General features: G+C 33.7%; 10 protein-coding genes and 2 pseudogenes across 13 annotated transcripts; 6 read left to right on the top strand and 6 right to left on the bottom strand.

Annotated features, from left to right (window-relative positions):
- The first annotated feature begins 1,674 nt into the window (after nucleotides 1-1,674).
- Nucleotides 1,675-3,008, top strand: LOC120176121 (serine/threonine-protein kinase WAG1-like). Its single transcript, XM_039182620.1, has one exon. It carries the CDS (start codon nucleotides 1,686-1,688, stop codon nucleotides 2,967-2,969), a length of 1,284 nt encoding a protein of 427 aa, XP_039038551.1. The 5' UTR covers nucleotides 1,675-1,685; the 3' UTR covers nucleotides 2,970-3,008.
- A 1,544-nt stretch (nucleotides 3,009-4,552) lies between these two features.
- LOC120176118 (pentatricopeptide repeat-containing protein At3g24000, mitochondrial-like) lies at nucleotides 4,553-6,618 on the top strand. The gene has a single exon (XM_039182617.1). It carries the CDS (start codon nucleotides 4,594-4,596, stop codon nucleotides 6,568-6,570), a length of 1,977 nt encoding a protein of 658 aa, XP_039038548.1. The 5' UTR covers nucleotides 4,553-4,593; the 3' UTR covers nucleotides 6,571-6,618.
- A 175-nt stretch (nucleotides 6,619-6,793) lies between these two features.
- LOC120176120 (sodium/hydrogen exchanger 6-like) lies at nucleotides 6,794-12,288 on the bottom strand. Of its 2 annotated transcripts, none has more exons than XM_039182619.1 (23): nucleotides 12,221-12,288; nucleotides 11,983-12,153; nucleotides 11,852-11,903; nucleotides 11,691-11,750; nucleotides 11,577-11,601; nucleotides 11,400-11,485; nucleotides 11,199-11,310; nucleotides 10,157-10,219; nucleotides 10,041-10,060; nucleotides 9,868-9,962; nucleotides 9,520-9,548; nucleotides 9,392-9,423; nucleotides 9,244-9,291; nucleotides 9,084-9,144; nucleotides 8,908-9,005; nucleotides 8,741-8,816; nucleotides 8,605-8,624; nucleotides 8,408-8,505; nucleotides 8,221-8,330; nucleotides 7,917-8,000; nucleotides 7,405-7,502; nucleotides 7,137-7,219; nucleotides 6,794-7,009 (listed from the first exon to the last, which is right to left on the bottom strand). In XM_039182619.1, exons 2-23 carry the CDS (start codon nucleotides 12,149-12,151, stop codon nucleotides 6,960-6,962), a joined length of 1,569 nt encoding a protein of 522 aa, XP_039038550.1. In that variant the 5' UTR covers nucleotides 12,152-12,153; nucleotides 12,221-12,288; the 3' UTR covers nucleotides 6,794-6,959. The 2 variants fall into 2 exon arrangements, with proteins under 2 accessions (XP_039038550.1, XP_039038549.1); XM_039182618.1 differs by having other exon boundaries at nucleotides 6,796-7,009; nucleotides 7,137-7,222.
- A 2,836-nt stretch (nucleotides 12,289-15,124) lies between these two features.
- Nucleotides 15,125-16,742, bottom strand: LOC120176092. Its single transcript, XM_039182596.1, has 2 exons — nucleotides 16,364-16,742; nucleotides 15,125-15,467 (listed from the first exon to the last, which is right to left on the bottom strand). The coding sequence occupies exons 1-2, from the start codon at nucleotides 16,452-16,454 to the stop codon at nucleotides 15,346-15,348; spliced, it is 213 nt and encodes a 70-aa protein (XP_039038527.1). The 5' UTR covers nucleotides 16,455-16,742; the 3' UTR covers nucleotides 15,125-15,345.
- Nucleotides 16,743-18,829: 2,087 nt separating this feature from the next.
- On the bottom strand, nucleotides 18,830-22,382 carry LOC120176061 (probable sugar phosphate/phosphate translocator At3g17430). The gene is given in 10 exon segments (XM_039182572.1): nucleotides 18,830-19,146; nucleotides 19,273-19,365; nucleotides 19,462-19,485; nucleotides 19,488-19,726; nucleotides 20,200-20,461; nucleotides 20,553-20,614; nucleotides 21,328-21,378; nucleotides 21,486-21,517; nucleotides 21,895-22,002; nucleotides 22,266-22,382. Coding segments are annotated over 10 exon segments (1,137 nt in total). The 5' UTR covers nucleotides 22,350-22,382; the 3' UTR covers nucleotides 18,830-18,964.
- An 8,853-nt stretch (nucleotides 22,383-31,235) lies between these two features.
- LOC120176055 (probable receptor-like protein kinase At5g18500) lies at nucleotides 31,236-34,692 on the top strand. Its single transcript, XM_039182567.1, has 8 exons — nucleotides 31,236-31,367; nucleotides 32,144-32,789; nucleotides 32,871-32,975; nucleotides 33,082-33,204; nucleotides 33,288-33,458; nucleotides 33,604-33,733; nucleotides 33,831-34,043; nucleotides 34,227-34,692. The coding sequence occupies exons 2-8, from the start codon at nucleotides 32,164-32,166 to the stop codon at nucleotides 34,302-34,304; spliced, it is 1,446 nt and encodes a 481-aa protein (XP_039038498.1). The 5' UTR covers nucleotides 31,236-31,367; nucleotides 32,144-32,163; the 3' UTR covers nucleotides 34,305-34,692.
- A 1,274-nt stretch (nucleotides 34,693-35,966) lies between these two features.
- Nucleotides 35,967-39,795, top strand: LOC120176054 (YTH domain-containing protein ECT4-like). 3 transcript variants are annotated; one of them, XM_039182563.1, is made up of 7 exons: nucleotides 35,967-36,108; nucleotides 36,923-37,073; nucleotides 37,154-37,227; nucleotides 37,354-37,797; nucleotides 37,923-38,465; nucleotides 38,601-38,813; nucleotides 39,019-39,795. In XM_039182563.1, the coding sequence occupies exons 2-7, from the start codon at nucleotides 36,986-36,988 to the stop codon at nucleotides 39,643-39,645; spliced, it is 1,989 nt and encodes a 662-aa protein (XP_039038494.1). In that variant the 5' UTR covers nucleotides 35,967-36,108; nucleotides 36,923-36,985; the 3' UTR covers nucleotides 39,646-39,795. The 3 variants fall into 3 exon arrangements, with proteins under 3 accessions (XP_039038494.1, XP_039038496.1, XP_039038495.1); XM_039182565.1 differs by having other exon boundaries at nucleotides 35,981-36,076; XM_039182564.1 differs by having other exon boundaries at nucleotides 36,019-36,231.
- A 340-nt stretch (nucleotides 39,796-40,135) lies between these two features.
- LOC120176083 lies at nucleotides 40,136-41,099 on the top strand (annotated as a pseudogene).
- A 100-nt stretch (nucleotides 41,100-41,199) lies between these two features.
- LOC120176081 (30S ribosomal protein S1, chloroplastic-like) lies at nucleotides 41,200-41,892 on the top strand. The gene is made up of 3 exons (XM_039182590.1): nucleotides 41,200-41,482; nucleotides 41,563-41,649; nucleotides 41,740-41,892. Exons 1-3 carry the CDS (start codon nucleotides 41,375-41,377, stop codon nucleotides 41,890-41,892), a joined length of 348 nt encoding a protein of 115 aa, XP_039038521.1. The 5' UTR covers nucleotides 41,200-41,374.
- Nucleotides 41,893-42,148: 256 nt separating this feature from the next.
- Nucleotides 42,149-43,438, bottom strand: LOC120176080 (probable disease resistance protein RPP1). Its single transcript, XM_039182589.1, has 2 exons — nucleotides 42,406-43,438; nucleotides 42,149-42,198 (listed from the first exon to the last, which is right to left on the bottom strand). Exons 1-2 carry the CDS (start codon nucleotides 43,436-43,438, stop codon nucleotides 42,149-42,151), a joined length of 1,083 nt encoding a protein of 360 aa, XP_039038520.1.
- A 551-nt stretch (nucleotides 43,439-43,989) lies between these two features.
- LOC120176053 lies at nucleotides 43,990-45,747 on the bottom strand (annotated as a pseudogene).
- A 2,806-nt stretch (nucleotides 45,748-48,553) lies between these two features.
- On the bottom strand, nucleotides 48,554-51,154 carry LOC120176069 (gibberellin 2-beta-dioxygenase 2-like). Its single transcript, XM_039182581.1, has 3 exons — nucleotides 50,751-51,154; nucleotides 49,570-49,912; nucleotides 48,554-48,799 (listed from the first exon to the last, which is right to left on the bottom strand). Exons 1-3 carry the CDS (start codon nucleotides 51,128-51,130, stop codon nucleotides 48,560-48,562), a joined length of 963 nt encoding a protein of 320 aa, XP_039038512.1. The 5' UTR covers nucleotides 51,131-51,154; the 3' UTR covers nucleotides 48,554-48,559.
- Between the last annotated feature and the right edge of the window lie 9,794 nt (nucleotides 51,155-60,948).

Raw genomic sequence — 60,948 nt, 5'->3', positions numbered from 1 at the left:
TCATATATATTCGTAAATTCCGTAGAAGGCTTCGATATCCTCCCATTTGCTGATGGACACACTTATTATTCTCACATGCTTAATCACCACCATACATCCAATTCTTACAAAACTTCTATAATTCACCTTTCTGTCCCTTTTTGAAGCTAGAATATCCCTAATTAATTAAATAACAATAATTTAATGACATCTTAATTCTTCATATACTTCGTAAAATTGAAAGTTTCACATTTGAACTTTACCTTTGTATAAATTATCGGTTTTTGTCAGTTTTAGCATCTATATTTAACGTTAAATTTTGAACGATGATACTAAAATGAAATAAAAACTAAACTGATAGTTTAGATATTAGACGAGTACTTTTAGTTTAATATAAAATATAATACACACTTCTATGTTATACTTGAAACTTTAATTCGATCCAGAAAATCACTAATATCATTATTGTCATTATTAATAATTAAAAAATAAAATGAACATTGAATGTATGTGCTAAAGAATTTTAATTTTCAACGATAGATTCGAGTGATGTATTATTTAGGTCCTTTTTGGTAATCAATGATTCTTAATGTTGGGAACAAAATGAATATGTGGTGTAGTGGGTACAATCAAGAGATCGAATTTGTTGAAAGAACATGTTGCTCATTCAAGGGGCATATGGCATATGCTGTTGCTACACTTCAACTTGGATCATTATTACCCTAAATATATATATAATATAGGTAAATAAAAATATTAACATCATTTCATAAATGATCACCCATAGAATGATAATATATATATGTATATATAAATTTTAAGTATTAGTTTTTTTTGGTAAAGTACACTCAACTATAAGATATTGTTTTATTAAGTTTTTCGACTTTTAAAAGTTATAAAATGGCCCTCTGAATATAAAGTATTACTTTGTTGAGTCATTCGACTATTAAAAGTTACAAAATGGTCGTCCGGTTATTCATTACGTTCCAAACTCTTCATTTTCTGTTAAAAATTGATGATATTTCGAGCTTAATGTTAATTTGATGATAGTGATATGATAAAATCTGATCCCTCAGTCTTCATATTAATGTCCAACTTAGATAACAACCATTTTTTAACGGAAAATGAGTTTGAAAATAATGAATGGTCGAATGATCATTTTATAACTTTTAATAGTCGAGGGACTTAATAAAGTAGTACCATATAGTCAAGGGACCCTTTGTGTACTTTACCCTATTTTTTTTTTGTTTTATTTAAAATTCTATGATTGTAGTTTGAGTTTCTCTATTATTATACAATCTTTCATTTTATTTTCTCATAATTTAATTTTTTTATTTCTATAGTACTGTTAGTAATTTCAAATTCAGAGTGAAAATACAGTTTTTATTTTCTTTTAAAAACAAATTTAAATATTATGTGATTGTGTAATAGATTAAAACTAAAAAAAACCCTCACGCAATCAGTTTATACTTAGTAATAATGATATAAAAATAAGAGGAACGAATTATGTTAAACGAAGTGAAATGGTTAAATTATAAAATTTAGTATGATAGAGGGACTAAAAATGAATTAAACTTATATTTATTCCCTCAAAGTTCTCCATCCTTCATGCATTTTCTCATCCTCCTCAGTCCTCTCTTTCAGTCTATATATATGGAGAAATCATAAATAAGAAACCCTAAGCTTGAGCTCTAAGCTCATCAGCCATGGAAGAAGAAACTTATTTTCCCGACACCGATCATCTGGACTTCAGCTTCACTTCCACCATTACTAACAAAAGCTCTCTTTCCTCTAGCGCTCGTTCCAGTTTCAGCTGCAAAGAATCTCCCACTAATGCTCCGACCCTTTACCGCCACATATGGGATCCTCGTTTTGCAGAAATTAAAGCAGCCGCCGCCCTTTCCGCCGACGGAAACCTCCAACTCAGCCACCTCAAGCTTATCCGCCATCTGGGTACGGGAAACCACGGCAGGGTCTTCCTCTGTCAGCTTAAAGACCACGGCGGCGGCGCTTTCGCTCTGAAAGTAATCGACAGGGATTCATTGAACGGAAAGAAAGTTTCCCACGCTGAAACGGAGGGGAAAATCTTAACCATGTTGAACCACCCGTTTCTCCCGACGCTGTACGCACGTATTGAAGCTTCTCACTATACTTGTTTCCTTATTGATTTTTGTCCCAACGGAGACCTTCATTCTCTTCTACGTAAACAGCCCGGGAACCGGTTCTCTTTGCCGGCGGTACGGTTTTTCGCGGCAGAGGTTTTGGTTGCTTTGGAGTATTTGCATGCCTTGGGGATCGTTTACAGGGATCTTAAACCCGAAAACGTATTGTTACGAGACGATGGCCATATAATGTTGTCGGATTTCGATTTGTCTTTAGTCGCTGACGTGTTCCCCACCGTTAATTTCTTCCGCCGCGGGAAACGGGATCGTTCTGTCGGTGGTGGTTGTTTTGGTTCCTCTGTTGGAGCGGCTGACGACGAAGAAGTTGTTTCCGAATTTGTCGCTGAGCCGGTGACGGCGTTTTCTCGTTCATGCGTCGGGACCCACGAGTATTTGGCACCGGAGGTTGTCTCCGGTGCAGGCCACGGTAACAGCGTTGACTGGTGGGCTTTCGGAGTGTTCATTCACGAGTTGTTGTACGGAACGACGCCGTTTAAGGGTGTTAATAACGATGTTACGCTTCGGAACATAGTTTCGAGTAGTAAACAAACGACATCGCTCCACGTGGCAGAAGCGGGAATTTCGGAGGCAAAGGATTTGATTGAGAAACTGCTGGTAAAGGACCCCAGCAAGAGGCTAGGATGCACCCTTGGTGCGCAGGATATTAAACGGCACCCCTTTTTTGATGGGGTCAAGTGGGCATTGATTAGGCAGTACAAGCCGCCGGAGATGGTGGGTGGGGTGGTGGCCAAAAGGGTGCACGTTGGCCGTGTGAAACGGCGGCGATGGTTTTGGAAAGGACTCGATAGTCTGATGATGAGAAGTTAAAATAAAAACATAGTAACTCTAATGAGTATGATTATGTTTATAATCGTAATAATATACCTAAGAAGGATGCTTAGGGTTTTGCTTGTAAAACTAAAGAGCAGATATTATAAGATTAGAATTTACTTCTACTTATTTTATTTTAATTACTTGAATTAGGTAAATATTCCGGAAATAATATCTATAATAGCATCATCTTTCAAAATGATATCCAAACAATATTATATATCAAAATAACATCTTTTTGATAAAGACGCGATGAACGTTTTTCAAAATATTTATTTTGTCATGCACATCTTTACCGACGTGATAGGTTTTTCGAACCATCTTTCCCACGCTAACGTCGTCTAAAACCAAAATTAAAATAATAAGAACAGTAGGTCACATAAAATTCGAAACAATCCATTGATTAGCAATCATAAGAATCCAACACAGATGATTAGCATCATCTAGGCAGAGTGCACCCTTCGGTTTTTTTGTTCTTAGTTGTTGCCTATGCAAGGCAACCGAAGGAATTCATATTCAACTGTGCATTGGAAAATAAATATGAATCTTAAAGCCCATTAGATTGCAGTCCTCCCAAGTGTTCCAATATTCCATGCTCTCTCCTTTTCCTTCTGTTCTGTTTCTGATGAGTTTCCTTGGTTCCTCCTTTTCTACCATTGCCAACCAGTACTCTTCCAGCCGTTCTCCCTCGACTTTAGCTGCATTGGTGACTTTAGCTGAACTTTCTTTTGAAGGCTACGTCTCAGTATGGTGCTCAGCTTCTTCCTATCGGTTTGGCAGCCCGCACAGGCCCAAAACCGGCCCTGAGTCTACGTATGGTTGGCACATCGAGGCTCTTCAGGTTCTCGTAGGTCGTTAAATAGTTAATGGCGTTAAAATAGACTGTTAGTTAGATGTAAAACGACGTTTTCTTGGTGAAAATTTTATTTTATTAAAATTGCATCATTTTTTACGTCGTTAATTATTTAACGTCAAGTGAACCAAATAGGAGAAAAATAAAATTCAATGGCCAAAAACCTCAATATATTAAGCGAACAAAATAGGAGAGAAAGAGTAAAGTTCAATGATGAAATTTGTAATTTATCCATTTTATTAAATAAAATGAAATAAAAACTTAATTAAAAGATATGAAAAGATGATATCATAACAATTATACATGAATATATAAATGTCAATTATAATATTATTCTATCAAATATTTTTTACTATTAATTCGAATTGGACTCAATCCAGACTTTATCTTTTAAAAAACTCGACCTAATTTTATTATTTTTAAACTAACCCAACCAGCCCAGCCCAAAGTATAGCCCTCTTCCTCTCCTTCTCTGACTCTCGTTTTTCGCTAACAAAGTTTCTTTTTACAGAGGAAACAGCCCCGCCAATTGCCGCCGAGCTTTCGAATTCCGGCTAACTAGACTAGAATTTTGATTTTTTTTAGAAAATAAAGAATATTTCCCAGTTCTTTTCCGAATGTTACGGTAACGCCTCCCATGCCGTCTTTCAGGTCCATAACTATTTTTTGTTGTTATTAGGATTTATAAATATCCAGCACCGCCGTTACGTGGTCAACGTTTAAGCCTCTGGGAACATTGAATTCTTTGATTCTCTTCAACGGAAGGTGATGAACTTTATAACAAGGAAATTCAAATGCAAGAGGATCGTCGTCTTCTCTCTACTCAGTGTCACCCAATCTGCTTCTCGATTCAGCACCGCCGCGGTTGCATCCGATGGCCCACAAATATTAGAGCCTTTTTCATCTGGCATCATTCAAGATAAGGACCTTCTTGTTAAGAGTTTGCATCCCTCGGGGACTGGGCTTCATGTCCTTGACCTCCTCGATGAAGGTTCTTTGGAACCCAATCCAACACTCTATCATGTCTTGCTCAAGAAATGCACATTTTTGAGAAAGCCCAAGCTCGGGAAAATCGTTCACGCCCACATTTTGAACTCCCCTTTCCGAGCTGATGCTATTATACTCAATACGCTGTTGAATATGTATGCAAAGTGTGGTTGTTTGGAAGATGCTCGTAGTTTGTTTGACGAAATGCCTGTTAGAAACATGGTTACCTGGACTACCTTGATCACTGCTTATTCTCAGCATGATCGTCCTTTCGATGCTATCCTTTTGTTTCCTCAAATGCTTTCCCTGGGTTTGTTTCCCAATGAGTTCACCTTGTCTAGCCTTTTGAAGGCTTCGGCTGCGCTTTCGGAAGTAACCCGAATCTACTTCCATGGTACTCAACTTCATGGGTTCAGTTTCAAGTGTGGTTTCCATTCCAATGTTTACGTTGGCAGCTCGCTCTTGGACATGTATGCTCGGTGTGGTTGCATGGATGAGTCCCATTTTCTCTTTGATGTGCTAACTACGAAGAACGAGGTCTCGTGGAATGCTTTGATCGCCGGTCACGCAAGGAAAGGCCAAGTTGATCATGCTCTTTGTCTCTTTTTGAAAATGCTTAGGCATGATTTTCAACCCACTCATTTCACCTTCTCCAGCATTTTTGGTGCATGTGCCTACACTGGGTCATTAGAACAGGGCAAATGGGTTCATGCCCATATGATCAAATCCGGTGGAGAGATCATTGCTTTTATGGGCAACACACTCCTTCACATGTATGCTAAATCTGGTAGCATCCAAGACGCTAAAATGATCTTTGACAGGTTGACAAAGCGTGATTTGGTGTCTTGGAACTCCATGCTCACTGCTTATGCCCAACATGGACTAGGCAAGGAAGCGTTGCAATTCTTTCAAGAGATACTGACAGTCGGACTCGCTCCAAACGATATAACGTTTCTTTGCCTTCTCACTGCTTGCAGTCGTGCTGGCCTTTTGGACGAAGGGAGATACTATTTCAAGCTGATGAGGAAATACAACATTGAACCAGGGATTTCACATTATGTTACCATTGTAGATCTTCTCGGTCGAGCCGGTCTTCTTGATGAAGCCAAGAGGTTCATAAATGAAATTCCGATCCAACCCACAGCTGCTGTTTGGGGAGCCTTGCTCGGTGCGTGTAGGATGCATAAGAACATGGAAATGGGCAGTTTCGCTGCTGAACGTGTTTTCGAGCTCGATCCTTCCGATTCGGGACCCCATGTCTTGCTCTCCAATATCTATGCTTCTGGTGATAGATGGAGAGATGCTGCTAAGGTGAGAAAACTGATGAAAGATAGTGGGGTAAAGAAGGAGCCTGCTTGCAGTTGGGTTGAAATTCAGAATACAGTCCATATGTTTGTGGCAAATGATGACTCCCACCTACAGATGGAAGCAATCCATAAGAAGTGGGAGGAAATTAGCACAAGAATCAAGGAGATCGGATATGTCCCCGACACGAGCCACGTTCTTTTCTACATGGATCATCAAGAGAGGGAAGTTAAGTTGCAGTACCATAGCGAGAAGCTCGCATTGGCATTTGCACTCCTCAACTCTCCTCCCGGATCCACAATTCGTATCAAGAAGAATATCAGAGTGTGCGGCGACTGCCACTCGGCATTTAAATTTGCATCCCGAGTTGTTAAAAGAGAAATCATCGTAAGAGATACCAATCGGTTCCATCATTTCTATGATGGGTCTTGTTCTTGCGGAGACTACTGGTAATGCCTGTGATGATTGAATTTATTGACATTCTATTCATGTAGCGTTTTCAAGATCAAAAGAGAAAAGTGTTGCTATATCCTCGGTATTCCGATCGGTACGATACTGATTATATCGACTATGACGCTAATGATACACAAAGAGAAAGGTAAAGGGTTTCCATTACAAACCGATATTGGCACATTTGTCTATACGTTTTCATTTATTTGATTTGAAGTGAAATACATAAACATTTATTATACATACTCTCCTATAAACTCTAACATCTAAAACTTCGCAGATCAATAATAATATGATAATAAGCGCAGCTCAAGCTTTTCCCCGGTAAGTGTGCAATGAAATTCATGTTTATGTACCAAAGAGTTAATTCCTTGTAGCTGCTCTTGAGGACACTATCTATTGGTCATAAACCCTCCCCTTCTAGAACTGGGCATCGGCTGATCTAAAAAATTTCCCGAAAAAAAAACGTGAGATTTACATCACATTGCCATCAAAACCAAAACAGATAAATAACACACACGCATATATATCTCACACAAAATGAAGAGAAGGCTTGGAGTGAATTTTACCATCCTCTTCATCGTCATCATTTTCATTCTGACTAGTGAAGAATGGGGTTAGGTAATTCTTATCTAATGCAGAGAATGATGATGTTCTGCAAGGTCAGATATGGTTTAAATTCAATAAAATGAAAGAAATCAGCTGATTAATCTATAAATGGAAGTTTTTTTTTACATAGCCAACAACCCAAGGGAGCAGTGGTTAAGGCCTCTTGTTGGCATTCCATAGACTTTCAAACTCTGTTAATCCATGCCCAAAAAAAATTCTATGTATTACCTTTTGTGAAACTCTTTCAATTTCATCTTAAATCTGTTTCCAGATGGTCCGTCTTCATTATAAGATGGAGCGACGTATCTATTGTTACCTTCAAAGCTCTGCAACAGAATTACCAGTTAGTACAACAGATGCTAAAATCACTCAACTTTACTCGCTAACCCAAATTTTATTTTGTATAAAGAAATTCACAACAAAACACAGCCACCATCATGATGGCAGCCGCAATTATCCTATTTTGACTTTTTAATTAATTCTCGTCAATTTGAATGGTTCAAATAACAAAAGTAAGCATTGGATAAATTCAACATTCAATGTTGAAAACAAAACCATTGGTAAAGTAAGCATATAAAAAACTTAAACTGTAAAGCTAAGAAAGATTGAAATTGTGAAGAAAAAAGGAGGTAAAAAGTTGAAGAATCACATATTCTAAACATCCACAAAGTTGATTTAGGCCTGAGCTCACTTGCATATTTAATAAAAAATTTAGAGACTATAGTTTTAGTGAAACTTACTTCCCCTAATTGACCATCGCGGCCATCTCCCACAACTTGAAGAGCTTCTAGCATTGTACCTGTTGAACCTCCAATTAACAAAACCTGTGACATTTCGGGAAATATTAACAGTTACTTAAAGGACAAGTATCAATTACGACAAGGCAAACTGTGGTGAATTTATAACTACTGCCCTCAGATCTAAGCAATAAGCACTGAATGGATAAGAAAATTTAGCACTTGCAAAATATAAATTTCGAAATTATTTTTCAATGTATTATGAACAATAGGTCGTGGACTTAAAAGTAAAGTTCTTCAACCATACCGTCAAAACAATGATGGCAGTGGTTGCAGTGAATATAATCTGACCATGTCCTTCTGGAAGATCATGAACAGATTGCAGAGCAAGGGCAAAAGCCATTGCTCCTCGAAGGCCTAATCAAGTTAATAATAATTTAGAAATTTGGGTAGGTATAGAAAATCAACTATGACTAATATAGGATTTTACTTACCACTATACCAGAGTGCTTTTTGGTGATTTAAAGGTATTTTCTGTTGCACAGGACGAAACAAATTGACCAGATATGCACAAGAAAAGACATTGGCTGCCCTAAAGATACAATTACATAACCGCATTAATTATTATTATACACGTGGTCTGTCAACAACATATAGTTTAAAAATTGAATGATCAATAAATCTCATTTACCTGGCAACTACAATAAATAACTGGCATGATCATGAAGAAAGTAAAGGAATAACAATGACACTGAAAACTCAAAGCAGCCACCAAACCTAGGTTCACAAAAATAATAATAATAATAATAATGATGGTGATGGGATACAACTGAGAAAGAGATAAATCCAACATGTGACCAGCTGTGCTTTTCCATTGCAATATCAAAACCCATGTAAATAAATCTGGAAAATTTGAAAGAATCAATTGTCAAAATCAGAAGCTATCACGTGCACAAAGTTGTCAGTTAACATTATATAAATATAACTCCCTTACGTAAATGTCTCAGCCAGTGATGAGATTAGGTGGAAAAAAGCAGATGCAAATCGCTGAGAATTTTCTGACAAATTTGAGTATGTGTAGTGCTTCATCACCTAAAACAAAAAAATTGTTCAACATGATGCATCAGCCTGCAACATATACTACTCAATCAGCAATAGAAGTTCACTTACAATTGCTGTAAACAATATTGACACAATACCAGAGAGGCCGATTCCTTCTGCAAGCATGTATCTAGAAAGGCAAAATATTTTCAGTATTAACTGCCCCATGAATCCATTAAATACAAAAGGTGGGAGGGGGAAGAACATAAAAGGTCATATAATTGCTTACGAGAAATAAGGAAAAAGAACAAAGAGACAGCACTCCAAGTTCTGAAGACTGAGGAAAGCATGATGAAAGATACCATGGTCAGTGATTAAAAAATAATAATGCTAAGAAGCTTCATAAAGAAACCAAAAGATGCAAATGCAATACTTACTTGTCAACATCTAATCCAGCATACTTAAAGAGGTTCTAGGAGTTAAGGGTTAAAGGTATACAAATAATAGCTTGTAATTTATAGCACCAAACGTGGAATATAAATATAAAGTTGATCAGCAAGGATATTAGAGCAGAAACAAATCCAACTCCAACACCTGCAGAGCAACAAGGAAAGTATCTTAGTGCTTGTGATTAAGAGGGCATACAAGTATGGAACGGATAGAACATCAATCAATAAGTTATTAAAAATAAAAGTATTAAGAGTAGATCTCCTATTTGTATAGTTCGGTTTCAAACAAAATTTAGAAAAAACAGACAAAAAGTTGGCAAAAAACAAATATTTACCATGTATTCACTTGAATGATGAAACATACAAAAACATGTTTCCTTTTATTCTTCCATTAAAAAGATTAATTCGCAAGTAGAATATAATGCAAGAGAGATAGACTCAGCAAGTCCAAAAGTTAAGCAAACCTGCAGACATAGAACCGACAAAGGTCTCAAGAAACCTGACAATCACCATAAAGAAGTTCTGTCCAGATGCATGATTTCTTACAAGGGATGTTGTCCTGCATAGAGAAACAAGACTTTCATTTAAACCGAACTAAACAATCAAATCAGAGGACAAGTGCAAGTACATCACATACCTGTACAAAGATATTGCCATCTACACATAGAACCATTCCACCCAGTAAATATTGTGCATGCACGCATAAGATGACAAATACAGAAAACAAGGGACCAACATGCAACAAAAACTTACAGCATCATTTAAGACGGATTCTCCAAAGACCAAAGCATAAAGGTTCACATCAGTGCCAAGTTCCTGCAATTAAGATCATCATACATGGATACAACGTCTAAACAGTAGAAGTGGGATTATTTGTCATGCTAAGATACTACTTCTATATAAATATAACCTTAGATATCTCTATGTCATTATAACTACAAACTGATATCTCGTTAAAACCTTGGATATTGTTGCTATATAAATATTAAAAAGAAAAAAAAACCTTGGTACTACTTTTATTTGTTATGTTGATTGCTTGGATACTACTGCAATTAAGATAATCAATTACAGAACAAGGGCCGTAGGGAATGAAAGTATATCTATGCCTTTTCTTTTTGAATGTAAAAGTCGATGAATTAGCAACTGAAAGAAAGGTTGTGATGCAGGAGCATCCAAGGTTAGTTTAATTAGAATTTTCCTCTCAATCAAGTTGTTTCACCACTATATTATTATTAGAATCCAGTTCCATATTTAAGTTTGGAAGCAAAAAAGAGAAAAAGCTTATCCAACAATATAGGCAATCTAGTACTCTTAATATTTGAAGAATTAAGTTTTCAATATTTTTGGAAGAATAAAATTCGTAATTATTCTTTAACAAGACAATTATTTAGATTTGGTGTTGCATTCACTAATATGCATAATTTACTTTGTTTTCTCTATTCATTTTTGCTTTTTACCAACTTTCTGGGAAGCAAATTCAAATGGCAGAAGAAGAAACCAAATTTGCAATCCTGAGTTAAATTCAGTAATATATTTTCTAAATAAAGATTACAGAAAAAAGTGGTATAATGATACTTCAAAATTGAAAATAGGTGTTCTGCTAGAAGCATGAAATAAGCACAGTTAAATAAGTGAATATTACTATTGTTTCTGATCATCCAAATTATTGCAAGATCTTCATAAATTTGCATATTCAGTGTTGAAAGAGGTGTACGACATGTATTCTAGTTTAATGTTTGTGTTTAACCTAACCCATCAATGATAGGTAACCAGGACGGCAGCACAAAAACCTGACCTGAAATATGGAAAGAACCGTAACAGGGTCGGTAGCTGATATGAGAGCACCAAACATTAGGCATTCAACGAACGGAAGTCCGTACATGAGGTACAAGCGACCACCAATATAGCTGCAAATATGTGGCGTGATTATAAGGTAGTGAAGGGGAATCCTGTGTAATGCGAAAATATCAATATCTTTATAATGAAAGATACTCACACTAAAACTCCTGTAACAACTGAAGCTATCAAAGTCCCTAGAATAGCAAATGTGACAATGGCTCCAAAGTTAGAGAAAAAGGGTTTCTGCAATAAGGCGGTAAAAAGAGGTGAGAATTAAGGGATATACTAACAATGTAAAATTATTAATAAGTGAAAGACAGTATATACTACTTACAGGTGATAAGCTGAACCCTGATTGAGTGGCCCAAACCGAAAGTTAAGAAAAAACAATCAATAAAGAAAAAACTACGAATCAAATGTTTTTATTTATGAAGTAAATTAAGGATATAAGATTATTGGAGGTAGGAGAAACAGGAAGAAGAATTCTTCATGGAAATTGAACCACGCCCTGCAGAAGAAATAAGACACGAAATTCACGGCTACCCAATATATATATATGTATATATATATATATATGATGATAATTATAATGGGAAAGAAATGGAAGACCTGATGCTTGTTTCAGTGTCGGAGATATTAGCAAGTACACCAACGATCAAACCTGGTAGGAAAACGATTTTTCATGAAGAAGGAAACTCAAAATTAAAGATCAGTAAGGCATTGTTGAAAATTTGACTTACCGATAAGCAAAGAAGCGCTGGCTTCAGGTAGATAATAGAATTTGTGCCGGCGAAGGACATGTCCGAGGACGAAAGAGAGAACTAGCATCATAATTTGGAGGAGAATCCCCACTCCGGCAGCCTGCTGCTCCTTTGCCGGGCTCCCACCCACCGCCGGTGAAGTTCCCATTGATTTAACTTTTCTTTGTGGAAAATGGAGAGGATCACGGGGATCAGTGGATCGAGGGCTAGCTAGAGCCTCCCACTACAGTGTCGATCGCAGAATTTTCCCGATGATGCCTTCTTCGTGTTCGTCTTCTACTTACCTTCCTGTCCTCTCCCGGTAAGCTGCGACTTTCTCTATTCCAACTTCATTTTTTTATCCTGTTTAAATTAAATTCAAATTATATTATATGATTGGATAATGAGGCTTAATTAGTATTTGTCAATAAAATAAAGGAAACGGGGTTATGAAATATTTAGAATTTAAATATTTTTTATAATAATTGTTAAAATCGTTTCTAAGTATTAATAATTTTAATAATGTTAGGTCTGTCATTTTTTTTAATAATTTTATATAATTATTGATATCTAATTTATCGATCAATTAATTTAAATCAAATATTGCATATACAAAAATGACCCTCGTAATTTAATTTATTTTGTTCACGACGTTAAAATTCAAATCTGTAACCTTATTTAGAGGTTTTAGTCCCTCAACCCATTAGAACAACTGATGTACAGTAAGTATGTGATTTTATTATAATCATACGTAATTGTTAATAAAATTATGATTAAACTGGACGAGTAAGAGCAACAGAAATATGAAAACTAAATTGAATGAAAAAACGTGTAGATTAAATTAGACTAAATTAAAAAATTATGGATAAAATATGTTTATTGTATTAAAAAAATATGATCTTTATATATGAATGAGATGTATTGACGTAAGCATAAGCACGAACCTTTTGGTATGATGGTTTTTATTGTAAATTATAAATTATATTTATGCTTTTAAAAAGTAATATTTAATTAATATGACAACTGCCGTTGATTAATTATTTTTAGGTGGTTTAGAGGTTGATTTTCCCCCAACAAACAAAAGTGTAGCGATTAAAGCAAGGATGGACTTTATTCCTTTTAAATATTTCTTGGGCAAACTATGCATTTAGTGCCTAAACTATTAGTTTTGGTCAATTGAAATACTAAAACTTTTAATTTTTTTTTAAAATCATACCTAATATTTTGTTTTTATTTCATTTTAGTACCCCATTATTAAAAACTTAACATATTTAGTATCTAAATTATCAAATTTGGTCTATTTTAGTACCTAAACTTTTATTTTTTTTCCAAAACTTAACGTTAAGTTTTTTACGGGTACTAAAATGAAGCAAAAGTTAAACATTCGGTACGATTTTAAAATTTTGAAAATTTAAATACTAAAACAAACTAAAATTAGTAATTTAGGTGCTAAGTGCAATTCAATTCTACATTTATTCAAAATATCTGTAATTATAAAAATAAATGACCATCCATCTCAGTTGGTAGAGCACAAGGTTCTTAACCTTGAGGTCGTGGGATCGAGTCCCACGGAGGGCATTTCATAATTCGGAGGTCTCTTACGGAAGCTGCTCTCAACCTGGTGTTGGGGGTAGCCCACTATCTTACCTCCCCTTTACCCCATACATATGGGAAAAAGGGACATCCATTTTTTTTTATCTGTAATTATAAAAATATATTTATATTAAATAGATTAATTCTTCAATCATTAATTAGGATAGTAGAGTTGAAGAATATTGGTATTTTATGGTAAGGAGAACATGTATATAAATAGATATTATTTTATAATAATCTTATACTATTCAAAAAATATATACATAAAATAAACTCTATTTAGTATACATCATTAATTTAGAAATAATTTTGTATCAATTAGTGTAATCTTATTTTGAATATCACTCCCTAATATTGATTTAACATCTAACCTTGCTTAAGGAATCTAATGACTTATCTTATTAAACCAACTGGTTGTTAGTAATATTGATTTAATACTTTCACATTCGTATAATTAAATGAGGAAAATATACTCCAATTGTCGTTTATTTTTTATAAAAATATATTGATCGATATAAAATTATCAAAAACTTAGAAGATAAAAATAAGAAAGGAGGATTCAAATGAGAGAAATGTATGGATTTTATGGTGTTATATACCTTATTGTTACCAACAACCAGTTGGTCTGATGAGATGGGAAACTAGATCTTTTAAGTAAAGTTAGGGGTTCAAATCCTGACAATTACGAATGGAGTATATTGGTTTAGGAGGGTCGTCATTGCCTCTGCAGTACCAGATCCTGATTAGTCGATAAATATATTGGATATAGATGGTTATACCCAAAAAAATATACATGTTAAAGGAATCGTTTCGTTCCTAGAGGTCATAGGTTCAAGCACCAACGACTATAACAAGGTGATTGCGTGTTCATTGTCAACTGATTGAGAATATTTAAAACATATATTATTTTGTAATTACCTTATCTTAATAAAATAAAATAAAAAGGTATAAGAGGGTAAAATTACAAAAACAACTTAAACAATTAGGTTAATAAATTACTATGAGCTATTGTAATAATTAAGGACGATAATATAAACAAAACGGATTGGACAAGCGATGATTGCACTCTTATGTCCGTCCTATTTTATCAATGAGAATAAGATAAGAAATTACTAAGGGTAAATTATACGTTTAGTATCTAAACTATCATTTTTTATTTATTTTAGTACTTAAATATTTTCAAAATCATATCTAAAGTTTAGTTTTTTTTTCATTTTAATACATCAACGTTAAAAACTTTAGTTTTTGTTTCTTTTTAGTATCCCGTTCAAAATTTAAGATTAAGCTTTAAAAAATTGATAGTTTAAGTACTAAACGTATTAAGTTTTTAACAACGGGGTACTAAAATGAAATAAAAACTAAATATTAGGTATGCTTTTGAAAAAGTTAAAAGTTTTGATATTAAAATATATCAAAATTGATAGTTTAAGTACTAAATATGTAATTTACACTATAGAAATAATGTAGTGTATATATATATAAACTCAAATAAATATAGAAAAAGAATTTTCATTAAAATCTCGCCGTGAGGTTTAATACACACGGGGATTCCCTACAAGATAAATGACCCAGATTCCGAATCAAAATTACAAAAAGAAGAAAACATAAGCCCTCCAATCTCCTAATTTCCCCAAATTTGCAAATGGAATTTGTAAATTTTGTCAATCTAGTCCCATCACTTGGAACAAGATAAACATAGAAGAATCACATTATCTACATCGAAGTCACATGCAAGCAAGAGGAAATTAAAAAGAATGGAAGGGGAGGAATCTAGGGCTTCATGTTGCAGGCTGTGGATTTGGACTTGTCCAGAATGGACCACATGACCTGCACATCTTCGTACGCACATGCCATCACCTCTCCATGCAGATCCATCACGTGCTTTTCATGCTCTGCAAACCCATCAACACAATTATCTATTTAGCCACGTAATGAGAAAAAATCGAATCCATGTCGGTCGAAATTTTTATTTTTTTATTAATTCGAAGTAAATATTATCTATTTAAAAATAATTTTTAATTATTTTTGGTATTCGAACCTGAAACCTCAAGAAATAATAATAAATCTTATCGAGACCGCTTGGTTAACACAAAGTTCTTATATCCTATTCAATTAGTTTAACCGGTTTTCATTATATATCGTTAAATCATTTAAATCTATTTTTAACAATTTGATCATTATAATCAGGGACAGAAGCAAGAATTTATGTTAAGGGGGTACGAACATAAAAAAATATTAAAACCGTGTGAGATTATAAAATCTCATGAATTACAAAATTAAATAATTCATATAAAATATAAAGAAAACATGTAAAATACAAGATAATTTTAAATTTTTAGGTAATACGACCACACCTCATCACACTCGGTCCATCCCATAATTAATATTCTATGCACATAAACTATACGATTTAATTATATTGTTAATCTTAACTGGTTCATTGGGAATAAAAGAAACGGAAAATAATGAAATAGATGGATTATACCAAACTATACAAAATGGTAAAATTACGCTCTAGTCATCCTACAAATTTTATAGTTATAAATTAATACATGTTAGGTTCATCAGGAAGAAAGGAGACGGAAAAGAGTGGAACCGATGGACAAGACATCATTAGATGACTAGAATTCTAGCCAATTTATATAAAATTAAAAAATTACGCGTTAGTCCTCTAACAAAATTTAAACTTATAAATGAGTACGTTTCAAAATTAAATTGTTATCATAAAAAAGACGAAATCGAGATTTTAGTCCTCCAAAAAATTACAGAATGGAAAAGAGATGTGTACCTCTATGGGACTTCTTATCCCTGGGTTGCTGGTTGAAGAAAGTGCAACCTTTTTTGAACGGGGAAGCGATGGTTTTCTTCCAAGAAGCCATTAATGGTGCTTTAAATGGATATCAAATCCCTAAAAGTATACTATTTCCTGTATAAGCTTTGGATCGAAGCTCTGCTTTTGCTTCTGCTTTGCTTTGGGTTATCAATCTCCCTGCAAATTTCCTGCACTTCCCTTTCTCTGTATTGGCTGCCTTCTTGAATAATTTGGTCAACCCTAAACCTCTCTTTTGTGTATATATGCGCGTGCAGGAAGCAAGGATAATAGAGAGAGAGAGAGAGAGAGAGAGAGAGAGAGAGAGAGAGAGAGAGAGAAGGAAAGGAAAGCAGAAGGCAAGATCCGTGGGATGAGGCTACAGACCACGAAGCTAAAGAGAATGAAAACATCACCTTCCTTGTTTCATGTGGTTTTATTTTTTCTATTTCTGGGTAAAATACATTCAAGGTCACTCAATTACTAGTTTAATTACAAACGGGTTACTTTTCTTTAAAAATTACAATTTAGGTACAAACATCTGCCGATGAATATTAAGCGAAAAAATAACGTGATTTGGTATAATAATAGTTTTAGTGTCTAAAACTGATGGAGTTTATCAGTTTGATTTTAATTCAAAATAATTTAATAAATCTAACTGTTTATATTTAAAATTCTGTTAATTTAATCTTTGTTATTCTCTAGTAAGTTTTACATTATTTTTATAGAATAATAACAATAACTTATTATTATTATTATATGGTGAAACGCAATATTCAAATGTTGTTTTGGTCTGATGAATTTACTTGATTTGACAGTGTTACAAAAATGGCTAAATTAATGAAAATTCTAAATATAAGCACTTAAATTTATTTAATTAGAACTAGATTAATATAGTGTAAAAGTTTTAAAGATTGAAACTATTATTATACCATGTCACATTATATGTTTTTTTTGATAAATTTTAAATCTAATCTTAATCTTACTCAGAGAGAAGTGGAAGAGAGACTCTGGAAAAAGAAAAAGAGTACTTCTAATGAATATAAAATTTATAACCTAATAGAATATGGGGAACAAATATATTTACTCATTTTTGTTTTAATTTTAAACGCAAAATAACATGTTTATAATACCATTTTGATTAAATGACTAACATGTAATTTTCAATTAAAGAAGTGACATATTTATAATTGAACTAGTAACGCAAGACGTATGATTCTCGACCATACGATACTGATTTATAAAGTCCGTTAACTATTAAAAGTTATAAAATGGTCATTCGATTATGAAGTATTGTTTTGTTGAGTCCCTCGATTATTAAAAGTTACAAAATAGTCATACGACTATTCGTTTCGTTCCAGAATAGTCCTTTTTCGTTAAAATATTGACGGTTATTTAAGTTGGATGTTAACATGATGATCGAGATATGATAATCGTTTAAGTTTTTGAGATCAAATTTTATCATGTCACAGTCAACAAGTTAACGTTCAGCTCATAATATCATCCATTTTTAACGGAAAAATGATGAGTTTGGAACATAATAAATAGTCGGGTGACTATTTTGTAACTTTTAACAGTGGAGGGACTCCACAAAGCAACAATATATATTCGAAGAATCCAATTTGTAACTTCTAATAATATAATGACTTAATAAAACAACACCCTATAGTAGAGGGACTTGGCGGCTATTTAGAGCGGGGAATAATGAGAGAAATAAGATTTTGTATTCCTGTAAAATAAGGTGATTGGATTAGGAATCTGTATAGTGACCAACATTTGAATATGACTTCGCTTAATGTAATTTTAGGATCAAATTATACAGGTAAATACATTTTTGTCCAATTTGCTTGCCTTCGCTTAATGTTGCGATCTGGAAATTTTCATATCGTCAATACGAAGAACAAAGACATACAAGACATTCCGGGACTGGCGCCTCCGGCACCTGAGAGATCAAGATAACGGATGCGGTTCAAGCTTACGTTTGAGTAGATCGGAGTGGTTGTTTTTCGGTCTAACCGGTCTCATCCGATTATACAATGGGATCAAATATGCAAGCTCTTCTCAGCTGGACAAATGAACTTTCAAAATATGTAATGAAATTAAAAGGGGAAAACAAGAGAGAAAAAGAAGAGAATTTACCATCAACTTAATGAACATGATAATAAATATACTGCAACATATAAGAATCCAACAAAAAAAAGGGTTCAGTCTCATAGTCCGCGCGAGCAAATAGAGGTCAAAGAATGCAATGCAAGCCTATCCACATAAATAGTCACTTAGCTGCTATATATTAAGGTAAGTGGGTAACCTCGTCCGCTATCATAAGTTATCACCTAAGTTTCGCAATTTCCGAGCTTGCGATAATCTCGGAATGCATCGCATGGATACAAAATCAAATCGAGAGTAATTACAATAACATCGCTCTTCACTTTCTTTAAACTGTGAAACGTCAACCGATCAAATCCCTTTCAAAAGAATTAATCTTCCTTACCTTCAACTTAGAAGGCGGGTACCATGTGAGTTGGCTCTCTATTTTTTCCGTCAATTCCTTCTTCGTCCGATTCATATGATCTCTAGTCTCTATGCGCGCTGAGAGCTAGAGTTGCTGAGTTGGCGCCCTATATGTGATAGCCTTGATGATGAAATTAGAGGCGCTTCTTCGTCGTTCAATTCAGAGCTATTGAAGTTGCTTCCTCCATTTGTGTCATTGCTAATATTCGGGATGTATATGTCCGATGACTTCTTCTCAAACTTCCAATCCTATAGAGAAAACATGATCATCAACTTGAGAAGGCACATATTTATTCGCTAGTATTCGAGTCCAAGTAATTAAACATTCGGACCATAATAATGGTGTCGAGGACTCTTGAGATTTGAGAAGACTGACCTTGTTAATCTCTCCTGAATACTATCCGAAGGCAGCTGAGGAGCACGACCATCCTTGACCTTTATGTAGTTATACATGACAACACCGCAGAGAGCTGAAGAGAGATGGAACAAGAGGAGTTTGAATCAAATTTAATTTCTCAATACAGAACAAAATACGTAATGTTTATGATTCAGAGTATAGAAAGTACCGATAGCATAACCAATTATATTAAGCCCGTTATTGTAGACTCGGGGAAAACAACAGTGGAAAGGGCAATCAGTATCCAGTCTTTTAGAACGCCAGCAACCCTGACGGTGACAGCTCCGGTTCTTCCGATAACTAAGAATATGGACAAGTTCAGAGCTAAAGCACAAAGAGCATTGGAGAAGAAGATCCAGAAATTGAACTGTATCTGCGAAACTTCCATCGCAGGCTTCTCCAGTAAGCACCAAGGCACAAAAAGAAACACAAAACTGCCAATAAATCAACAATAAAAGTTATATACAAGGGATGTTGGTCCTGATAAAACCCAGTCTTTTGGAAGAAGTATGAGTTGCAGACACTAAAAATTATTACAAAATTAGGCCAGTTTGGGAATGCTTCTGGCAATGGAAAAGTGATCTTCCACCCCATAAGCAACGCTAAACACCCAAAAATTGATTTAAAATCATGATTGAAAAAGTTATTTTCAACCTAACCTCAAAAGCTCAAATTCTAGCTTTTGCTGTGGAAAATCCCTTTTGATTGAAATTATATTTTTATCCTTAAATATTATATTTTCAATTTACAAAATAATGTCAAATGGACATTTTATCTTTTCAAAATCACTTTTTAAGAGCAATCCCAAACAATTAAATTTTAAACTGCACTTTTCAAAAACACTTTTAAAAGTATTTTTTTACAGCACTTTTTAAATCACTTTTTAAAAGTAATACCAAACTGGTACCTGCAGGGTGCGATGTAGTATAAGCTGGTAATTGGATTTAGAGTCAGGCCCTTCTTTTGCAGCAGGACTTGAGTTAAGACCAGCCTAAGAGCTTCCGCTAGGATGCCCGTGACCTGATAAACTGTGCCAACTATATTAAAATGAATTTCCCCGTATGAGGAAATGACAACTCCAACGCTGACCAGCACCATGTTTAAGAACACATCGCACCTTGGTTTATCAGTGCCACACATAACACCCATGAAAAATGTTGCCACTGGCACTGTAACATTGCAAGAAGAGCCACCCAGCCATTAGAATTATAGAGTGATTTTGTGCGATTTAATTAAATAATGCACTTTGTTTCCACATACTTAGAGCTTTGAGCATCTGGATAAAAGCCACAGATATATGCAAATAGGCAGTGTTACCGAACCTGTATTGACAACAAAAGAATGATGATGCTTAGAATATGCAAAACAATGTCAACAGAAGGGGAGTAATATAAAACAAAGTTGTCAAAATTCTGCACAGCCGGTACATAACAAGCTCTATATCATAAGCCATTTGCAGCCTATAGCAGAAACCTTTTGGCAACTCAACAGCTTAAATGCAAGTATAACAAGAGCAAATTAGTACTGTCAGAACCAATTTCAGGGCCAGACATTAAGAGATAAAAACAGGGAGCAAGACAAATGAAAGTAATACAACTTAAGATCCTGCTTGGTGAAGAAACTTCATTATGAAGAGAAGGTCACTGCTACTGCATCTATACTTGATTTGAGCTTGAAACTGATTATCTATTTGATTTGAGCTTCAAACTGATTATCTAGGTTTACTGGATTCAAATTTAATTCTGAATTCTCACAAACTCAAGTCAACCCAAGAACTTGGGTGCAGTAACTCCTTGACAACTAGTAGGAGATCAAAGCAGACAGATCCATTGAGAAACACTATTATGTTTAAAAAGAGTCAGAAACAAGCAACAAGTTAACAAGTAATACTCAGCACTCAGCAGGGGTTTTCAAGAAGTAAGTTTAAACTTTTTGCCGACAGAAGTAACTCATTACACAGCACACCGTCTTAATAAGGCAAACGGTACTTCACAACCGATCAAGAATCTCAGTCATACCACAGTTAAGTGCTTACCAAAGACTTGATGCAAAGAAGGCACTTATAGGTACTACGCATGTTGCATATCTGCAAAACCGAGACCATTTGTTTAGGAAAGAGAACATAAATCCTGTAGCTAAGCAGTGATTGAGAATAAAATAACAGCTATTTTTGATAAAGAATATAGCACTTACATTTCAAATGTCATTTTCACAGGAGCTACAACCTGCATGGTGAGATTGAGGGAGAGGAAAATGCATTAGAAAGCTAGGCAAAACAATGGAAGGTGAAGCTTGCATAGACACGTAATAATAGTGCTCTTAAATTTATATTTTTCTTCAGTAAGCAAAATACACAACAAAGACATTCCAATGGATCTTTAGTTTCAGCTTATAAAGGGACCCACTAACTTCTGGAAATGAGGCCAATGTAATTAAAAACACATTTTATCATGACAAACATGGCATTCCTAGAGCTAGTTGCATATAATGGTGAGATGGGACTATGTTGTGTAGCATTCAACAGTTTAGCATGAAGACATTCAATAGCCAGCAATACTAGATGAGAGGGAATTATACATGGAAAAGAAACTGAAGTTCACACCTTGAAAACACGGATAAGAAAAAAAGCAACAATTCCGGAGAACGCCATGTGAATCATTGTCAATGTTATAGGAAACGAAAAGTTGAAGTATTTGGGAGACAGAACCCACTGCAACAACAAAATAAAATGACATAAAAACGGAGAGAATGATTTCCATCAAGGAGCGGTTAGTTCCTAGCCAAAATGAAACGGATAAAAAAATCATTTCTTGCTTTAGTTGTAACTTGTAACCTATACCTAACTATTTAGAAGTAATGGATCGATAAAGCTTGATCAGTCACGGGCTTTTGTTGCATGAGATCGTAAAGGGAGATAAGAGCAACACAATACAGTAGTACAGTTTACACAGTACGAAAAAAGGGGGAAGTTACCTTGTTATACAATATAACGCCAGATGAAAGCAAAATGTAGATCAACAGGTAGAAATACGTCAATACAAGCGCCTTGTTTATCATTTTTCTTCCCTATAACAAAATATTGAAACCCAGAATGCTATTAATGGGGAAAAATCAAAAAAAAAAAACAAAAACAATATAAAAACCTTTATATTAGCAGCAAACCATCCATCATTCCAGCAGTTATTATCACATACAGAAATCAATACTTAAAAAAAATCCTTTCTCCGATGGGTAAACCAGAAATCAGAAGAGTACTCACCAGTAAAATTTCCTTTTCCCACTGAAATTGTCTTGTTCGATGCGTCCTCGAAACCAATTATTACACCTGAAATATGACAAATATTCGTTAAAAAGGCAGACGCATTTACATAGCATTCATGATTACTTGGACAAACAATGTAGGCAAATCAGAAATTCGAGAAGGAAAGCTCACCTAATTTAACGACCAACGATATAAAAAATATGAGAAAAAAGGGGGGAAATCGAAATGGAAAACGGAAGGCAGAGAGATCTGCTTCGGATGTATTAATAAGTTTATATGAATATTAGTAATATTAAGGAAAATCAGAGGAAATAGTTACAGGAAGATGTAAATCTGGGGAAATTTGGCAGATCTGATTCAGATGGAGATGGAGATGGAGATGGAGATAAGTGATAACCTTACGCAAAGAAGGTACGATTGATTTTAGTAATTCTCTATTCCATTAAAGTATTATAATTATCACGGTTACTATGACTACTGTATAATACTCAATGCTTGCAACTTTCCCTTTTTAACACGACTATAAGATATTATTATATTAAGTTACTCCAAAACTATTAAGTATTATTTTTTTGAGTCATTTAACTATTAAAAGTTATAAAACGATCACCCGACTATTTATTATGTTCTAAACTTGTCCTTTTTCGTTAAAACTTTGATGGTATTCTGAGTTAAACATTAATATTCTCAGTTGTGATATAATAAAATCTAATCCTAGAACCTCAAACGACTATCATATCCTAGTCATCATTTAACATCCAACTTAGACGAACGTCGATTTTTAACGGAAAATAACAAGTTTGAAATCTAATGAATAGTTAGGTGACCAATTTGTAACTTTTAATAGTCGAGGGACTTAACAAACCAACATTCTATAATTGGATGATTATTTTGTAACTTTTAATAGATAATATACTTAAAAAAACAATATCCTATAGTTAGGGGACCATTTTTGTACTTTGCCCATAATTATAATACTTTAAGGGCAAGTACACAAATGTTCCTAGATTACAGGGTACTACTTTATTAAGTCCCTCGACCATTAAAAGTTATAAAATAGTCCTTAGACTACATAGCTTTGCTTTATTGAGTCCCTCAACTATTAGAAGTTACAAAATGATCACCTGATTATTCATTATATTCCAAAATCGTCATTTTATGCTAAAAATATATGATATTATGAGATGAATGTTAACAAGTTAACAGTGATATAATAAAATCCGATCTCAGAATTTCAAACAACTATCATATCTTAGTCATCATGTTAAAATCCAACTTAAATAACCGTTAATTTTTTAATAGAAAACGACGAGTTTGGAGCATGATGAATAGTCAAGTAACTATTTTATAACTTTTAATAGTCGAGTGACTTGATAAAGCAATATTTCATAGTCAGAGGATCAATTGTGTACTTTACCCTAGTTTTTAATAGTAATACTTAATAGTTCAATGATTGAATCTTTTGAGTATATCAGAAAAATATAAATTAATTTATTAAAATATATAATATATATTAATCATAATAATTAATTGTGTGTTAAACTGACGATGGAATATCATTAATATAACATTATATTTTAAATTTAATCTTAGATAACTATCATGAAACATTATTACAAAATGTAATAAATTTAATTGTACTATTTTGCTTCAACACATGTGAGCCATAAATAGGTCAAGTGCACTTCCCGCCATGTGTGATTGTGTAATAAAACACAAGCAAAGAAAATCATGCATATCGTTTTATTCGTATAGATATTGTCTAGAGATATCTTACTTAATTTAGTGAGATTTATATAAAAATAATAATATTTATTAACAGTGGTAAATTTTAAAATTAAAAAAATAAGAATTTAAAATTTTAACAGTCTTTATTTTTTTAAAAAAAATTATAAGTAATTTTTTTCTTCCTCTTAATACATTAAACTAAAGGGTAGATTACAAATATAGTAACTGATTTTTACCGCCCCTCGTATCATTCAATGTACTTAAATCTTTTCAATTTCCTCATTGAATTTAATAAATTGAAATTTTGTTGTCAGTTAGTCGTTTCCTCACTGATGACGATAAAAATGAACTTTTATATAAATACAAAATGAAAAATGACATTGTTTTAATGCCGTTAACTATTTAACAGCGGAGTAACAAAAAAATATAGTATATTAAGTTCAGTGATAAAAGTAAAAACTTTTAAAGTTCAATAAGCAAAATAGGAGAGAGGGTAAATTTAGTGGTGAGATTTGTAATTTACCATAAACTAAACCTAACAATATTTTTAAAAGAATAATATACAACTAGTCCTCTATGAACTTGTTGCATCTACCTTTGTCTATTAAAAATGATTAATATCTTAATAATCGAAATTATTCGGGGCAAGTACAAAATTTTATATTAGGAAACGAATTTATAAAATTTTAATATAAAATTTTAAGAGAATACGAATTTATAAAATTTTGAGATAATAAAAATACAAAAAATATTTAAAATATATAAGAATTTTGATTTTTAGGATAGGCGACCACCCTCGTCCCTTCTTCGGTCTATTCCTAAATATTATTTTATGAATATTATTAACAATCGTTGAAAAACCACACTAAAAAAACATCCCATACGTCTAGAGAAGTTGGTTGAAGAGGATCTTGATATCATTTAACTTCCAGATCGGCTTATTATTAATTATTGCCAATTTATCATATTAAATTAGGTTAATGATAGTGGAAATAAATCCCATAATTATTATGCAATTAGTCAGGGACTCGTGTATAACGTATAGGGGATGACGAGTCCGGATACCTCTTTTTCTATCATTCCGCCTAACATTTTTAAATCTATCATCTACCCATCATCCACGATAGGTAAAATTTTTAAATCTACATTCATTCACGTTGATACATTTTAAAATCTATCTCTGTACATACTACCCAACTAGATACTTACCATCCCGTGCCTATATGCATCCACCCATACTCACCAATTTGAGATATAAAAAATGACGGTCTTCAATTATAAAAATATTTATATCTAACATTTAGTTAAATTACAAGTCCTGTCTAATAAAATCTTAAGATTTATAGAATAGTCTCTAAAATTATACATAAATTCATATGGTGGGTAGTTAGTAGGCCGACAGATACGGGATGAGTAAGGTCTCAAACCCATCACTTACCCACTACCCACGGCGAGTATGACTTTTTACATCCACGCCCTCCCACTACTTATTAAACTTATACTCATCTCCACCCCAATTAAACGAGTACAATACGAGATCCACGAAATTATACCTGAAAATCATCCCTAAACATATATTTATAAATATTGTGTATCTTTTAGATTGGGACATTTAGTCTCCTCCATGAGATCAACCTAAACATATATTTATAAATATTGTGTATCTTTTAGATTGGGACATTTCATCTCCTCCACGAGATCAATTGGGTTTTCCTTTGGAGACGATATATATATATATATATTTCTAAATTAATTGTTGATATTCGATCTATTAATCTATCAATCAAATCAAGTTTTGTAGAGATTTATTATGGAGGCGACTATTCTAAGTCCCAACCTAATTTACTCCATACACAAACATTAACACTCAAATCCTTAATCTTAAGTAATCTAACCGTCTTCGTATTTTAGTGTGTTAGCATATGAATCATCCAATATATATTATTAAAATTCAGATTTCACGGTAATTATTTGTTTACTATGAACATAAAATGAATTTCTCGTTAATAAAATTTAATCATTAATATAAGAAAATATGAAATTATATTAAAATAATAAAAAATTTATTGTTCCATTTTGTCTGTTTATCATATCTCAATGATACTTGATACCGTTAGGTGAGGACAGTAGCAGGCTATATCTGACCAGGTCTTTTTATATTGGGTAAACTACAAATTTAGTAACTGAATTTTATTCTATATCATATTTTACTCAGTGTACTTTAAATATTTTCAATATTCTCACTAAGCTTAATACATTGGATTTTTTTGTCACTCGATCATTAAATAATTAACGACTTTAAAATGAGCTGCTTATATAGATGAAAAATGACATCGTTTTGATGAAAATTTTATTTTTTTCAAAACGACACCATTTTTAACGCTGTTAACTATTTAAGGATCGAATGACCAAAATAGAATAAAGACTAAAGTTTAATGATAAAAATATTATTATATTAAGTTTAGTGAAGAAATTAAAGACACTTAATATATAATGAATAAAATTCAGTGATGAAATTTATAATTTATCCGTTTTTTCCCACAATGCCGAATTCTGGTCCCATTGGATATATATGTGTACACGAATCCTGGGGGCATGGGTCCATTAATTTGGACAACATCGTGGATTTACGAATTCCTACACAACGATCCAATATATATAAAGAAAAACTCATTGTCTGAAGTTGACTTCTTTGGTTTTGAAGTGAAAAAGCATATTTGATTTTATTATTTATAGGAATACAGCACGCCACCGACATAAAAAATCTTCTTAAATTTATTTCTTCCTCGATGTAAAAAATAGTATTAGACTTAATACATTTTAGGTAACTAAATTATACCTTAAATTATTTTTTTATGTCTAAAATTTTTTTTGTCAAAATAAATGTTTAATATTATGCTATGTTATACTTTTAGATATATACAGTTTAAAAACATTAAGTGACAAGTGCCACGTTCAGATTTTTTTTAAAATTTTTTTAATAATATTTTTTTAAAAAAATAAAAAATAAAAAGTGACATGTTTCAGTTAATAATTTTTTTAACGATAGACGCTTAAAAGTGTAATAGATAAAACATTAAGCATCTATTTTTAACGTATAAAAAAATCTTAAGAAATAATTTAGGCACCTAAAAGTATATTAAACTATAATATTATTATAATCAGTTTTGAATCGACTAATTAACTTTAAAAAATAAACATGACTGAATATTAGTATATTTGTGTCTAGTGATGTTTAATTTTATATTTTTTCAATTTAGATTAAGAATTTGAGCAACGACACCAATAGTGTGATGTCCTGGTAGGAATAAAAATAAGTTGGGTCGAGTTAAATTTTTTTGTCGACTCGAGTATTATATTTGTCATTTGATATTTGGTTTAATTTGAGTTTAATAAAATTTTAATCAATTCAAATTTTAATGTGAAAATTAAACTCCTCCTTATCTAAATATATATATTTTTATTTGTATTTAATAAAATAAGAATTTAACTGAAATATATAGAAAAAGTATCATAATAATTATTTATAAAATCTAGAGAAAATTATATTCTTGAGGCATTTACTTTTCATCTTAAATTCGAATCTAATTTGAATAAAATTGCAATCTATATGTTGGGTGCATGAGTTTATATAAAAAGGCTTTGAAGAATATTAAAATTTGGGTTCAAAATTTTTTTATTCAATTTTATGAATAATGTGAGATAATTATAATATAATTTTTATACATATTTTTATGAACAGTTTAATAATATTTGTTATATTTATATAAAATTGATTGATTTGATTATCTCATTAGGTATATAATTGGTTATCTCACGTTATTAACTTCAATTGTAAATGAGTTGTGGTTATTAATTGAAATCTCGAATTCTACCCCCCAAAAAATATAAAGGGTAAGTAAAATCAAGTCTTGCATCCTTTTGAATGTTTATTTATGTATAAATTATAATTATGGATGGCAACCGGTCGAGTTTTTGGTTAACCTGATATGATCTGAAAATATGTGTCCTCCACCTGAATCAAACTCGGCCCGAACCGAAAATATATATCCTCCAGCGACTCTGATTCGACCTGAATTTTTAGAGTATAAATTTGATTCAACCCAACCCAACACGATAACCCGATAAAAAATAAGAATTTAATTAAAAAATTATATTATTATCCTTGGATCAGAGTTTTTTCACCCTCTAATCGAACCCGGCCCGAATTCGCCCCTTAAAAAATCTGATTGACCTAGCTCGAACCCTATTTTTTTAAAATAACCCTATCTACATTGACGGGGCCATGTAGGCCCCGGAGGCCACTACCCCCAATTTTTTACCATTAAAAACAGGGATAATTACTAATTTAGGCCTTTAAATTTGGATTTATTTTGATTTCATCTGCCTTTTTTATTGTTATTATACTTTGCCCCGACCTAAAATTATGGCTCCGTCCCTGATTATCGGATCAGAATCTATCGGTTTCGGATTAAATTACCATCCCTAAATTCACAACAGTCTCCAAACATGTGGCATTTAGTAGGCTATGTAGGTGAGTAAAATATTTAGTTTTTTAACCCAAAGTTCTCATTAAGATTCATTGTCATTAGACAAAACATATAAATAACTAATATTGGAATCTCCCCTATAAACACACTTTTGATTTTGTGCAATAATGTATTGTTGTTAAGATGTATGACAGCTCATAATCATATCATTGGTTTGTTAAATTGAAAGGTTTGAAATATTAATCAGGGGAGGGGCCTGGTTTGATTAGCAACATTCATGCTTAAAAATGAACCAATCAACCAATCTTTCAAAATCAAATTGGGTGGATAATGAAAATAAGTGTAATTTGAGATTAAATTTAATTTGGGTGGGCAGTGCTTTTTGGAATATGATTAGAGCTGGTCCCAAAATTTTTGAATATTCCAATTTCATCACCAAACTATGACTCTCATTCTAAATTAGTCCTTACATTTTGGAACATTCTAATTTTTTAACCTAAACTATGACCTCTTTCTAAATTGGTCCCAGACTTTTGAATATTTCAATCTCGTCACCAAATCCATCCAAATATGGAATTAGTTTCAATCATAATTTAACTTATTTTTTTTTCAAATAATAATATAACTTGTCCTAGCAATTCTATTAACAATAAATGTGATTAGTATATACATATAGTTTAGGTTAAAATTGGAATGTTCAAAAAATTTGGGGATTAATTTAGAATTATTGTCATAGTTTGGGGATGAAATTGAAATGTTAAAGAGTTTGAGGACTAATTTAAAATTATAATCATAATTGCTTAGCATACATGTATGCATGTAGAAAGCATACTTGGGACAAAGATTACAACAATAATTATGTGTTTCTGGAAGCATTCTTTGGTCATCCATTGCTCTATACGTATATATAATTATTAAGGTTAAAGTATACAAATAATCCCCCGACTATAAGATACTATTTTATTGAGTTCTTTGACTGTTAAAAATTATAAAATGGTCATTCTACAATAGAAAGTTGCTTTTTCAAGTCCCTCGACTATTAAAAGTTACAAAATGACCACTCAACTATTCATTATGTTTCAAACTCATCCTTTTCATTAAAAAATTAACGACCGTCTGAGCTGAACGTTAACATGTTAACTGAGACATGAAAAATGACGAGTTTGGAATATAATGAATAGGTAAGTGACCATTTTATAGCTTTTAATAATCGATAAACTCAATAAAGTAGTATCCTATAATCGGGGACTATTTTTTTACTTTACCCAATTATTAATTAATTAAAAGTAAAATATTCTATAGCATTTTCATTACTTTTATATTAATTTTCAATAAAATTTTAGTATGTATTTTAGTTAATCTTGTAAAAATTAGTTTAATCATGCCCTCAAATCATATACTCTTGGGAATGATCTTTTACGGAATTATATTCTCATGTTTAGTTCACGAAAAAGATCATTATCAAGTAATAACTTATTATCAGTCGTAACATTTTTGGATTAAAATGATGAGAATGTACTCACCTCCAAATGCTTAGGTAATAAACAATTCCCATCACTTTGAACATAAATACTCCTAAAATAATATTTTTTCTTATTTTTCGTACTTTACTCAGAATTATAAACTTAATAATAACAATACAAAGAGTTTAGTTCAATAAAATATTAATAAAATTGAGTAGTTAAAATTATTTTATATATTTAATATTTAGTATATTAATTATTTTTTAGTTTTATGAGGTGAAAATATTATTATTGTAAAAATGTAATTATTTAAATAATATTTCATTTTAAGTTATTAAAAATAGTTCTTATACATTGAAAAATAATATATTTATCCACTCAATATCACAATATTATTTTTCATATTATATTATATTTTATATAAATAAAATTGATATTTTTGATATTTTTAAATTATAAGTTTGATATAGTAATTATATTAGTTATATATTAAATGTATTTTTCTTTAAATTTAGATAGTGTAATAATTAAAATATTTTTATAAATTTATATTCAAAAATTAATAATTTAATTTTATAGTTTCACTTACTAAAAATATATATCACAATGATAATTTGATAATATATACGGCAAAGTAATCTTATACTTTTCCAAATAAATATTATAATTTTATATTCCTACTAACTAAATCGAATAATATAATATAATATTTTTAAAATAATATTACATTCTGATAATTTATCTTTTAAAATTAATTTTATATTTAGGGGAGCGAACTCGCCTTTTAATCCGCCTACTATTGATTTAATGAATTTAGTGCATCTACTACACTAGCCTAAGCTAATGTCAGAGTATAATTAAGGGAAAAGTGATCATTTTACCAAAATCAAAATGGATTCCCACTAAGTATAGAGATTAAAAAAGACCCACAAACAGCCTTTTTTGTGTGTTCAATTGTTATTTAAATGCGCTCTGTGACGACTTTCAGATAATCTGTCGCTTTCATAACCAATACAGGAAAGGTTTCAAATTCCCGTTGTTTTTCAAGCTGCTTCATCATTCCAATACCCCAAACCCCGTTTCTCAGAGACCCAGAATCCCAAAGTCTGAGACGAACCCATTTCTCAGCGAGGTTCGTTGCTGTGATTCATTTGCTCTTCGTAGCGTTTTTTGCTCAAAGTTTAGAGTTTCTGGTTGATGGTTGTTCTTTTGGGTTTAGAATTTGATATCTGGTTCAGTCTGAATGATTCTTTATGTGTGATGATTTGTTTAAATTTAGAGAGTATATGTTGAAATTCTTATTATCATTTCTATTTGATTTTGATGTTTATCATTTGAAAATATTCTGGGTTTTCTCTTTTTTTCTCTGTGTGGATGAAGGGTCGTTGGGTGCTTTTTGGGAAACTTGATTTTGGTTCAGGGTCTGATTGTTCCTATCGATATGTTGCTCCTCCTTATGTTTTAATGCTTGCTCTGCGTCCCTGCTGCACTTGTTTACTGTGAATTATGAGTTATGCTGCCTGTTAAAGAATATCGTGATCGTGAAGGTATCGTCCTCATTGGGTGAAGAACCGGTGCACGTTTTGTCTTCCAGCTCTAAAGGGACCTAAGGGTTCCTCTTGAGTTCACTATATTATATGTTGTTTGCCAGAAACGGACATGATGCGTGCATCGGTTTAGTTCTATAGCGGCATGATTTCCACTCTTTATCAGCTTCAACAGGCGCCCCAAGGCGCTGTTGAGGATGCGTATGTACTTCAGTGGCACCTAATGAGAATAATACCTTTGCAGTATGAGTTATGATAATTGGATTTAGTCTTTTTACCCTAAAGTCGATTAAGATTTCAAATTTTTATTGTTAGATGCAGATTGTGGCTTTAAATTGTTTTAGTTGAACCCTTTTTGCAGGCTTCTTGGTGTTGGTTAAAATGGCATCTGATCTGAAAAGAAGTTTGTCGAAAACATACATTGGTTTGCAGTTGTGGGTGCTGATTGCAATTTGCTTAGTGGTTCTTTTTTTAGTTATCCTTGGCATATCTCTATGGCTTAGTTTCCGGAAGAAAACCCGAAGAGCTAATGACATTCTTCCTGTAAGGCAAGAACCTTATGTTGCAGAGGTGATTAAAGAGATAAGTGTTGATCAGGTTTCAGCAAACAATGGTGTTATGACTGCCATTAATGATAAATTTACTGACAGAGATTCGGAGAATGTTCAGTTTAACGTCAATAATGAAGATAACAGTGGCCAGTTTGGTACGTTTAATCATTTAGAGAAAGATGCTGAAGGGTCTCAACTAGGAGAAGGGGGAGGCACTGGGGCACTTTCCAAACCTGGGTCTGCTTCAAATCCTTTGACTGCTCCTTCACCGTTTTCTGGCCTGCCTGAATTGTCGCAAGTGGGCTGGGGTCATTGGTTCACTCTAAGAGACCTACAACTTGCGACTAACCGGTTTTCAAAGGATAATATTATTGGTGATGGTGGGTATGGAGTTGTTTATCGAGGCAATCTGAGTAACGGAACTGTTGTTGCTGTCAAAAAGCTCATTAACAATCCGTATGTTGCACTGAAGCCTATTTCTACGGAAAATTAATCCATAGCTTATAATTTTAGCTGATATGATTCTGTTATTTTTAGGGGACAAGCTGACAAGGATTTCAGGGTGGAAGTTGAAGCCATCGGCCATGTGCGGCATAAAAACTTAGTTCGACTTCTTGGGTACTGCATTGAGGGCACACAAAGGTACCATGATGATTTTTATGTGTCTGTGTTCTAATAATCCAGGTTGCATAGAAATGAAATGGTTATTCACTGATGTTTTCCGTAAATTTTCTGCTACAAAATCCAGGATGTTGGTGTACGATTATGTCAATAATGGCAATTTGGAGCAATGGCTCCGTGGTGATATGTCTCACAAGGGATATTTTACCTGGGATGCTCGCATAAAGATTCTTATCGGCACCGCCAAGGCGTAAGTCTACCTTACTATATTTCCATTGTGAATGTTTACCAACGCTTTAATCTCATTTGCTACTCAAAAACTAAATGTTGCAGGCTGACTTATTTGCATGAGGCTATTGAACCGAAAGTTGTGCATAGAGACATAAAATCGAGTAATATATTGATTGATGAGAACTTTGATGCTAAGATATCCGACTTTGGTCTGGCCAAATTGCTAGGCGATGGGAAAAGTCATATCTCAACTAGAGTTATGGGTACCTATGGGTGAGAATAATAGCATTCTTTTACAATCATCTTCCTGACTTTTTCTACTTTGACTAGTTCATTAGTTTTTCTCCCTTGGAGTAAGGAGTTGTATCGTTCGATTGATTAATGTAATCCTTCTCTCCTTCTTGCATGGTTTTTCCAGTTATGTTGCTCCGGAATATGCCAATTCTGGTTTCCTAAACGAGAAGAGTGATGTTTATAGCTTTGGTGTTGTGCTCTTAGAAGCAATTACTGGAAGGTACCCAGTAGATTACGGTCGCCCTGAGCCGGAGGTACGGAAGAGCACTTTGAGCGTTGTTTGTACCAAGGAGTTATTTGTTATTATGAGATATTTCAGTCCATTAAATCTGTTGTGAGGTGATTTCTCAGGTACATATGGTTGAATGGCTAAAGATGATGGTTCAACTCAGACGTTCCGAGGAAGTAGTGGACCCTAACATAGAGACTAGACCGCAAACTAGTGCTCTCAAAAGGGCGCTGTTGACTGCTTTGAGATGCGTCGACCCTGATGCAGATAAAAGACCAAAGATGAGTCAGGTTGTTCGCATGCTTGAATCAGAGGAGTATCCCATTCCTCGAGAGGTTTATTCCGATACTTTGCTTACGATAACCCGTTAATCACTAGCTACTTGTTCTTTTATTAATCAGAACTTTACATCAAATATAGTGCTGGAATTACCTGGCTAGAGGACAGTAACTTGCTGCTTTTAGATATTCTGCTTAGGGTTGCGACCGTATCTTGACTATTCCGAGCACAAATTTCAGGATAGAAGACGCCGAAAGAATCTGGCAGTTAATTCAGACGCTAACCAGGATCGAAGGTCCCAGACTCGGTACACGTAAATGGTTTTAGATGCCGAGAAGAGTGAACAAGGAGCTACCATCATCGTTGATGAAATTCTGATCGATACCTTGTAATTGCCTATAGTTGAGAGATGGAAAACATGCAACATATGCAGGTTATCGTAGATAACATTTGTTCATGTCCGGAAATAACAGTCACGAGACACCATTGCCGTAATTTTTTTTCTGTACAGTCTATACGGAGTATGCGTAATTTGTTTTCTCGTTAATTCGGTTCGGTTTACATCGTTAGTTCACTTGTATAACTTCTTGTTGCTCTATGTCCGGAAAAAACATTACCACGGGACACTATTGCCGTAGATTTTTCTGTACAGGTCCATACCGATTGTGTGTAATATAATTTCTCGTTAATTCAGTTTGATTCGCACCCTTTGCCAATTTTTCTCGTTAATTCAATTATTATTTTTATGATACACTAAATGAGTGTTTGGATGGGAAAATGTGAGATCTCCATGAGAATGTAATCCACATTCTCTCGTTTGGTTAGCCCGGGAATCCTATTACCGGTAATGTAAGATTATCTATAGTGGATTTTTGGGGGTATATTACCGTGAATGTCATTACCTCCATTTTCTTACGTATTGTTGGATTATCGGCGTTTTGGACTAAAATGCCCTTAAATTTTTATTTTTTTCCTAAAAATATATTTCTCTGTAATTGAATAATAAAAATTCTACGAATGTTAAATTACAAATTTATCCTTAAATTATTTTAGATTTACAAAAAAAAATCTATAATTAAAATTTTATATGAAGCTCAAGGGTTAAAATAAAATTTTACATTAAAATAAAATTTTACCCTTTCATTAAACTTTTTTTATTTTTAATTTTGTAAAAAATATATAAATATTATGAATTTAAATTTTTTTAAAGAAAATATATAAATATTTTTCAACTTGTAATATTATACAAATATATATAATAATGACAATTTGGTCAAATATACATTTCAATAATCTTTTAATCCTTTAACCAAACACGGTAATCTTACATTCCTGCTAAGCCAACCAAACACAAAATACAACATTCCTAGTAATCATATTCCCTGATAATCTTACATTCCCACTGGTAATCTTACATTCCGTGAACCAAACGGTCAAATCAAAATTTGATAAAATCAAAATATATATTTACCATAACAGTGTCGGCAAACAAACTTTTTCATTATGTTAATGTGTAGGGGAGAAATTGAATGAATGGACTGTCACATTATTATATGTTTAATATATGATTTGGACTGCCTTACCAAACCAATCGAATTCATTGCCTTTTCCTCTTGGCTTGGGATTAACAACTTATTTGGTACAATAACTATAATAAATTAATTGTTTAATTTGGTCTTCCATTAAAAAAAACATTCTATGTTGTTGAGATTAGCCACTTAATTATTTGAAAGCATGTAATTTAATTCCATTGAATTACTTGGTATATTGTTTTCTAAATATATAAACTTTAGTCTTTAAATTTAATGATTTTTTTAACTTGGTCCTTAAAATTTATTTGGACTAAAGGGATCAAGTTGAAATCTTTTGTCAAATTTGAAATATATGTATTATGTTAAATGATTTACCATTACTTGTTAATCCTTTTAATCTCCAATTACACCCTTTATTTTATTTTAGTTTCCATTTACTATTTTATTTGATTCTATTGTATATTATAGGGTCAGGGCACTCTTCGAAGAAAATGTTGCAAAAAACCCCCCTGTTATCTCTACAATTTGCGGGAATTTTCTCTGGAGCAACTTTCCTGGTCAACCATGGCTTAATTATTTGATTCTCCCGGTAAAATTTTTCTCTCTCCTACCCTTTGTTTAAAGACCTGTAAACTTCCATTTTAAAGGTTGATCTGAAGATTGGGGTTTTGGTATTTTATCGAGTTGCTTTAGATTCGATACTCGTATCACGATGGGTACTCGATTCTTTGAGTGTTGTCGTGTTTGTTTCTTAAAATTGCTTCGACTGATTTCAGAGTTTAAATGGGGGGGGGGGTTCTGAGGTTGCTGAATTATGACGCGTTTCTCCCTCTTTGGTTCTAAATCTTATAGCTTTATGGAATATGCTTTTGGGTTTTTGCCATTGCTTCCTTTTCCTTTGTGTTTTTAATAACTGTTTTCTTTACCTCAAATTCACTCTTCCTTTTTGTTTTCGTAGCCCTGTGATTTTTATGTGTGTTTGTTTGACCACCAAAGATGAAGCCTGTTTCCTTGAACATGTGATTTGTGCTTACTGGATTACTATATCATGCCTTTCACTTGAGTCTTTCTAATCAGGGACATGGTTGCTTTTTCCTTCCCTTTCAAGTATGAGCTAAAAAAAGAATTATACTTGAGATTCGTCATTAAATAATAGGGTTTTTGCATTGTTACTTTCTCTTGTTTGACTAGTGAAATGAAATCCCTTGGTAGGCTTTGTTGAATATCAGTGGATGCATATAAATTCTGCTGTTTACTGTTAATGTATAATGTTTTTGAATTTCGGATTAAGAATCTTTAATCAGTTTAAAAATCTTGTTTGATTGTTTGCTTGAGCTTCTTATGTATTCTTGTTATGCCTATAGATGCGTATTATGACTGATATTTGGTGTATTGAGTTTCAGATTCAAGTTTCTCCACTGAAACCCACAAAGTAAAAAGTCTTACTTTCTTAACAAGAAGAAGCTATGTACCCGGAAGGATCCCCTGAGTTTGTAATTGACCAAGGATCAATGTACTATCCTACTGCAACCAACTTTGGCTATTATTTTACTGGTAATTTAAGCGGCTTTAGCTTAATGTTCATGGCTGATATTCATAGAACCTCAGGTTTATAATGTTGATGCTTTCGACAGGTTTTGAATCACCCATTGAATGGGAGGACCGCCAGAGCATTTTTAGTGCTGATGGTGCAGATGTCCAATTTGCGGTTGGTGAACTTATCTTTCTAGATATAATTGATAAATTTGAACAGTCAGACGTGTATCCAAGACATGTTGCTTCTTAATGATTTATCATTCCAAAATTTGTTTAGTGATTGCTTTCGCTTTCTCAGGGTGCCCAAACCGAAAGTTTGCCTTATGTATATTACACACCTAGCTATGGATATTCACAGTCTCCATACAATCCTTACATGTCTAGTGCTGTAATGGGTGATGGCCCACTTTTAGGGGCAGAGCAATATTACCCTATTCCTCCTTTTCCAAATCCTGTATCACCGACTGCTTATGTTCCTGTCATCATTCAACCAGATGGAATTCCAAATAGTTCAACAGAATATTTGCTTGATTCTCGTGCATCAGTCGCTAATAGACCTGATGGAAGGGGAGTTAAACATAACCCTGCTTCAGCATCTGCAGCTTTTTCTAGGAACTCTTCAAAGTCTTCTCCAAATCAGTCTGATTCCTTTACCAGGGTATCGGATGGGGCAAGTAGGCATTCTGCAATCCATGGAAAATTTCCAGATAGTTCTCGTCCAGCTCCAACACACGCTCATCAGGTGCGTTTGGTTAGTTTCTAGTTTAATTTTATATTGAATTGGACTATATTGAACATTTTTATGGAAATGCTATAGCTTCACATCACCCTTATTTGAAGGTTCTTATCCAGTAATTATCTTTGTAGGGTAGAATTGCTTCTGGTTCCATTCAGTCTACTGGCAATATTCCTGGTGGGAAATTTCCATCTCATCGTAATCAATTACAAGTGGATCTTCCCGGTAATACCTTTCCAAACTATGGATCAACTGCTACTGGACGTGGTGCACTGGATAAACTTCGATCTAATGTCCATGTTGGCAGGGTTCAGAATGATGCACATGGTTTCCCAGATACATTGGGAGAACAAAATCGAGGCCCTAGAACTAACAGATTAAAAAATGAATTCACGGTTAAAGCCTACACAACTAAAGCAGGAAATACCGATGCTGAAGGGAACATTGTTATCTGTACTGACCAATATAACAAGGATGATTTTCCAATTGACTATATTGATGCAAAGTTCTTTGTAGTAAAATCTTATAGTGAGGATGATGTACACAAGAGCATCAAATACAATGTTTGGTCATCTACACCCCATGGAAACAAGAAACTGGGCAGTGCTTTTGAAGTTGCACAAAAAATAGCTGCAGAGGAACCTAATGGGTGTCCAGTCTTCCTGTTCTTTTCGGTGAGTTCTATTCCGATTTTGGTACCAAGGGACTTTAATTGATTCAGACTATTCTAAGATTTTTTTTAAATTGAAGTGGTTATGTAATTTCTGATATTCATTTGACCACTCCTATGTTGTACTTTGTACACACAGGTTAATGCCAGTGGACAATTCTGTGGTGTGGTGGAGATGATCGGTTCAGTTGACTTCCAGAAGGATATGGATTTTTGGCAGCAAGATAAGTGGAGTGGAAGCTTCCCTGTCAAGTGGCACATCATTAAAGATGTTCCAAATAGCCACTTTAGACGCATTATATTAGCGAACAATGAAAGCAAGCCAGTGACCAATAGCAGGGATACACAAGAGGTATGTACGGAGGTTTAGTTTTCTTCTATTTGAAGGGAAACTATGAACATAGAAACTATTTCACCATTTTTTTAGAAGATTATTTCTCCAGAGTCCCGACATGGCAATCTGGGCTTGTGAATTTTGATATATTTATTCCTGTATAATAATCTTCATAAGATCGGCATGTTATGTTGCGTCTCATAAAATGTCTCCTCAACTGCAGATAATGTTCAAGCAAGGTATGGAGATGCTGAAAGTATTCAAAAATCATTCAATGAAGACTTCTTTACTTGATGACTTCATGTACTATGAAAATCGTCAGCAAATCATGCAAGAAGAGAAAGCCAGGCTACTAATGAAAAACTTTGAGAATCCAGTCCTAGCACCGACATTGGATGTTGCCAATAAGCTAAATTTTGAATTACTACTGAATGACAATGAGAAAGATACCAAGCGAAGTGATCCCGACATGTTGAAGAGAACTGTTCCTTCATCTAGTCAGCAGGTTTCTTCAGATTCTGATATGACTAATGCAAGAACTATGAATGAAAACGTAGAGCAAACTTCTGTCAACGCCAACAACAACGCATCTGCATTAAAGATTGGTTCGCTCTCAATAAATCCAAAGCAGGATGAGTCTAAGCCCTCTGTAGATACTGTAGTTCATTCAACAAACACCGATGCTGTAGAGATTGTGACAGTAGGATCTATGCCAGTGAAAGTCAATAGTTTTACCGAATCTTCTGGTTTTCTAACTGTAGGTACTATTCCTCTTAATCCCAAGACCCTACTGGCTGAAGGAGGTAATTCTTCTAAAATGGGTAGTAATCGCGGGAAGGCTAATGACTAACCGGTGCTTATTTTTTCGGCTTGAACATGCTGCAAATGTGGTAGTTATGGTGCAGTCTTGACTGTTGTAAAACTGAGTGTATCATCATACTGAATTGTTAAAGGATGGTTAAACAAAATACTTGTTCAGGTCAGCTTTTGCTGTTTATCACCCCACTCTCTGTAGAAATGTGTTTGTTTTTGCTAGATGCTGTATCATCTGTGTTTCCTGTTGAAATCGATTGTAAGATAGGTTTTAGTTGAAATTGTTATATATATATATATATATGGTTGGATGCAAAATCAAAGCAGGTGCATTTATGCTTCAGTTTCATGATGCTAGTAGCCTATGTGGGCATATGCAAACCTGAAGACAAAGACTTTTAACTTTTTGCAAGAGGCTAAAATTTACAGATGACGTTTCAAGGCTTAGTTTGGACCTTAGATTTGGTGGGGGACCCAACACTCAAAAATCTCTTTCTTTACCTTATCATAGAACTACTTAATTTTATCATCCAACACAACAGAGCAGAGCAGAAACAACGGCGTCTTTGGCTCAACAATTCGAAGGACTAAAATGTTCACCACTCTCATCTTCTCGTTTTTCGGTGAAACCAAAGAAAACCCGGAAAGTGGGTGCTTTTGCTTTTCCCATTGTTTCAGCCGTTGCTGATGCCCAGACCAAAGCCAGGCTTGAACTCAAGCAGGTGTTCGACGATGCCTATGAACGCTGTCGTACTGGAAGGTATTTATTTTGACGATTTTGAGACTGCCCTTGAAAATTATGACTTTGATTCTGAAATCGGAACCAAGGTTTGATTTTTCTTCTGCTTTTATCGAATTCAACATATTGAAGTTTATCCCTATTAGCTTTGGAATGGGAATTATTAGCAGATCGTGTCGGTAACGCGAATGTTTGTAATAGCAATAGGAAAATGGCACGTGTTTTTCAGGTGAAAGGAACAGTTTTCTGCACTGATGCTAATGGGGCATTGGTTGACATTACTGCAAAATCTTCAGCATATCTATCAGTCCAAGAGGCCAGCATTCATAGAATCAAACATGTCGAGCCTGGACGAATTTGTGATTATCGGTGAACTCGAGGCGGATGATAGCTTAGTCTTGAGCTTAAGGTCCATTCAATGTAAGCTTTCCTCGGAAAGAATGCAGGCAGCTTCAAGCTGAGGATGTTGTTGTGAAGGGTAAGATATGTATTCCGTGCCCAACTGAATTGTATCTTCCGCTCATACGTATTTGTGTCCGATGCTCTTTAACTGATTGATTGATATGTGCGTGTAGATCGTAGGTGGAGGGTCTTCGAGGATTTGTTCCTTTCTCGCAGATATCATCAGTTAGTTCTATGATCTCCCAACTGCATATTTTTAGGACGCTCTGTTACTAATTTCATGTCGCATCAGAAATCTAATGCGGAAGAGCTTCTCGATGAGGAGCTGCCTTTGAAGTTTGTCGAAGTTGACGAGGAACAGTCGAGACTCGTCCATGGCTGACAGTCAGGCACAGCTAGGACTTGGATCAGTCGTGCTCAGAACTGTTCAGAGCCTGAAACCTTACGGTGCATTCATCGATATCGGTGGAGTGAACGGCCTTCTTCACGTGAGTCAGATCAGTCACGATCTCGTTTCAGACATAGCTACCGTTCTTCAGCCCGGGGACACCTCAATCAAGTTCACTCTTTCAATGCTTCATAGAAATATATTTTAGACAGCATCATACTAAATGATATACAGGTCATGATATTGAGCCACGACCGTGAAAGAGGCAGACTAAGTCTTTCTACGAAGAAACTCGAGCCCACCCCCGGAGACATGATCCGCAATCCGACTCTTGTTTTCGAAAAGGTCAGTGCTGATAAAATCTCTCTCTGACATATGTATCCTAAGACAATTATCAAACATGTTTCAATTTTTTTTCCTGACAGGCTAAAGAGATGGCTGAGACATTCAGGCAGAGAACAGCTCAAGCGGAAGCGATGGCTCATGCCAACATCCTTCGATTCCAGCCTGAGGTGCGATTTATAAGTTACTAAACTGACGTTGGCTCATGATTTTTTGGTTGAACTAAACCTTTCCCATGCTTTTGTGGTTTAATGTTGCAGAGTGGGTTAACTAAAGTGGTGATGGTGAATTGGGTCCTTTCTTGTTCTTTTTCGATCAACACTCTGCAAAGAATCTGGTTGAGGCTCCTCAACGAGCTAATCATCTTTGCACTAGATTTCTTGAGTTTTCACCAAACTTGCAGCATTGTTTAGAAGACGACGGCCACTGATACAAATGAAGTTCCAAAGTAAGCTACATTTGCAGGCAAATCCACAAACTTCGTTCAATCTTGAAATATCGAAAATAAAAGTGCATTTCCTAGAATCTATCAATCATGATGGAGACTTAAGGGAGACCAGTACCTGAGATATCAATATGCTGCCATATACACTCCTTATGATAGAATTATTCTTTTAATTTTGTCATTCTACATTGTACGTTATACATGTGCATCTAGAATTATAGACTTCAATCCAATACCTTAATGATGGAAAGCTCCCATTGAAGCTTCAGATACCCTGTGAAAATGATGAAAGAACATTTAACAGTTACCATTCTCTCTCAAAGATCAGTTGAATTTCTTCGTTGCTTTTTCTTGAAACGATCTTTTGAAAACATTGTCTTCAACACCGGCAAAAGTCGCATAAACTATTATCGGCTTTGGTGATAATCAGAGTATGAAATTACTCAATGTCTAGAATGGTTCCTCGGGATGAAATTTTTACCATCAATTACAACCCGAGGTATGTGGGAAATCTTGGACCATTCTCGTCCTTTAAATCTCGTGCATTCTTCTTTTAGCAACGGACATCTGTCAATAGATAGACACCCAAGAGAGAGAAGCACGTCTTTCCCAAGAAGAGATGTGAGCTTAGGACAATTGCATATTCCCAATTCTTCAAGACAAGTGAGGTGTTGAAAACCCTTGGAGCACATGAATTCCAGATTCTTGAAATTTGAAATCCGGATTGATCTGAGCGAAGGAGGAAGCGTCATTCCTCTACTTTCTTCTGGAAACGACACCACATTTGAGCATCCTTCACCACTGATTCTGAGTACTTGCAGATAGGTGAGTCTATAGAATCCCCATTCAACAAGTGAGCTATAAACTTCGGGTGCCCCGGAGATTTCAAGTGTTGCGAGACCGGTAGGGAAACCCTCTTCCGGAAAGGATATGTGAGACACCCTTAACTCGCGAAGGGAGGTGAAGCTGTTGATGCACTTCGGAAGGGCTCCAAAATTTTCACAATTCATAATCTTAACAACCCTGAGATTTGTGGAGGGCAACCCAATTTCTTTAAAACAAGCCACCAGATTCGAACAATCTCGTAGAGAAATCTCCTGGAGATGTCTGAGCTTGTCTAATCCTGACGGTAAAGATTTAATACTTTGAACTTCCCGAATTTGAATAATTTCGAGATCAGTGGTTTCATGCAAGTCTTGGGCCACGCATTCCAACACCCAACACCCCGAAATAGATAGCCTTTTAAGCATTACGGGTAACTTGGAATTCAGAAATAAGCTACTCAACTTTGGGCAGCCGTAAATTCGGAGATGTTGAAGCCGATTGCATATATCAGCCCTTGATGATAACCATATTAGAGATGAACAGCCTCTCACTTCCAAGTGCTCAAGAAGACAAGTGTTACTATCCATGCTCTCGTCAAACAAATATTGTAAACTATCACAATCCCGAATCCTCAGTTCCTTTAGTGCAGGGGGGAAGTTACTCTGTGCAAAGAAACCAAGCTTGGACATTTTCGAAGATTCATTCTTGTAAGGGATGTGAAAGCATGCACCACTTTTGGTAGCAAATTGGAATCACCAGTTCCAAACACTGTCGGGTTTGCAAACCTCAACATTCTCCTCTCAGATGCAATACTGAACTTTGAAATGCTTTAAAGAGTCGCACTTTGCAAAGAGGCAACCTCCTCCACTGGTGAAGAAGATGAGCATTCATCCACCAATTCTTCACACCCTTTGACGCTTAATTCACGCAGTGATGGAAAACTTGAAATTGAAACTACTAACCTCCTGCACTCTTCGATTTCGAGTCTCTGCAAGGATTGAAGATGGATTGGCAAGCTTCCCACCAATCGAGGACATTGTCTGATCGAAAGACGACGAAGGCTCGGAAACATGGAAACTTGCTCATCACCTTCACAAGCGTCCCACTCCTCCCACTTCGGTAGATTCCAAAAGGACAAAGTCTCTAAAGATGCAAATGCAATTGATTGATTTTCTCCAAAGCACTGGGTACCAATATTGCGCACCTCATCCAAACCATCAATTACAAGGCATTTTAACGATGGCAACCTTCCAATCGGTGGTAGAGATTTGTAGTGTTTACAACTGTGTAGCTCCAAAGATGACAAATTCCTCAAAGAAGAATCGGTTATCCAAGTAAGGAACTTTGCTCCAAAGAAGAGTAACGAGAACGATGCGAAACCAACTGCTGCTTATTGTCTTCCAGTCTGCAGCATATATTTCCTGCAACTAATTGAGCCAAATCGTGCATAAGGTCGTGCATGACAAATCGAGATTTTTCTTTACTAGATATCTGAAAAAATGACCTTGACACTAGATCTTGAAAATATTGTTTTCCAATATCTTTAATTAGATGTTTAGCCTTTTGTTGCAAGAAGCCTTCTGCCCTCCATAATAAGATTCTTTCTTCTTCTTTGAATTCGTAATCTTTTGGAAATATGGAGCAGTATGCAAAGCAACGTTTCAAATGAGAAGGAAGATGATGGTAGCTCAATCGCAGTGCAGGAATAATGCCACATTGATTTTCTGGCAGGTCCCATATCTCGCTCTCATAAATTCTTTCCCATTCATCAAGAGTCTTAGTTGTACGTAAGAAGCTTCCAATGGCTTTTGCTGCTAAAGGTAACCCGTTACACCTTCTCACTATATTCTCTCCAACTTGTTTAAATTGGAGATGGCCATCGAAATTCCTTGCTCTTAAAGCATGCTGACAGAATATGGACAAACATTCATCCTGTGATAGTTTATCCAAGAGAAAAGCTTTCTTTGGATCCACAATAGATGAAACATTTTGATGTCGAGTGGTTACAATGATCTTGGTCATTGCTCCAAAGGGAGACCGCAAGATGGTCCAGTCATCGTAACTATCATTCCAAAGGTCATCTAAAATAAGTAAGACCTTTTTTCCAGATAACTTTTCCTTCAAGTTTGAAGTAGATTCAAGTCATTCTCATCAGGTGAGGAACGATCGATGGATTTCAAAATAGTTTTGGTTATTTTGACAGCATCAAAATCATCGGAAACGCATACCCAAGCCCTGTCATCAAAAAACTCCTTGATGCTGGCATCATTGTAGACAAGCTGAGCAAGAGTTGTTTTCCCCATCCCTCCCATGCCAACAATGGAAAGGACTGAAACTTCATCGGAGTTATTAGTTTTGAGCAAATCAATCATTTCTCGCTTCTCGTTGTCTCTACCAACATACTCCACAGCTCCGTCCATAAGGGAAGTAGGTTGCAGTCTGGCCTTTTTTTTTCGGTCGGAGCTTTCAACTTTAGGCAAGATCTCACTCAACCCCAAACTACTTCTTCGTGTAGACAGACTGTTGAGTCTAGCAGTGATCTCCTTTATCTTGGGAATCATGGCATTTTTAAACAAAGATGAAGACGGAGTGAAATCACCACCGGTACAGCAGGTAGGAAGGAGTTTTCGTACCTTACTAGTGCTGGCTTGAACCTGAGCCTGAGTTGTGTGTAGCTTGAGACGTAACTGTTCATAAGCAAACTCGTCCAGGATATCATCCGCATCGTAAGCCAAGTCTTGGAGATCTTCCAACCAGCTCTTCACACCATCTTCCTTGATTTGCTTCTCCTCAGCGTGGTTTAGCACAGCTTTGATATCAGGGAATATAGATTTCCACTCCTTGAGCTGCTCGTACAGTTGCTTGTGATCAGCAACAAAGTTGAGAGCAGCATCGATGGACTTGGCAAGCAACACGTCCAGAAGCTTAAAAAGAGCAGCCTCTCCAATAAAAGCCATCGTTGGGTAACGAGAAAGAAAGTGAAGAGAGAAATGATGAATGAGCAAAAGTTAAGAAGAAGATATGGATTGAGTGGTAGTGGTGAAAGTAAAACTAATTGGGATGCTCCCAAAACTTGGGATGCAATTGTCACCAGAAAATTAAGATGGAATTTCACCAAGAATAGCGACACTTTCACATCAAATGTATCCCACCCTTCATTTACAAAATTAAACATTTTATAATTTAGAAATTAAGATTCATGATTAGAGATAAGAAACCTTAAAAAAAATAAAGCTTTTATTTATAACCTTTTTGGTATTCAATTGATTGACGAAAGTACAGGGGATTTTTGTCATATATGATTGGTAGGTTACACATAGTTAGATGTTTAACCGATTGACGATGATGGTGGCAGCAGGCGATAGTAAAGTGATTAAAATTAAATTTTTAAAAGTTTTAATTTTTTTAAAGATTTGATTTTTTTAATTTTTTAAGTTAATTTTTATTTTAAAATTTTTTTTTAACACTAAAACGTTTTTCGAAAAATAGTTTAGACACTTATTTTTGAGTACATGATATTTTCTCTTTGAATTTGCTCGTGAAAATAGTTTTTTTTGGCAGTTTTAATGTTTATTACCTATTGAACGGTTGATATTAAGTAAGCAATTCTCATATTTGGTCCACCATATTTCCGACCAAAATGCATCAGTAAATTGATACTAAGGGGCTGTTTGTTTGCTTCTTAATAAAATCATTCAGTGCTGAATGTTGAACTATTTAGCATTCAGTGTGTTTGTTTCACACATCTGAATGATTCAGTACTGACTGATTCAGCAAAATAGTGACGAATGATTCAGCACAGAAGTACATTCTGAATAATTCAGAGTCATTATCAAACATCATGTTACATTCAGAGCTAATTCATACAGAGCCTCTGAATCATTCAGTATTTGAATCATTCAGCGCTTAATCATTCCGATGTAAACAAACAACCCCTAACTTGGTTATAGAAATTCAATCGAAACTGTTTTTACGTATCAAAAAAATATATATCTTACCAGAATCGAAGAAATTAATATATATCAAATCAATAGGTATGAAAATTTAAATTTTATCCTAAAATAATAGTGTTGATATTTTGATCACTCGACTTTTGAATTGATTTATTTTTTTAATTTCAGCGTTGACCATTGAACGACGTTATGACAAATCATACGTATATAAATTTATGAAAAGTCTTTAAATTTTTTAAAATTTGTGAAAAAATGCTTATGAAATTTTCTCAAAGTCTTTAACCTATTTTTTTTGGATTTTCTTTCGTCTTTCAATGTTAGAGTATTTTCTTCTAAATTCAATAGATCATAATCGCTATTGTCTGAGTTGTACGTTGAAGTTCCACAAATTTTCATACTAATAAAATGGTGACGAATTTACTAATGTCTGGAACGATTACAATGATGATGATAAGACGAGTTCACTAATAAAATGGTGATGGGTTAAACAGCATGATATGAGAATTAAATTCTAACAATTTTATTAGAAAGATGATGAATTGGGGAGGAAGAAACAAATAGGGTAAACTACACGTTTAGTACTAAACTATCACTTTTGTTCTATTTTAGCACCTAAACTTTTAATATTTTCAAAATCATACTGAAGTTTACTTTTTGTTTCATTTTAGTATCTTCCGTTAAAAATTTAGGTACTAAAATGAAATAAAAAGTAAACTTTAGGTATGATTTTAAAAAGTGTTACTTTAAGTACTAAACATGTAGTTTACCCAAAACATAAGTTATGTGGCTTCCAAACCAACTAAGACATGTGATATAACTTTTTTAATTTAAGATTAAGTTTTTAAAAATCAAAAAATTAAATTAAATAATCAAAATAAAAATACGATCAGAATTAAATGATAGAAATCATAATTACCCATATCTTATCCTAGTTTCGAGATGCATGTTCGACATGTTGAGATATGGAAGCATGTTGTATCTCAATCGGTTGGACCAAATCCCATCAATTCAGTGGTAAGGACTAAAGACATTCTTAAAGCCTATGAAAGGGTGTTCTGAAGAAGAAAAAACAACGTAACCCTAACTGGTAGACATGCCCCCATGTTTGGTCCCTCATAAATGTCATATTCACCGATCACAATGGAAATGGATTATGGGTTTCGATTCCCCTATCTTAAGGTCATCGAGAGACACCCAACAGTCGCCATGCACCCTGCATTAAGGGATGAGCTTAGGTGGGACGGGTGAGAATGATTGTTTACTGAAAATTTAAAATTATCATATATTTTAGATTTGTTAGGACCATTAATCTAAAGTGTCAATCTTGCAGAAGAATGAGAACAAGGATCTCATAGGGTTTGTTTTCATTTACAATACTTTCTTCATTCACATTACTCAAAACAAAAATGCAGTTTTTTTTTTTATTTTTGATTAAATATAATTTTGGTCCTTCTATCACGGCTAATAGACCGAGAGGGTCTATAGAGGATAATCAATCTCTAAAAATTTAAAATTTTCGTAAAATTTAAATATTTTTTTGTATTTTTAATCGATAATTTATTGTCAATCCCTTTAAAATTTTATAAGTTCTCATTCTAACATAAAATCATATATTCATTCATACTCTCTTGTATGCTTAGGATTGAGATTTATAAGTTCGTATTCTAAAAAAAAATCCCAAATTCGAATATCATAATTCGACTTCAAAGTGCCACTGAATTTAAAGGAAAGTGTCCATTTTACCAAGTATCTCGATACAACATTTTCTTTTAACCTGTAAACAAAAACTATGGAAGGTTTGAAGGTTTTACTGCCAAAATTGCAGGGAATCAAAATGGTGTCTAATAACCAGGACGTTCATTTTCTGAAAAGTTGAAGGCGGCTGTCACCAAGCTGGAGAGAATATGACGCTTTTTTGTATTCACCCCATGTGAAGGGCCTATACAGCAAAGGGCTATGGGGTGTGACCAGTTCTGGAGGGGCAGTGACGCTTGCTTGCAGTGGTGGTGCCCCAAAGTAGGCCATTGACATCCTTGGATTGTTGATGTTGGTCAATACTCTGTGCCTCACGCTCATGAATCTCCCATTGGTCATTGCCTTCAAGGAATAAAAGTTAGTATATTCAACTTAATGAGGACCTAAGTCGTAATTAGACACTTTTAAAGTATTATTGGTAGATTCCAATTTATACTATAAAAAAAACTTAACTACTAAATTAAACATTGAAAAGTACCAATATTATGGATTTAAACTAATTAATAACACAATGAAAAGTAAGCGATAAAACTATAATAGAAAGGCTGAAACCTAAATTCTAATACAATAGAGGGGGTAAAACCATAATTAGATCAAAACAAAGCATAGCTTCAAAATCTGTATATGTTCCCTCCACGAGTTCGAACCTAGACATGCAAAGTACTTTTCAAGCTTGCGTTCAGTGTTCCCCTAACTCTGAAACATCTTGTCACCTATGTCCCAAAGATTGTTTCTAGAATCTCTCTCTCTCTCTCTCTCTATATATATATATATATATATACATACATATATTGGTAAACAAACTGTCAGCAAAGCTACATGATATCCCATAGTAGCTTATTAAGCAACTTAAAATGGTAAATACAGCCCAGCAAACCAGAAAATTACCCAGAATCCCTTTCAGTGTTCATTGGATAACAACTGATATGTGGGGCACTTTTCCCTTTCACAGGGCAGGTTGTACAGTGGATTTCCGATGCATTTATCAGTTTCCATCAATCCATTATCACCCTTCCTTTTTTTCTCTTTAGTGGGTCTCTCTAAAAAATAATATTTGGTTTAAATTATTCGATATTCGATCCTACCCGAAAGAGGAGCGTAGAGTGGAATACCTGTAAAACATCACCTACGTTGACACAAAAGGCAGTAGGGTCAGGAGGGACAGGGACCCAAACAGCATCAGCTACACGAATCTGCAGGCCAGCTACGTCGTTGGATCTCAAGATGGTCAAGATCTGAGGGTCGGTATGCTCCCCGAACCCTACAGCACCGGTGGTGCAGTGATGGAATGATGAAGGTGGATAGTGATTGAGCCTGAAAAGTGAGTCACTTTCTATGTCCCTGATCATCTTGCTGAACAGTGATTGATCTTGGACCCGCAGTTCCTCTGCCATCAGATCCAAGAGATCACATGCTAGCCCTCGGACAGCTCGTACGTAAACGTTCACCACAGAGCTACACAGAATCGGGTTAACCCATCATTAGTAGCAGTAATAATAACTTTGCAATATTTAGGGGTTTCGTCTATTTATGGGTTTCACTCCTTTTCATGTAGTTTTATTCATTTCGGTCCTTTTTTTAATCTTTTGATTTGATCAGATCTTAGCTTCTCTGGTGCCCTCTGACTTGTCATTTTGATCCTTTGATGTCATCAGTTCAATAAAAACACATTACTATTTTCCTTGATGTCCATGGCGGTACATCTATAGAGCCTAATCTAAGAGAGGATGTGTGTTATGCACGTGAATGAAGAGGCGAGTGGGACTAGACAACAGCTAAGTGTCTCTGACATGATATCCCATATTTGTCTAATTACAATTTTAGTACCTCAACTACGTTGATGATTTAGTTTTCATTTTTCCTTGGATTAATCAATTTTTTTAATGTTATTGGTACAACTAGTAACTTGGCATTGCAGTGCCAAACAAATAGAGCAGAAATACAGAGGCAATATATACCCCAAAAGAACCATAATTTCATTTCATGGTAAAAAAGAGAAAGAAGAGTAATTCATTATGGGAATTTTGAATGGCCACAACAATAGCAAAATATAGTACTCATTTTCCATTTAAAGCAACGGATGATTGGGAGTTGAAGGCGATGTGGGATATCGAATGAGAACAACATAAACAACTCATCAACTACCTCACGTTCATGGATTCATTATATATTCATATTGATTATATATATATATATATATATGGATATAACTTATTCATATACAACTAAACTAAACATGCATTAATATTCAAAGCAGGAAGAAAACTTGAACGAGAGAAAAAACGATGATTACCAGAACTTTTGGAGGTCACCGGAGATGGTAATGGAGCTCTGAGGAATGGACAGAGGATTGGTATGAAGAAGAAGGTATTCAACTTCACCAATATCGCCATTGAAACCGATGTTCTTACGACCATATCCATAAGGTACGGCCGGCCCGGCTCTTTGCTTTTCGACATCCGGCATCATAAAGAAGTTGAGACCTTCTTCTTCCATTGCCGCGATGGTTTCCTCCGGCACTCCATGGTTGATCACCTTGAAGAAACCGTACTCCTCGCACGCTTTCGTAATGAGCTTTGCGACCTCCGTTCTCTCGCCCGAAAGGTTTATCACCGGAAGCTCTATGGCCTCCGGCTTTTCGGCTCGACTCGGGTTCGGTGAAGCCACCACCATAGCTACGGACGCCGAGAACAAAAGCCCAAGCTTTTTTTCCCTCCTTTTAATGGCGACGATAAACAAATTCTAATATATGAAAAGGATAGTATTGCATGTGAAAGAGGAGAGCAAAAAGGGACTGTAACAAGAAAGGATGGAACCGGAGAGAAATACGACGAAGAAGAAGGGCAAAGGTTGTGTTTTCAAAGATGCGTGAGTGTCCACGGTATTTATAGAAAATATCAAAAAATCCCAAAAAAATATTTGTTGCGGAAAACGACTATCGGATAAAATAAAAATGCAACTGATAATTTGAGAAAATAAAAATTATAGATAAAAGAGATACAAAATTTACGTGAAAAACCTCTAAATAATATAGAGTAAAAATCACGGGCAACGGTAGAAGAATTTCACTATAAGAAAAATAGGAATTACAATCTCTCTCGATCTACCAATGAAAAAACAATGATAATTCTCTCTTGATAAAAAGAAGAAAACAACTCTTAAGAAACTCTCTAAATTCTCTCTAGTATTGGAAGAAAGCTAGAATGTTTTGAGATGATTTTGAAACTAAATGAGCTAGGGTATTTATAGTTGAAACTTAAGGACTAATTTATAAATACCCTAAATTATAATAACTAAAAATGATTTTACCATTTTTCAAATTTCAACCAAAAAATTGGTGCATTAATTATACCACCTAAAGTTGTTTTTGGCCATGTGGCCAACTTGGCTTTTTCAACAATCTCCCACTTGAAGATTTAATTGGAACAATCATATCTTCACACCATTCTTTCTACCTTAGACCATCATGTTGCTTACGTCTCTGACAGGCCATAGGAGGATCGACACAAGGTAAATTTATCAGCGTTGATCGCCTTCGTCATGATATCTGCTATGTTGTCATTGGTATGGATCTTCTGCATATCTATTGTCCCTTCTTCCACCTTTTCACGAATGAAATGGTACTGAACTCGTATGTGTTTTGTCTTTGAATGAAATGATGGATTCCTTGCTAGATGCAAGGCGCTTTGACTGTCACAAAACAGAGAGACATACTCTTGATTGTGCCCAAGCTCCTCTAATAGCATCTTCAACTAAATTGCTTCTTTACTGGCTTGTGTAGCTGCTACATATTATGCTTCTGTTGTTGACGTAGCCACAACTGACTGCAATTTTGAAACCCAACTTACAGCTCCACCAGTAATTTTGAACACATATCTTGCAGTAGATTTGCTTTTATCCAAATCACCTGCATAGTCAGAATCGACATACCCATTGATAAGTAAGTTTGATCCTCTGTAATATAATTCAATATTTGAGGTCCCTTTGATGTATCTTAGGATCCTCTTCAATGTATTCCAATGCTCTTTGCCTGGATGGTCTTGTGCATATTATAGCTAACATTAAACTTCCCACTGCCGATGCATACGGTACTCGAGACATCTTCATCCTCTCTTCTTCACTGCTAGGACTCATACTGGAGGATAATTTGAAGTTAATATGAAGAGGAGTAGAAATTGGCTTACAATCTTACATGTTGCATAGTGACAAGATCTTCTTCAAGTAATTCTTTTGTGAAAACCAAATCTTCCTATTACTTCTGTCTCGGTGAATTTGCATCCCTATAATCTTGTTTGCTGATCCCAAGTCCTTAATTTCAAATTCCCTAGCCAGTTGTACCTTCAATTCTTCAATATGATCTTTGCTGGGTCCTGCAACCAACATGTCATCCACATACAACAGCAAAATAAAAAAATCGTTATCACCAGACCTCTTGAAACAAGCACAAGGGTCTGCATTAAGTCTGTTGTATCCAAAGCACATAATGAAAGAATCAAATCTCTTATACCAACACCTCGGCGCCTGCTTTAGACCGTACAAAGATTTGTTCAACTTGTAAACCAAGTTCTTCTTTTCTTTTTCTTCAAAACATTCAGGCTGGAGCATATAAATTTCTTTTTCAAGATTTCCATGAAGAAAAGTTGTTTTAACATCTAGCTGCTCTAGATGTAAGTCCAATGTAGCACACATTGCCAAAACTACTCGAACTGTTGTTAGTCGAACCACAGGTGAAAATATTTCATTGAAATCAATACCTTCTTTTTGAGCATATCCTTTGACCACCAGTCTTGCACGATACCTCTCAACTTGATCGTCACCATTTCGCTTGATTTTGAAGACTCATTTCTTACCAATTGGCTTCCTTCCTTGTGGTAGTGGCACAATGTCCCATGTATTATTTTTTATGAAGGGCTTCAATTTCTTCTTGCATCGCCATCATCCACAGTGAAGCATATGAGTTGTTTATTGCCTTCTGGTATGTTGATGGCTCACCGTCCTCTGTTAAAAGGCAGTATACAATATTACCTTCTATAACATAATCTGAGTGTCAATTAGGACGTCTTCTCACACGATCTAATTGACGAGTTGTTGGAGCTTCAGAACTCTCTGGTTCTTGTTCATCATGTGCTGGTTCTACTTCAGAAGAATCTCCTTGTTCAAACTGTTTTTCCACATGTATCTGAGTAGTCTCTGACTTTTCAGCGCTATTATCATCTTCTTTTCTTTGTAGTTTATCTTCTACAAAGATAACATCTCTATTGATGATCACTTTGCGGGCAGTGGGATCCCACAAGCGATACCCCTTTACTCCATCAACATACCCCAAGAATTTGCATTTCCTGGATTTTGGATCCAACTTTGAAATTTCTTGGGAGTTGTACATCACGTACACAATACTTCCAAATACATGGAGGTTTGAATAATCAGCTGGTTTACCAGTCCACATCTCCATTGGTGTCTTCAGCTCTATTGCAGTTGATGGAGCTCGATTCAACAAATAACAGGCGGTATTGACTGCTTTTACCTATAATGATTTTTCTAGGCCCGTATCCCTCAACATTGCTCTTGTTCTTTCTAACAAGGTTATGTTCATCCGCTCTGCCACTCCATTTTATTGAGGAGTGTTCGCCACTGTGAACTGTCTTTTGATGCCTTATTTCCTACAAAAGTCATCAAATTCTTCACTTGTATATTCTCCTCCATTATCTGTTCTGAAACACTTGATCTTATTTCCAGAATCAAGTTCCACCTGCGCTTTGAAGATTTTGAAAGTTGAAAACACATATGACTTTTTCTTAATAGGGGTACACCCAACATCTCCTAAAGTAGTCATCAATAAATGAGACAAAGTACTTTGCTCCGCCTAGGGATTTAACTGGTGCTTGCCATACGTCAGAGTGAACCAATTCTAGAACACTTTTGCCTCTAGAATTTGACGTATTAAATTTCAACCGGTGCTGCTTACTTGTTATGCAATGCTCACACAAAGTAAGTGATACATTCGTTAAGCCTGGAAGTAGCTTTTGCTCCACAATGACTTTCATTCCTTGTTCTTACATGTGTCCAAGTTTCTGATGCCATAGCATTGCATAATCTGAACTACATGAGGCAACAGAGGTTCCTGCTTCTAGCAAAGTCTCTCCCTTCAGCATGTACAAGTTTGTTGCTATCTTTTCACCTTTCAACACCACAAGCGCTCCACGGAACACCTTCATGATTCATTTCCATGTTTCAATCTTGCTTGCATTATTATCCAACAATCCATAGGATAATAAATTTTTCTTCAGGCCTTTCACGTGCCGCACATCTCGAACAACTTTGATTGTTCCATCATACATCTTCAATTTGATGGTTCCCACGCCAACGATCTCTAAGGCATGATCATTGCAACTATACACAGATCCTCTTGAGACAGGTTTATAATGATAGAACCATTCTCTTCTTGAGGTCATGTGATATGTTGCTCCTGAATCAATGAGCCATATATCTGTATATCTTTTTCTACCTTCCACGGTGGTTGACGCTTCACAGCATAGAGCATCTCCATCATCTGAAGTGTTTGCAGTATTGCCTTGTGGAATGGAGTTTTTATTTATACTCCAACAATCCTTCTTCAAGTGACAATTCTTTCCACATTTGTAGCACTTTAAATTCTTCTTGCTTCTCGACTTCGATCTACCATGTTTGTGACTGCTGCTTTGGCCACGTTCTGTTGATCTCCCTCTCGTCGTTGTCAACGCTTTTGCTTGTTGCAGATTTACTTGTCCGTCTTCCTTGTTCTTGCGCCGATTTTCTTCTTGTAGAACAGCAGCTGCAACGTCATCGAAGACTAGACTGGTGACATTACTGTTTGTCAAATTGATGATGAGTTGATCATACGAATCCGGTAGACATTGAAGTAGAAGTTTATCACGTTCTTGTTCTACTATTTTACAGCTTAAGGATGTAAGCTGAGAAAATAAAGTGTTCAGTGTGTTTAAGTGCTCCGTCACTGAAGTAGATGATATTTGATTACCTTTTTAAACAAGTAAATGATATTAAAATTTAATAAAATAATTAAATATATTTATAATGTCTTAACCTTACTATTAAATATGGAAGCTTTTTAAGTTATTTTGGTGAAAAAATAATTATATCCATTTAATAAATTATTGAGTTTAAATCTTATTGAAAAACAATTAACATTGAGAATACTTATTTTTATTTTACTTGAGATTAATATAACACTGATATATCCATTTAATAAAATATTGAGTTATTTTACTAATTTTTATTTTTATTTTGGTCTTCCTTATTTTACGATTATCGATTGTTTTTTAATAGTTTAATTTATTATTGTGTTTCGCTTGTCGATGCAATCACATATGTTCGTATCAAACTTTTGTTCAAACTTTTAGATTAGGATGTATATTTTCTTTGAATGATATGATCTTAAATGATAACTTATTATGTTAATAGTTATAATTACGTGTCCTAATTACATATTAATTGTAATATTAGATATTATTTTTTTAATTAAACAAATGATTTTTATTTGTATAAAATATCTTAACCGCTCAATAATTTTCTAATTAAGGATCAACTTAATTTATTTATAAATTTAATTAAAATTCATTGTACTCATCAAATACTAAAAAAACCTAAATAAAATTTAAATTATTAAAAAATCAATTCATTTTAATATCTAGTCTAGTTATAAATAATGATAAGAGATATCACATCAACAAATTTTAAATCATAATAATTGAAATATTAACAACTTTTTTGACAAAAAAATATGAACAACTTTAAAAAAAATGTTTAACACACCACTTTCATAAAATAAAATTATTTATTCAAAATAATTGAGAGAGGGTAGACTTAAATGTATATAAATTAATAAAATATATTTTTCAACATCATTCGAGAAATCGAATGGTTACTAGGTTAGGGGTAGAGGGAAGTGCAAGGTTCTACAGTACAACACCAAAATAAAATTTACCAATTTTATTATTATTTAAATAATAAAATCAGTAAAAAATTATTTAAAACATTATTTTTTTACTTAAAATATCAATTTTTTAACATTTCCGGTAAAAATGTCTAATAATAATAAAACCGGTAAAAAATTAACAAAATCAGTTGAAATAATAATATTTTCGATAATTTTTTACTGATATTATTATTTAAATAATAACAAAACCGATAAAGTAATTTTTAACCGCATATTAAGACGGCAACACATTAACATTTCTAAGTGCAAGTAGCAAATTCCAGTCTCATAAAATCGTTGACTTTTTATAACCAATAATTAACTTTAAGAAACACCTATTTTATGTTTTGTCTTAAATTTAATTAATTGTTTAAATTTGAACTCTGAATTTGATATTAATCGAAAGTTAAATATACTTGAGTCTTTTATCATAACACTTCACAAGAATAGAGGAAGAATTTTGTCATTACTCCTTATACTATACATAAGTTATGAATTTAGTCAATTTTTTAAAAAAATTTAATTTATGTTATTTTTTTCAATTTTGAAACTCCAATCTTGTCTCATAATATTGAAACATATGATTAAATTACATAGACTTTAAACAACCAAATTAAATGATAAAAACTAAATCTACAGCTTACGTATAATACATAATTTAACACTGATAAAAGACATATAAATTATGTAAACTATATTATTATTTTTTATCTAAGCATATAAATTATGTTTCATTAAAATAAATTTATACAGTTTTTAACCAAGAATTTAAAATATTATTTTCTCAAAATAAATACCTAAAGTATACTACTATTTTTATTTAAGTACTTAATTAAGTCCCTTTAGAATTTAACCTTTTTTCAAATCAATAACATAAAATTTGAAAGAAGGAAAAAGAAATTCCTTTGACGGTTGTCTGTAAGCATTAATTTAGAATATTTAGAATTCTATTTTTAATAAAATATTTGCATATTATTGCATTGGAATGAATACCAAAGCATGAAGACTTCCTAATTGTAAGAAAATGCATGGCATTTTGATAAAAGAAAACGATAGGTTAGAAATTATATAACGCCAATTAATAAAATAGGGAAGAGTCAACAAAGAGATAATGTTTCTTTTTCATCCACATTGAAAAATGCAAACCATATTTATATAAAAATCCCTATGAAATTGTCTGTCGATCGGCCGTCGGAATCGTGTGAGATCACAATTTTCATCATAAAATCCGCGGAATATAAAACGTTGATTCGTCATCGATTGACCATCGACCGGTCACGATTTTATGGGGTTTTGGTCGCCGAGGGAAGAAGAGATCGGGTGGAGCTTCGTCGACGAAAAAATGCGGTGATCGGCGTGGGTTAAGAGTTGAAATGAAAATTTTTAAAGTTTTGGATTTATTTACAAATTTGTGTTTTTTTTAATATATATATATAATTTTTTAATTTTAAATAAAATTTTTAAAATTATCAGGGTACGACACGTGTCACTTAACGACCCATCACGACTTGATTCAATTTGAGTTACGGAATGAAACGTTAGACACCAAACAAAAACTAAATAAACGTTAGACACTAAACTGAAACCAAAAGCATACGTTGGACACCTTTTATATATTTAAGCCGAGTTTTTAATATGTAAATTTCTTTTATATCAAGTAATCATGTCATTAAATATGTAATATGAATTTAGATTAGAATTAATTCGATTAAGTCGCTCAAAACAATCATCTAATTTTATTTGGCATCATAGAGAATTTCTTTTCTCTGCCACAAGTTTTTTCCTTCTGCGATTTTTTATGTAAAATCTCTTTGTCTCTTCTACTGTGCAATCACTTGTATTTATCGTTATGATCCAATAAAGAATAATTAGGGATGGCCATATGTGTCAGATCCAACGGGTTTCGACCCCTATAAGGTCAAGTTTTTATTTTTTATTAATTTGTGTGAGTACTTGATAATATATATTTATAGATAACTCTCAACATTTCGATAATGAATATTTATACTCTTGACATTTATGATATTCAAACATGAAACCTCAAAGAATAATAATAATTATTATACCACTGGTCAAGTTTTTTATAATTTAAATTCAAGTTACGAGGATCAAGTTTCTTAAGAATGAGATTGTGTATGATTAGATTCGAGTTTAAGATAAAAAAAATACATGACCCGAAATAATAGTATAGTTGACCTTTTTATATTTATGGATAATTTTTTCTAGTTAGAATATAATTAAGATAGAATGAAATGGAATTACGTGGGAACACTGTGATACTTAATAGTATAACTTATAAGAAAATCATGTTTTCTTTTTGAAAACAATTCACAATTCCCCACTATTTATACGTTTCACGTGCATACATTTTTTGTAAATGCTTTATGCATCATTTAGTATTTAAATCATACCTTATTTCTCATTATGATACTTAATGTTTATTAGACGATTTTAAAATATACAAATTTTAATATTTTTTTTATAAATTTAATAATTGTTAACGACAGTTAACCCATAGTGATCACATCTTAGTTAAATGAAAACAAAAGTTATCATATCTTAATTAAATGAAAACGAAAGTACCCATATATCATAAAAAAAATAATATTTTAATCATTTTTTATGTTTATAGTATGCTATTTTTATTTATAGACCATAGTGTAACACCCCAAAATTTTGGTTAGTGACCAAAATGTAAATTTTAAAAGTTTAGTGGCTAAAGTATAAGATTTGGAAAAGTTCAAGGATCAAAAAGGCATTTTTAAAACGTTTAGTGACCAAAAGTGAAATTTCCAAAATTTAGGTGTTTTAACCCCAAAATGAATAGTTCACCCCCAAAATGACGTTTTGGTGGGAATTAAATTTTTGATTCGTAATTTATGTTAAAAACTAGAAAGTGTTAAGTCCGAATAACATTCGATAAATCAGATTGAATAGAAATTTTGAGAAAATTGAAGGATATTAAATTAAGCTTATAAATATTATTTCTACATTTTAAAATGATGGAAAATAATATGAAACATTGTACTTGAGAATTAATTTTCATATTCAATTTGGACCATTGGATTAAAATGGCATGATTGATTTTTTTGGAAAGTTGAATAGATAAAATGGTAAAGGGTATAATATCTTGTCCATAATTTACTTTGAAAATGTGATAAGAGTTATGTGGCTTGGTATGAATATAAATATGAGGATTCATTAATGGTAAAATTCTCATTTCACATTAAATGAATTCATTTAAGCTTAATAAATGATAAATTAACATAAAATTACTTAGAAATTTCATGAGGCAAGCTCATCTTCAAGCCTCCATTTCGTGCTCCCCATTAATTAGGTAAGAAAAATTTTATTTTTTGTTTTTGAGCAATTTCCTTTGGATTTTGGATCGAGCCGTGAAATAGAAAATTGTTCTATTCGAAAAACGCTATCATTTGATATCATTATTGCATGCTAATTTTTATTGAGTTCAAAGATCTCAAATTCTAGGGTTTATGTTCATGTTAGAGTTTTAAGAATTGATGATGGATTTTGATGTTATTGAAGTTGTAGAATCATTTCCAACCTTGATTGATGATTAAAATCACCTATACATGTGTATATAAGTTTCAGCTTAACCCTAAATTTGGGGGAAATATATGATTTAATGAAATTAAGTTAGGGGTTTAATTGTAGTGGTTTGAAATGTTGAATAGAGGTTGATTTCATGCTCGAATCGAATTGAATCAAGTGAAATCATGAAACCCCACACTCTTGATATTCAACCTAAGCTTTAAGAAGTGAGAAAAATTATGTAAGGGTTGGAAATGAAGTATGAATGATTCTTCAAGCCTTAGAAAGTTATAGGAACTTTTTTCTAATTTTATGAAAGTTGGGGGGACCTATTCGACAATTATGAAAAAGTTGTGGGTTGATGTGTAATTATTAAATAGTTCTCGTACCATGCTGTAAATTTATGTTAGAGTGTTGAAATTGATGTTAGAATATGAAATTGAGTCATTTTGGGAAGTTGAGAAAAATTGAGTATAAAATCATAAATATGGAAAACTTGGGAACTTAAATGAAATTGTTATGTGAAGTTTGAATAAATTGAATAAAAAGGAGTTGGAATTGTCAGCTTGAAGTGATAAAGTCAACATTTATGTTATGAGATGGAAATTGTATCGAATGAGCATCGAAATGTTTTTAGGAATTTATTTTCCGTTGTGGGCCTATGCTAGTGAGATTCTAACATGTGGTTTGGAACGTATATGTTTTATAATCGGATATCATTTGTGGGATATCACGATGATTTTTCCTTTTATTTGACCACCTATATATATATATATATATATATATATATATATATGTGTGTGTGTGTGCGCGCGCGCGCGTGTATGTCATTCTATAAAAAAAGAAATATTATTTAAAAATAAATTTAGTCTTGATACCTTGACAATAATGGAAAGGTATATAGGTCATTCATGATCGTTCACAAAAAAGACATACGGTACCATGCACACGATTGAAGAAGCATAAG

This window comes from Hibiscus syriacus, unplaced genomic scaffold, assembly GCF_006381635.1.
Source record: "Hibiscus syriacus cultivar Baekdansim isolate YM2019G1 unplaced genomic scaffold, ASM638163v2 tig00112226_pilon, whole genome shotgun sequence".
In the NCBI taxonomy this organism is placed as follows: Eukaryota; Viridiplantae; Streptophyta; class Magnoliopsida; order Malvales; family Malvaceae; genus Hibiscus; species Hibiscus syriacus.
This window is presented reverse-complemented; position numbering and strand designations above follow the sequence as displayed.

Excerpts from the sequence above, each read along its gene's own strand:
- LOC120176121 (XM_039182620.1), top strand. The coding sequence starts at position 1,686 with ATGGAAGAAGAAACTTATTTTCCCGACACCGATCATCTGGACTTCAGC.
- LOC120176055 (XM_039182567.1), top strand. The coding sequence starts at position 32,164 with ATGGCATCTGATCTGAAAAGAAGTTTGTCGAAAACATACATTGGTTTG. Across the intron at positions 32,976-33,081 it reads TGCATTGAGGGCACACAAAG|GATGTTGGTGTACGATTATG; the intron begins GTACCATGATGA and ends TACAAAATCCAG. Across the intron at positions 34,044-34,226 it reads AGTATCCCATTCCTCGAGAG|GATAGAAGACGCCGAAAGAA; the intron begins GTTTATTCCGAT and ends CACAAATTTCAG.
- LOC120176092 (XM_039182596.1), bottom strand. The coding sequence starts at position 16,454 with ATGGCTTCTTGGAAGAAAACCATCGCTTCCCCGTTCAAAAAAGGTTGC. Across the intron at positions 15,468-16,363 it reads GGATAAGAAGTCCCATAGAG|AGCATGAAAAGCACGTGATG; the intron begins GTACACATCTCT and ends ATGGGTTTGCAG.
- LOC120176118 (XM_039182617.1), top strand. The coding sequence starts at position 4,594 with ATGAACTTTATAACAAGGAAATTCAAATGCAAGAGGATCGTCGTCTTC.
- LOC120176054 (XM_039182563.1), top strand. The coding sequence starts at position 36,986 with ATGTACCCGGAAGGATCCCCTGAGTTTGTAATTGACCAAGGATCAATG. Across the intron at positions 37,074-37,153 it reads CTTTGGCTATTATTTTACTG|GTTTTGAATCACCCATTGAA; the intron begins GTAATTTAAGCG and ends TGCTTTCGACAG. Across the intron at positions 37,228-37,353 it reads GTGCAGATGTCCAATTTGCG|GGTGCCCAAACCGAAAGTTT; the intron begins GTTGGTGAACTT and ends TCGCTTTCTCAG.
- LOC120176081 (XM_039182590.1), top strand. The coding sequence starts at position 41,375 with ATGATATTGAGCCACGACCGTGAAAGAGGCAGACTAAGTCTTTCTACG. Across the intron at positions 41,483-41,562 it reads CGACTCTTGTTTTCGAAAAG|GCTAAAGAGATGGCTGAGAC; the intron begins GTCAGTGCTGAT and ends TTTTCCTGACAG. Across the intron at positions 41,650-41,739 it reads TCCTTCGATTCCAGCCTGAG|AGTGGGTTAACTAAAGTGGT; the intron begins GTGCGATTTATA and ends TTAATGTTGCAG.
- LOC120176080 (XM_039182589.1), bottom strand. The coding sequence starts at position 43,438 with ATGTCCAAGCTTGGTTTCTTTGCACAGAGTAACTTCCCCCCTGCACTA. Across the intron at positions 42,199-42,405 it reads ACCTCGGGTTGTAATTGATG|GGTATCTGAAGCTTCAATGG; the intron begins GTAAAAATTTCA and ends TCATTTTCACAG.
- LOC120176120 (XM_039182618.1), bottom strand. The coding sequence starts at position 12,151 with ATGGGAACTTCACCGGCGGTGGGTGGGAGCCCGGCAAAGGAGCAGCAG. Across the intron at positions 11,751-11,851 it reads GACACTGAAACAAGCATCAG|GGCGTGGTTCAATTTCCATG; the intron begins GTCTTCCATTTC and ends TTTCTTCTGCAG. Across the intron at positions 10,061-10,156 it reads AATCCGTCTTAAATGATGCT|ATGGCAATATCTTTGTACAG; the intron begins GTAAGTTTTTGT and ends TTCTATGTGTAG.
- LOC120176069 (XM_039182581.1), bottom strand. The coding sequence starts at position 51,130 with ATGGTGGTGGCTTCACCGAACCCGAGTCGAGCCGAAAAGCCGGAGGCC. Across the intron at positions 49,913-50,750 it reads GGTGACCTCCAAAAGTTCTG|CTCTGTGGTGAACGTTTACG; the intron begins GTAATCATCGTT and ends GATTCTGTGTAG. Across the intron at positions 48,800-49,569 it reads ACGTAGGTGATGTTTTACAG|GCAATGACCAATGGGAGATT; the intron begins GTATTCCACTCT and ends TATTCCTTGAAG.